Source organism: Peromyscus californicus, unplaced genomic scaffold, assembly GCF_007827085.1.
Source record: "Peromyscus californicus insignis strain IS unplaced genomic scaffold, ASM782708v3 Scaffold_8__1_contigs__length_139910024, whole genome shotgun sequence".
NCBI classification, from domain to species: Eukaryota; Metazoa; Chordata; class Mammalia; order Rodentia; family Cricetidae; genus Peromyscus; species Peromyscus californicus.
The window spans coordinates 125,531,816-125,603,904 of NW_026294606.1; the positions used below are offsets into that span (position 1 = coordinate 125,531,816).

Here is a 72,089-nt window from a genome sequence, read left to right on the forward strand (position 1 = left end):
CATAACATCTGCCCCTAAGACGTTCATCTCATCAAGTCACAGTGTGCGATGCAATAAAACCACAGCTACATGCTTATGCACTGCTTCTACTCCCCATCATCAAAACTGTGAAGCAATCGAAAGTTCTTCAACAGATAAAGGTATAACTGAAAAATTATTATCCCACATGCTAACTCATCAACAAAAAGAATGGAAGGCCGATGAGACAGCCTATCACGTGGCAGTGCCTGCCAATGAATCTGAAGAGCTGAGCTATTCCCAGGTCTCACATGGAGGGCGGAGGGAACTAACTCCCACACGTTATTCTCTGACCACCACACACGTGTCATAGGGCATTGGTACAATACACACACACACACACACACACACACACACACACACACACACACAATGTAATTATTTTTTAAAAAAGGAGTAACAACTAATTCCCACAACAATGTGGCCTAGTTTCGAAATTATTATGCTAACGGAATACAAAATGTTCACAGCATATATAATTCCATGCACATTGCACCGTTTATGTGACACATAGACCCGCAGTTGCCGGAAGTGGCATTGTAGTAATTATGACTCTAGGTTTTTGTCCAAACACAGAGTTGAGTACTGGAAAGGGTACATTTTGCTGTATATAAAGTAATGTTAGGAAACCCTTCACTTCTCTTGTTGTGTCCTGTTCTTTCCTCCCCCCCCATTCTTTCTCAAACACAAATATACACCTACATATAGAACATGAAGACAGATAGTTACACTTTTTGTTTCACTTTTACCATTTTCTGATACTTCTAACAGATGTATGGCGACACTGCCTTGTGGTTTTGATGCACATTTCTCTAAGTACCCGAGGTCCTGACCACTTTCCACCTGTTTATACATATGTTTCTCAATCACTGTTAGGTTAATCATAACAAACACATTGTGGGTTGAAAATGCAGATCAGAAATGCACGTTATACCCCTAACCTACCAAGCATCATAGCTTAGGAATGCCTCATGCTCTATGGCTCACCAGCAGCTGCAGTTGCTCTGCACCTTATCACAAGAAAGTATTATGCTGCTTAACTTACCTGGGAAATAATAATAGATCAAATTTCAAATTTTAAAGTATGCTTCAGACTATATATGTATCCTTTCCCCTTTTTTAAAAAGACAGGGTTTCACTACATAACCCCAGCTGCCCTGAAACTCTATGTAGACAAGGCTGGCCTCGAACTCACAGAGATCCAACTATTTGTGCCTCCCAAGTGCTGGGATTAAAGGCATGCACACTTGGCCATATGAATCACTTTTTCAATAGCTTAACTTTGGGATGAATGCCGTAGACTGAGATGTGTCAGGGCACATCTACCCGTGTACTTACGGACCTCAGAAAACTCATGTGTAGAACCCAGTACGTGGTAACACTCAGTAAGTTATCCTGGAGTCTGAGGGACTAGTCATGGAGCCTACATCACAGGGGTAGTGGGGTTGCAGTGGGTGGGCTGGACCTTCAGGTCCCCTGGGGCCCTGCTCCCTGCTCTGGTCTCTGCTGGCTGCTTTCTTTAGTTCTGAACTCGTTTCTCTAAGGAGAAGAACCAGTCCTCTAAAATTTTTATTAGGAAGACAAGTTATGTTAGGAAAGAGAAAATGCCCCTCTTCCCAGTGTTCTCTGTAGGAAATGGACTTTATTGGTAGCAGAGCTGACCACGTGCTAGTAGAAAGTGAGCCAGATTCTGGGAACTTGTATGTGAAGATCCAGAAGAGAACCTGAAGCTAGCTCCTTTGCCCTTAAAAATTCTATGAAATAACAAGGTGATTATTTTTGCCTTGATCTTCATAATTCTGAGGCCCCAAGCTCCAAGTGACCAAATTAATGAAATGGTCGGATAGCCCCTTGGTGTACTTACACTTCTGCCTGAGTGCCATCCTTTTGCATTGAACATGGAGACAGTGACATCGGAGCTCAGCCAAGAACTTCCTGTTAAAACACCAAACGTGGAAGTGGCATGAACCTGGTCCAAATGCTCAGAATGCCCAAATCTCCATTTTAAAGGAGTCAGATTTGATCTTTATTTAGCTGATGAACAAATAAGGCAGCTCATCTGGGCTTGCTGATGAGGGTCATGATGCTTGGGAACTGCAGCACGCCATGAACTCCCAACCCACAAGGTGCAGAGAGTGAGAGATGTGGAACACACAGTCTTCAGTGGGATATCTCCATCAAATCCCTCCCTTCAAGGCTCAGGGAACTCTGTGGAAGAGGAGGCAGAAAGATTATAAGAGCCAGAGGTGATGGATGACTCCAAAGAAACATGTCCTCCAGACACAAGACTGTTGCACCAATGAACTTGCGGAGACTGTGGCAGGCCTCACAGGTTCAAGCCAGACAGGGTCCCAGCACTGAGAGAGGAAAAGGCTCTCACTCCTTGCCAAGAAGCTCTTTTGTCTTTTCTTTTGTTTTTTGTTTGTTGGTTGGTTGATTGGTTGTTTTTTTGTTTTTGTTTTTTTTTTCTAATGGAGTCTCACTGAGTATATTCACCACACATCAAGACAGGCTTCATGCCCAAGAGTAGATGATTAACATAAAACAAACTCGGTGGTGTTTTGTCTCATGCAGCTTTGTTTAGCAGTCTTATTTGTCATTTGTTTGTTTATTTTAACTTCTGATTTTGTGATTTTATGTGTATGTGTGTGTGCTTCTTGTTTTTGTTGTTTGTTTGCTTGTTTGTTTGTTTGTTTGAAAGAGAGAAAGAACATAAAGTTGGATGGGAAGGATCTGGGAGGTATTGGCGGTGGTGGCACATGCCTTTAATCCCAGCACTTGGGAGGCAGAGCCAGGTGGATCTCTATGAGTTCGAGGCCAGCCTGGTCTATAGAGCGAGATCCAGGACAGGCACCAAAACTACACAGAGAAACCCTGTCTTGAAAACAAAACAAAACAAAAGTTCCAACCCTGAGAATAAACTGATTACTCTCAGAGGATAAAGTAACTCTTGAAGGATTGATTTCAAGATCAATTTAATTTCATTTATAAGAATATAGTTATTAAAGGAACTAAGGTTTTTTTTGTTTTGTTTTGTTTGTATCTAAACTTAGAGCATGGCAGTTCAGAAATGTTTCACAGACAGGAGACATTTGAATGAAGACCATAAGGATAGCAGATGCTGGGTTGGGCGAGAATTTGGGACTATGTCCTTAGAGTGGACAGGCTGTGGAATTCCATATCCAGATCTCAACTAGTGTGAGGCACACTTCGGAAACATGAGGAGCAGTTGAAGAATGCCACGTGGTCTGTTAGAGGAGAGCTGTAGCCTGCATGAAGGCAAAGTGGTAAACTTACCCCTTCCTCCCAGCCCCCTCCCCATTTAATCCTCCCACTCTAGTCCCCCCTGTGTCTCTCTATAATAGTATGTTATATTCCCCCTTCCTTGGGAGATCATCTTCTCCAACCTAGTCCCTTACTAGGTACCTAACCTCTGTGGTTATATGGACTATAACATGCATCGTAAAGACTTAAAAGCTAACGGTCACATATAAGAGAAAACATAATATTTGTCTTTTGGGGTCTGAGTTACCTCACTCAGGATGATTTTTTTTCTAGTTTCATCCATTTATCTGCAAATTTCATGATTTCATGTTTTAACAGCTGAGTAATATTCCATTGTGTAAATGTACCACATTTTCATTATCCATTATTGATGGTTGATGGACATCTAGGCTGTTTCCAATTTCTGGCTATTATGACTAAAGCAGCAGTGAATGTGGATAAGCAATCATCTCTGCGGTAGGATGTAGAGTCCTCTGGGTGTATGTCCAAGAGTGTGACATCTGCAGATAGATCTATAGCTGAAGTAGATCGATTCCCAGCTTCCCAATGAACCACCACATTGAATTACATAGTGGCTGTATAAACTTGTACTTCCATCATCAATGAATAACTCTCCAGTGCCAAGGTTGCATTTAGTTTAGTCATGGGCCAAAGGCGTCCCATTAAAACCTCCAAACATCTCAGGCTATCCCTAAGGCTATTGGTTGTTCAATAATGGAAGGCCCTATTGCTGAGGACAACACATATCTCATTGAACATGGAGAAGTCGAGCAGGTGCTTAATTAGAGGCTTCATCCCTTCCACTAGTATTCATGGTACTGGAAGGTACTTTGCATGCTACCAGATGAGAAAGATAATCATCAATCCAGTTACAAACCCTGATACTTACAATGGTGACCTGCCTACATCATAGGCTTGTATAATAGTGGCACAAATATGGAAGCAATCAACCACTCTCTGGTTAGATTTAAGTTCCACTCCAAGAGATGGACCCATGCCTGACACTGTTAGGGTGGCCAAGATCCTGAGACTGGATAGGCTAGGGACTTAGGGGAAAACCAAATACTACTGTGCTCAAGGAACATAGCAATAAAATGACTCTGAATGGCATTCTGCTATACCCATAGATCAGTGCCTTGTTCAGCCATCATCAGAGAAGCTTCCCTTGCAGTAGATGGGAACAAATACAGAGACCCACATCTAGACAATGTGCAGAGAGTGAGAGATATTGGAGCACCCAGTCCTAAATGGGATGTCTTCATCAAACCCTCCCTTCAAAGGTCAGGGACCTATGTGAAAGAAGAGGCAGAAAGATTGTAAGAGGCAGAGATGATGGATGACTAAGTAAACAGTGTCCTCCAGATGCAATAGGACTGATGTGCATTTGAACTCACAGGGACTGTGGCAGCATCCACAGGGCCTGCAGAGGTTCAAGCCAGATGGGGCTTCAGTGTTGAAGGGGGAAGTGGACAAGGGCTCCTACTCCTAATCAAGAAGTCATCTGCAAGATACCTATTGGCCAAGGAAAATCAGTGTTCTCTAATGGCATCTCAGTGAGTATATTAGTCACACTCCAGGGTAGCCCCATGCTCAGCAGGAGATGGCCAACACAAAAAGAACTCAGCAGTAGTTTTGTAGACTTTGTCTGATACAGTTGTGCTTCATTGCCACACTAGTTTTTTGCTTGTATATTTCAGCTTCTGTTTTGGTTTTGTGTGGGTGGGTGTGTTCTTGTTTTTTGTTTGTTTGTCTGTTTTTTAAAAAGAAAGAAAGAGTATGGAGTTGAAAGGTGAGGGGCATCTAGGAGGAGTTGGAAAAAAGGAAAAGCATGATCAGAATATATTGTATGAAACCAAATTTATTTCAATAAGAAAGAAAGAAGGAAGGAAGGAGGGAGGGGAGGAGGGAAGGAAGGAAGGAAGGAAAAAAATAAAGTGAAGAGGACCATTCCAAAGGATTTTTAACAGAGGTTATTTATTCTGAGAGCTTTTGAACAATAGAAAGATGTTCAGACTTGACACAGCAAGGACAGACAGAAGATCACCTGAGACATTTCACCAAGGCAGTAGCATGTGGAGGGCCTGTGCAGTGCCCAAGAAAGGTGGGAGCACTTGGTAAGGCACTAAGCACTTGGTAAGCATTTCAGAGCCCGCTGGGGATGAAAAGGACTCATACACAAGAGATGTCTCAGCTCAATGTATCAGAACTCAGAAGGGATAGAGAAGCTACTTGTGGTTTGCAGGTGGCAGTTCAGCGTGGAGTATTTGCCCAGGCAGGGTACAAAGTGTAACCTCACAGGCGACAGCAGAAAGAGAATGATGCCTAGAATACAGCAGGGCAGCAACCCAGGATGGGTGACACAGAGACTAAGATAGCTGTGTTAGGATGCAGGAGGGTGCCAGTAAGGGGTGATAGGACACACACACACACACACACACACACACACACACACACACACACACACACACACACACACAAGGATTGAGAAATAAATACAATAAGGACAACTGCAGACAAGTCTCTCTCTCTCTCTCTCTCTCTCTCTCTCTCTCTCTCTCTCTCTCTCTGTGTGTGTGTGTGTGTGTGTGTGTGTGTGTGTGTGTGTGTGTGGGACATAAAATCTAAGGCCTTGCACATCCTGAGTGATTGCTCTATCACTGAGCTACATCCTCCAACCTGGGAGACCAGTCTCTAAATGGTCAGAGATTTACTAATATGCAAAGGGAGACAATTATAATGAACCGGCGGTGCTGCTGTTAACTTGGAGTTTTCAGTATATGTGGATACTGAGACACCAGAGCTAGGAACGTGTGAGATCATCTTTTGCTTGTCCCCTGAGAGTGCCTGTGAGTTGTGACAATCTAATCCTAACGAGCACATCTACAGTATAGGTCTGGATTTCTAAATGTAGTTCTTCAATAAAAGGCACCTCACAGAAATCATTTCTTTTAGAGCTGAGACGGGCACATACAAGGCAAGCCTAGATGTTATACCAGAAAGTGAGAATATGCTGGAAAAATCAATAAGTCATATCAGAAGTATAGAATCCAACATGAAAGGTCCACTGCTAATCAAATTTAGAGTAGTGTGAGCATCAAAACAGATCATAGCAGCAGAGTCTAACTGGTTAAAACCAGAATCTACAGCTCCATACTGATAGAAATTGTAAATTGAAAGATGAAATAGAGTACTTATGTAGTTTCAATGTATCATTCCTTCCCTTCGAGAGAGGAAAAAGAGTCAGTCTGGAAGAGGAGGAATTGGGGCCTGGGTGTAATGCTCAGGTGGATGTCACTGAGCTACATCAGGCGGCCAGAGAACGGTCTCAAAATGCCAGCGCGTCCAGGACAAGCTCATTTCACATCCTTTAACGGTGTTGAGTCTTCTCTCTCCTCCTCAGAAGTTTCCGGTCCTGCTTCAGCTCCAGAATGGACACATTTCTAGCATTGCTTTCGACCTTGCGGACATGAGCAGTGAAGGAAATGCGGACAAGGCCGTGGCTGAATCTGTTCAAATGGATCTTGAACTAAATAAATCATGTCAAAGAAGAAGAAAGATTGAGACTTGTTATTAGAGAAGGAAATTTTGGCTTTACAGCGTAAGAATTTTGAGGCTGACTTTAAAGACAATGAACACATTGTGCAGTTTAAGCAATAGCTGAAAGAACTAAAGAAGTATGGTGTGCATGCAGACAGAGGGGCCAACGGGACAGAAGGAGTTGATGAAGATATGACTGTGACCAAGAGCCAGACTTGTTAGCGTTCTGAACCACCCCTTGGGGACCCGCCCAGCATCCTGATGTCGTCTCACACAAAGTCCCCTTTAAGAGAAAAAGCCCTCCTCCCTTTCCTTTCTCTTCCTCCTTCCCCCCTCTCTCACCATGAGGTACTGCACATCTCTGCTTTCCCTCTCTCCCTCTCTTTCTCTCTCTCTCCCTTCCCCACCTCCTTCTCTCTATCCCCTCTCCTCTCCCCCTTTAATAATAAAACTTTCCATGTGGATGTTGTGTCTGCATGGTGTGAGTAACTTTCCACCTCACCGTGCTGCCGCCCACCTCGTCTACATGGCATGCCTCCTTGACTGCTGCCCACCCTTGGCTCAAACCCGCCAAGGCCTTCTGCACACCATTTTACAAAAAGACCAACTTCATCTGCCCCATAACCACAGCTGGAAAAGAAGTTGGTGAGAAATGGTGTGTGGCCACACCTATGAAGGGGAAGCCATTACTAGTGTGTGGCCACACCTATGAAGAGCAAGCTACTGTGAGCAAATTCTAGAACAAGTGAAACAGGCCTGTTCTCCTGGAATTGGCTGTAGCCACACACGCATGAGAATGCTGGGTCTCATCCTGGATGAAGGCCTGAGGAGAGCACTGGAGAGTGACAATAGCAAGAAGAAAATTGTCATTCTGAGTAGAAACAGGCCACCTACCCACAGGGATGTCTGTATCCTGCCTCCGCCCCAGGCTCCTGATGGTGAGGTTAGAAGGCAATTGTGAGCTGCACAGCATACTTCATTTGAGGTAAAGCTTGATGGCAGTTGTGGCTGAAAACATCTTTTTTTTAAAAGTTACCAAATAAAAACACAAATGCATTGTATTCTTTATGTTAAGGGTTTTGTAATTTGAAATAAAACTTTGATTATCCTCAAAAAAGAAAAAAGAAGAAAAATTATCACCTGTAAAGGAAGAAGGAATTTCTGTGCAGCTGGATAAAACCTCCTTACTAAGTAATCAACGGCAACAGCTTGAAATCCATGAGAGGCGCATCCTGTCACTTCTATCATGTCATGCCGGAGATAGGAAAAGTCGTCGACTCGTGAGGCTATCGCAGCATACCAGATCATCCACCGAGCACCTACGGCCTTCAAGACGGTTAAGGTCAGAAACGTCAAGAGAAGGTGGCGCTGTCACAGACTGAATAAACTCGCAACGAAGTGTAGCACGTAGCTGAGCTGTGTCTGCCTACCACACGAGCACGGGGACACCTGGAAGAGCTGCGTGGGATCTGGATAGCAGGTTGTAGTCATGTGTCCATTTTCTTCTCTTTGTGTGTGTGTGTGTGTGTGTGTGTGTGAGAGATCTGTAAGGTGCTATTTGCATGTGAGTGAAAGTGTTAGCAGAAATCAGAAGAGGAAATCAGTTCATCTGGAGCTGGAGTTACAGGTGGTTGTCAGATGTAGATGTAGGTGCTGTGAATCGAACCCAGGTCCCCTGGAAGAGGAACTAGTGTTCTTAACCTCTGAACCAACTCTCTAGCCCGGTCATGTAATGGGTCTTTCTTTGGATCGTCAGCTGCCAAATAACAACCAAAAACTATTTATTAATTATGAAACTTGGCCTTAGCTTAGGCTTATTTCCAACTAGCTCTTAAGACTTAATTAACCTGTTTATATTAAGCTGTGTTTTGCCACGTGACTCATTACCTCTCCTCAGTACGGTATGGCTTTCTCCAGGTCTGGCTGGCAAATCTCCCACCTCAGATTCTTTCCTAGAGTTCCTGTGTCTGCCCAGAAGTCCTGCCCATCTTCTCCTGCCTAGCTATTGACCATTCAAGTACAGAGCTATTGACCGAGGAAGTACAGAGACACATCTTTACACAGTGTACAAAAAGATTATCCCAACCCTGTCACGTATCCATTCTAACTTCCTGGAGGTGACGTTGTATTGCGGATTTCACAGTAGCTGCATTATTCGAAGGTAACAGAGCTGCATCTTGGTAACTTACTCTCAGCTGGATTGAGTGCAAAAGGGATTTTTGTGCTGCTTTCATAACTTTCCGTAAGTTTGCAGTTGTTTCAAAACCAAAACGTACCGTAGAGAAGGCAACAGTTGTTCAGGCAGCCTCCATGAAAATGTGAGCGTAGAGTCACCAGGCAAGATGATGAGGACGGAACCGGAAGACTCTAGACCGGATAAGGAGCAGTGACAGGAGGCGAAGTCAGGATGCTTAGTGTGGGGCACGCGATATTGTAAAGATATTGGTAACTTACTTGGGAAAAGGAAACAGAAACAAATAATTCATAGGAAAAATTAGGCTTGAGGGAAAATTAAGATGAATTTGGTTTTAGTGTATGATGAATCAGAATAGTGGCTAAGCACAATGTGTGTGTGTGTGTGTGTGTGTGTGTATACCCATTCCTATGTATGTGTTCCTATGTGTGTATGTGTATGCATTTCTATGTTTGTATGTGTGTGTTCCTATGTGTGTTTTTCCATATGTATGTGTTTCCTTATACATGCTGTATGTATGTTTCTATATTTATGTGTCTGTGTGATTCTCTCTCTCTCTCTCTCTCTCTCTCTCTCTCTCTCGTGTGTGTGTGTGTGTGTGTGTGTGTGTGTGTGTGTGTGTTTCTGTACATATGTGTGTCCTTTGTGGGGTTGTTAAGCAGTGGTGGGTTTTGATTGCTCTGGACCCATATACCCCAATATCTGTCTGATTTTGCTTTTTTCCTTTCAGCTCCCTGATTGTTCACACCTGTAGAGAATGAACCTAAAGAGGAAATTGATTGTTCTTGGAAGGGTGCCAAAAGCAAAAGCCAGAACCTTCCCAAGCTGTCTTTAGAGAAAAATATGTTTTCAGTTCACACAAATTCTCCATGTCAAATGGTCTGTCACCAGCCTAGATCATCAGGGAGACTGAGAGCGTTGTGGTTGCATAGGTGTGTCCTTTGGGTGCCTTATTGTTTAATCCTCTCTAGAAAGGTGGTGCATGGACCTTATCTGGGCATTTAAGGTACTCTCAACATGTAATTTTACAGCTCCATTTCCTCTCATCTCCCACCTGCAGCCTGTTAGTTGGAGCTCGGTGTGTTTTGCCCTGTCTTTGAGTTGTTCCTCATTTTCTCCACTCACTGTGAACAGAGAGAGCGCCAAGCTAGGCACCATGGAGAAGCTGAGTTGATTTGATGCTCCAGGAATTCACAGTCACAATACAAATGTAAGATGCCTACCTAAGACTCTGCCTTATGGGGGCAGATGCAGGAAAGGAGTAGGCATGTGCACACCAGGACTGGATAGCTGTCTGCTTCTGTAATTATGATTTGCATGCGTTGAGACAATCTATCCCCAGATTTCTTGCTTACTCCTGGATGTTTCTACCATCTGGAAGGAAAACACCTTGTTTTGCCAGACTCACGGTTCCCCATTCTTCAGGCCTCAACTGAAAACTGTACTTTCCTAAGAATGGCCCAGTTCTACCACCATCTACCAAAAGAGAAGGTTTTCGCTCAATTATCTCTTTTGCCTTTCTTGTCAGATGAAGCAGACTGGTTGGTTTCCCACAGAAATCTCCAAGCCAAACTCTGGAATGTAACTCAGCAGCCCAGATGCTCATAGGACAGGCAAGGGAACCAAAGGTCTGAGGGAACTTAACTCACCAGTCATCATACAGCTCAGATGAATGAGCTGCAAGAAAGTTAAGTCTCCTTCCAAACAGGCTTGTGGAACAAAATGAATTTATTATTGGCTCATATAATTGTATGGTTTAGGGACACATCTACTCATGCAGACTAGATTTGAAACCTAATGATGATATTAGCCCCTTTCCCCCTCCCTCTCCATTTCTCCCTCTCCCTCATGGTGGAACCAACATGGACCCTAAGGCACCTCAGAACTATATGCTTCCTCCTTGGAACACTGTTTTCATCAGTAGTTCAAGCAAGGCTCCAGATGTTAATCTTATTGGCTCTAAGTCTCGCCTTGATGCAGGGTACATCTCTGAACTGGAACCACTGGAAGAAGATACGTGGACCAGCTGAAGCCAAACAGAGCTTCACCCTAGAACTGGAGTTAGGATGAGTTCACCAGGATCTCTTGACTTAGAAATGTTAGATGTTGTAGTAAAGAGAAAAACAAAATGGGTGATGGGCATAATACAATCCACGGAAGTCCTCCACAAAAAGTTATTGCAGACTCAGGGCTAGAATCCAGGTTTCTCCGCTCTGATTCCATAGTTTCTTCACATTCCAGAAATGCAACTAAAGTTCTGTCGACACAGCTTTGCAGTTAGACAATTCTGCCCTGAATCTAGAGTAGCAAATTCAGTGTTCTTTGGGCCAAGAGATAGAATTCTCAGATCTGGGGCTGGGTGGACATAGGTGTAAGAAGAGAGAAGATCTCTGAACAAGCTGTGGGTCCAAATCAGGGACAAGCGGAAGAAGAGATCTGTCATAATTGTCCCACCTGTGCTTCCAGTGGAGCAGGGTCAGCACACTCGACTTAATCAGCAGCACAATGAGACAGGGCTCTGGAAAACTGCCCGTGAACATATTAACAAGACCCATAATTGGCGTAAAGGTGGAGTTCTTCCAACCTGCAGTGTCCAAGGCAGAGTCAAAAGAGAATAGCTCTGGTTGAGCAGAGCAGGAAGAAGGGTGCATACAGGTATTTATAGCAAAAGAGCCATGGCCTGGAGCCGGCTTCTTTAGGGATCTTTATCTGTGGATTATGTAAGCATGAGGCACACACAGAATGCAGTGTGCTTCTCGTAATGTGCCCTCTTGTTTCTTATTTATCCATAAACACAAAATACTCATCTGGTAATCTTTTCCCAGACCCAAAACCATAAACCCCTCTTAGCGTATAATATTGTCACCTGGTAGATCACAACTTCATCCCCATCCTTCTTAAATGTTCCCCTGGAGAGGGGCTAGTTACAGGAAGCTTCTGAGGGTCTCTTATGGAACATATTTAGTAAGATGAGAAATTTATGTTCATTGGCAAAGCGCTACATCACCTGGTCTTGGCCCATATTCTAAATCCCATTTCTCATGTATTGTGGTCAGTCCCTTCTGTAACAGGCCAGGGCAGATAGATTTTGCCACAATGTCTATGTGTCTTGCTTGCAGCTCCGCCGTAAGTCTATAATTCTTTGCTATGTCTATGGGTTAGACTCGGAGAGGAGCCTCTAGCTTGTGATTTCTAGCTTAATACCCCACCTTCTTGGTGTAGCAGGCTTTGATTACCATCAAGAGGAGATGCCTACTTTTTCTTTTATATACTACATCGATTTACTCCTCTCTCCCTCAGGCCACACACTGCCATGTCTTGCCTTGCATCGTGTGATTTGTGGATCCATCTTATCTTTCACATAAATCTCTGGATTTTCAAGGCAGTGATCACAGGTGATTTATCTTTGAATTCCCATGATGCCTAGCCTAGATAGATTTGTTGAAGAAAACTCATAGTGTAAGAACTGCATATTTTACTAAATGTGGCACCTGGAACAAGTGAAGTCATATATTTCATGAAGGCTTCAAGGGCAATGAAATGGGTGAAACTGAGGCTTGTTCTCTGATGAGACTCCCCAATTTTTCCTTTCGCTGCTCCATCCCTGAGTCCTTTACCATGGAAGATATTTGTCAGCCTCTACCCAGGAGAACCTTCACTTGCCGAATAACTGTGACCTGGGGCAGTAACTAATCTCTGAGGCAATTGCAGGTCAGCATTCTTGGTGGCACTAATCATCTGTAAAAGCATTTGTGAGATGACCTCCAGACAGTGGCATACCCTGGGGTGGGACCAGAATGTTCTCTCGATTGGAAAAATAGATGCTGAAGCCATCAGGCATACAACTGGATGCTGGTACCATTTCTATCTCCCCCCACCCACCATAGGGTTACTAGCATCTCTCCCTAGGACCCACCTACCCAACCACCCTGATACTGTCCTATGTGAAGACTGTGGTAGTTTGAATGTATTTGGCCCCCATAAGATCATAGGGAGTGGCACTATCAGGAGGTGTGGCCTTGTTGGAGGCAGTGTGGTCTTCCTGGAGGAGGCTGCATGACACAATCTTTAGTCCAGACCTTGAGGCTGGAGGGCACGCTTTTAATCTGGGCCACATCTTCTGATGGAAGTGTGTCATGGGTAGGGGGAGGTTTGAGGTCTTTTTCTCAAGCTTCCTTCAGTGTGACAGTCAGTTGACTTCCTGGTGCCTCCGAGTCAAGATATAGCACTCAGCTCCAGCACCACATCTGTCTGCATGCCATGTTCCCTCCCCATCCTGATGATAATGGACTGAACCTCTAAAACTGTTAGCAAGCACCCTCAATTAAATGTTTTCATTTATAAGAGTTGCCATGGTCATGGTGTCTCTTCACAGCAATAAAAACCCAAACTAAGACAAGAATTTTCCAGGAACCAATGGCAGATAGGAAGATCTGGAGACAAAAGGCACTCAAGGTAAACCATAGAGCAATTCACTAGTGTCATTAAGGACAAACTAGAATGCAGTAGCATGGCTAACAATTAGGAATATGGATTTTGAAGTTAAGATCCCATGTTGGAAACAGACCTCTTTAGTTAAAGCATTTTAAACAAGTTATCTACCCTCTCTGATCCCCAGTGAACTAAATCATTTATACATCAAAGAAAGCAATACTGCTATGACAAAGTGTGTGTGTGTGGGGGGAGTATCTCCTGAGGTCAGACAAGAGCAGACATAACTTGAAGTCTTGAAAAGGAAGCAGGATCATACAAAGGCAGCCCTAGCTTAACCCCTGGCACTTAATTGCACCAAAAATGTTAACTATCATTTTATCAACTTTGTCATTACTAATAATCTGGCATAATAAAATTTCTAAACTAACAGCTTCAAGGACAGACTCTGACCACCACTGAGGCAGGATAGAAAGGGGAAATCACGGCTGCATGGGAAGGAAGGGCCCTTCACCCCAGAGTCTGACTGGAGCCTCCTGCCAGCAAGCACAATTAAGATTTGTATAAAGTTTGCCAGCATAGAAATAATATTCCTTTCATATATAGCTAAAACAGCAATGAAAACTCTCCAAGCCTGTGAGTGTATGACTTCGGGCAGGGATTTGTTTCCTTTCCAGGATGCTTTCTAGGAATCTCAAATAAGAATCAACTTTGAAGTAAAGATTTCCTACCCTCCTGTGTCCCTGTAATCTCAGCAACTCTAATCCTTCCAGGTGACTCCTAAGAGGCCGAAGAAGACCTTTGAAGGCAGTAATTCCAGAGGCTTCTAAAATGACATGCAGGGTGTATTCCCCACTTTTCTGTTGCTGTGATACAATACCATGACTACAAGAAGGTTGGTTTGGGCTTGTGGTACCAAAGAGCTCGATGTTCATGGGGGCCGGGAGATCACATCTCGTCTGCAAACAGGAAGCTGAGTAAGTCAACTGGAAGTGGGGCAAGGCTATAAACTCTCAAAGCCCACCCCCAGTGACGTACTTCCTCCAGCAAGGCTCCCCATCCTAAAAGTTCCATAACTTCCCCAAACAGCACCATCAACTGGGGAGTGTTCAAATACATGAGCCTCTGGAGACGTTTCTCATTCCATCCACAATATATGACTACTGTAAAGACAGGGAAAGAAGATTTGAGAATCCCATACCCATGATCAGGGGTGCCTCTATCTCTTGATCCTTATGCTTAAAGTGTATATGAAAATGTCTTTATTAAACCCAACTCCACTTCATTCTGTCTAGTTTTCTGGGTTGAAATCAGGAATCCTCCTTTGGCCTTTGTTCAGGTACCTAACAGTCTAGGGGAACTAACTCCTCAAACATCTATCTACAGGAACCACAGTGGGTACCCTCGAAGTGCTATATTCAGACCTTTGTAAAAGACTCCGGTGCGGCAAGTTGGGTGAGGGATGGGGAGGGGATGACTGGGCAGTCCAGTGTGCCCACAGGTGGGCCGGCACTTCCTCCGACCTCAGTCATGTAGAGCCTCCAGGCAGAGGTGCTCTTTTAGGACAGAACAAAGAAACAGGAAGCAGAGCTCTCTGGTGACAGGGTGGTCTCCCTCAAGCACATCCTCAGAGCAGCTGCTTTGGGGTTCTGCCCTCACTTCACCAGTCCTGTCGTCACTGTCACCATGGTGGGGGCACAGTGAAGCCACCAAACTAAGTCACCCCATGGGTAGAAAGAAAGGTGTATTTGGGGGAAATTGAAAGCTGCCATGACTCTCTCTCTGGAGACAAAGAGAAAGCAAAAGGCAGGGAAAGCTTTGATATTGTTACAGGTATGTGTTCATAGGGAACTAGATGCCCCATTTTCCAGATGGGCAGTTGGCTGTTGGGAGAGATAAGGGAAGTAGTGGCTGTTAGATTATTAGAGAGCAGCTGTCGGGGATGGAAAGGGAAAAGAAAGAGAGATTTGCTCTGACTGTGGGTGGGACCATGTTTATTCACTGTGAGGGGGCATCTTTTTCATCCAAGTATGTGGATGGCCAAAATGCTTTCGGAAGAAGACGGGATGAGGCCCCTTAAAGAGGCAGGAATGACTTCCGAACTCTGCAAGGGAAACTGGGAAGTGTAGTCTTTTAGCAGGAAACTACCATTCCTAACTCTGAGGGGATATAAAAATGCAGGGCAGGGGCATCATAGCTGTTTTGTGCTGAGGAGGGTCTATGTCAGAGAGAGTAGTTCTGTGCATCGAAGAGGTGGTCCTCTGGTCCTGTAGTAGGGGGAGAGTCTAAACTTGACTGACTGCAATGGATCATACAATTGCTGTTCTGTATTCCTGAAGAGACCTGAAAAATAATTATAGAGGACTCTAAACAGAGGGTTTGGTTATAATGCAAAACTGAGAGATTTTTCTGGGAAGGTTGAGGGAGGAAGAAGCTCAGAGGCAGAAAAGACAGAGTGGGTCAGTGACAGAAAGTGGGTATAGATTTGATTCAAGGCGACAGTGACTGGTCCCATTGCCAGGACTGTTGCACCAGATGAGCCAGCAGACGTACGTGGCAGGGAGGACAGGGCATCAAAGGAAGGGAACAGGAGAAAAGAGTGGACTGACAGGAAGGACTGTATCTGGCCTGGGGTGAAAGGGAGGAAGGCCCCTTTAGCCGGTTTCTCCATGGCAGCTAAAAGATGCAATGTACCCAGAGAGAGAGAGAGTCATGGCAGCTTTCAATTTCCCCCAAATACACCTTTCTTTCTACCCATGAAGTGACTTAGTTCGGTGGCTTCACTGTGCCCCCACCATGGTGACAGGAGCAAATGGAACTGTTGAGGGTAAGCGCTATTGGGAGAGCTGACGTGGAACATTTGTCTGGGTACAGGGTGAAGTTCAGAAAGTGAAACATTTAAAAGACAGAGTAACAACATAGGTGTGAAGATAGTAAGGAGGAAAGTGATCCAGGGGAGGAGCCAGAGCAGGAGGGAACCAGAAGGAAGTTTTGTCTAGTGCCTGTGTCTTTAGACCCCATTTCAAACCAGTTAGGATTTGTTGGTGTGGAAGCAGGATTGTTCTGGGAGGGCACAAATCCCATCCTTAGCAGGAGTCAGATCCTGTCCTTTTTAACTTTGGAGTACTGCAGCAGTCATGGAGTCCAGCTGGTCCTGAAGGACGTTAAGCTGATCTGAGCCAGTGAGACAGAGAGTAATTGAGGCAAAGGAGGCTTCAGTCCAGCTGTTTCAGTTCGGAGTCCCCAAACAATGTCCAGAGAGGCAAGAAGAGAGATGAATTGGGTAGTTCAGAGCCCAGTAGTCCTCTTTAAGAAGTCATCTAAACTGCTCTTAGGGACTCGGAGGGGGGGCATCAATTTCTTGGCAACTGCTTCAAGGCTGACAGAAGGGAGGGGAGCAGCAGGTAGAGAGCCCCAGAAGAGGGTCCATCCAAGGGGCCATGAGAGAACTTAGCAGTTGGCAAAGATCCAGAACATAAGTCAGGAGGTAATAACTGTACAACTTTGTGGGGAACATTAAGAGACAAAGTGACACGGGGAAAACATTGACATCGAGATTAACGTATGTCCATATAAAATAAGGTTAAATATAGAGTTGACGTAAGGTTAAATGCAACTGTACAACTGGCTGGACCATGTGCCAGAGTTCTGTGGAAGGATAAGGCGACTAATGAGCTGTTTGTTACATCAGTCTCCTGCATGAGGAACAAGCTCCTGGAAGGTTAGTAACAGAAATCAAAGTCATCACCCAATGGATGACTCTGAACAGAAAGCGGCTAAGTGGTGGTTGCTTTATTGTTGGTTGTTTTTCACTCTTCTGGGGGCCTGCCACCCAGCTCCCAAATAAATCACATACGGAGGCTTATTCTTATTTATGAATGCCCAGCCTTAGCTTGCCTTCGTTTCTAGCCAGCTTTTTTTAACTTTAAATTACCTCTCAACCTTTTGCCTCTGGGCTTTTACTTTTTTCTATTTCTGTATATCTTCCTTTCTTACGCCGTTGCTGGTTGTGTAGCTGGATGGCTGGCCCCTTGGGTCCTCTTCCTTCTCTTGCTCCTTCTTCCTTTCCTCCCAGATTCTGCTTCTAATTATCCTCTCTGCCTGCCAGCCCCGCCTATCTTTTCTCCTGCCTCGCTATTGGCCATTCAGTTCTTTATTAAAACCATCAGGTGTTTTAGACAGGCACAGTAACATAGCTTCACAAAGTTAAACAAATGCAACATAAACAAAAGTAACACACCTTAAAATAATATTCTACCAAATTGCTTCCAAATATGATGAGCTTTGTATATTTGTTTCAAATATTAACAATACCAGCTACTATCTCAAGTGTGGTGGTTTGAATAAAAATGGTCCCCATAGGTCCATAGGAAGTGACACTATTAGGTGTGGACCTATTGGAGTAGGAGCGGCTTTGTTGGAGGAAGTGTGTCACCGTCACTAGAGGGTGAGCTTTGAGGCCTCAGGAGCTCAAGCCAGGCCCAGTGGCTCACCATCTCTTCCTGTTGCCTTCAGATCCAGACGTAGAACTCTCAGCTAACTCTCCAGCACTATGTCTGCCTGCATGCCACCATGCTTCCCACCATGACGATAATAAACTGAACTCTGAACTGTAAGCCAGCCCCAATTCAATGTTTCCTTTATAAGGGCTGCCGTGCTCACGGTGTCTCTTCACAGCAATAGAACCCTAACTCAGACATCAAGAAAAGGAAAATGGGAGCCCGGTGGCCCTAGTGCACACCTTTAATCCCAGCACTCAGGAGGCAGAGCCAGGCGGATCTCTGTGAGTGTGAGGCCAGCCTGGTCTACAGAGTGAGATCCAGGACAGGCACCAAAACTGCACAGAGAAACCCTGTCTTGAAAAAACAAAAATAAAGAAAAAAAATTTGGGTTTAGAAACAATTTGATAAGATAAATTTTAAAAATTGAGACTATTACCTTAAGTGACCGTATCCAGTATTTAAAAACATAACAGTACATATTTTGTTAACATCAAATTGTTATACCTACATTCCAAGATTATATAGTGAATATATTTTATATTGTCAAGCTGTGTAAAGAGACAATTTAATTCTAAGTTGTATTCCCCAAAAAGAAATGATTTCCAATTTCTAATTTAAAATAGTATAATCCTAGAGACAGTGTCTGTCTGCCTTGTCAAGAGTAAATGATTCACTTTACAGAGTTTTCTAAAATTAACCCTATTAACAAAACCTTTTAAAACTTCTCTACAACATTTTTATTCCGTACACTCAACCAACAGATGAAAGCAGTCAGTCATGCCAGCTCGGTAACAAATAATTTACACGTAACGTGGACTGCATTAACAAAGACGGCGAAAGCCAACGCTTTACTCCTGCAGAAGGACAGATCTCTAGGTCACCACACACTGACAGCAGTAAGCATATTTCTTAACATTTAAAAGTCTGTTTAAAAATATTTTTAAAATCTATTTAAAAATAGATTGGTTGTTTAGAGGTATGATTTATAAAGCAAGATAACCAAATTAAATGAGCTGCTGGCTTTTGGAACTGTTTAAGAAAATATCCCCAAGCCTCACAGAAGGCCTGGAGAACACTAAGGTCTCTTTTCACTCAGGCACTTGACTTCACTGCCGAAGCCCTTGTGCTCCTTGCAGGCTTCAAGGTGAGAGCACAGGCTTGGCCTCGGAGCTCTCTGTTGGGTAGAGACTGGGTTATATTCTCAGAGTACCACAGCTTAGCCCAGCTTGGAGAGAAACTCCTTCATCTGAGTCATCTCCTCCTGAAGAGCCTGAGGGCTTGGGACATCACTTAATAGAATCATTGCTGACAAAACAGACACAAAACCGACCGTCAAAGACACCATTTGGATATTCTGAATAACTTTCCAAAGCTGTGAGATTGATGGCAGTATCTGGCATCCTTCTACATTGAGGAAATATGGGTGACTAGGGTATAGACCCTGAAATTAGTTTTTGCTAGGAGGAGGAATTGAATGCTGGGGTAAAGGTCATGACCTGTTGAACTATCATGCAGGTCCCACGCCAGTCGGTGGTAGGCTTATGTACGAGGTTCCTCTGTTCACAGCATCCTCACATGTCAGTTCAGGAGACACCAAGGGCAGAGTAATTGATATTTGCCCCTCTGCTGTGTGAGACAGTTAGGAAGTGAATGCAGACTCTGAGATCCTCCTCTGGACAAGGAAATCCATCCCCCTCTCCTGTGAGACAGGAGGGGCAATTCATCTTTAAATAAGGAAGAGGTTTTGCTTCATTTTGTGTTTTTCGTTTGACCTACATGTCTGGAGCTGGTCAGGCCTACACAGCCAGAGGCAGAAGCAGCAGACCTCTGGCTTGTCTTATTTCCCATGCATCCTGGTCCTGTAAGGAGGAAAGCATATACACTTTACTCTGATAGGGTGATTTGTGCTCCATCCAAGGGAACTGCTTGACCCTGGGGATTTCCCACATGCAAGTATGTTATAAATTTAACCCATTTTACTCAAGCATTCAATCTTTCATAACCAATTTTTATATACTGTATTTTGAATATTATTTTACATTAAAATAACTAAGTTTACTTTAAACTTATTTTGAATTATTTGTTTCAGGCTTAGCTTTGACAATATATACAGAAGACAATAAACTGGGAGATATAAATTGGTCTCTCTTGCTGAGCTTATATCTATAAATAAATTATATTTGCACTTAGCATGACATATAACATAGTTCTCATCACATTAAATAATTTGGTCATTTATAAGGTGATCATTAACTGTAATATATCTTTAACAGTTTACAACAAGTTGGTACCTTTTATAAGATTAAGATTTTACAGTTTTGTCTCTGTTAAGTTTGAACCTTTAAAAATGGAATTAAAGCCAGGTGGTGGTGGCTCACACCTTTAATCTCAGCACTCTAGAGGCAGAGGCAGGCAGATCTCTGTGAGTTTGAGGCCAGCCTAGTCTACAGAGTGAGTTCTAGGACAGCTAGGGCTATACACAGAGAAACACTGTCTCAAAAGAAAAAAAATGGAATTGGAGATCCTTTAGCATCTAAATAAAACTTTAAACCATAAATACAGTCTGGTACCACTGTTGAATTAATTAAGAGCAACTGTAGAGAAATGAAAGAGGAAAAGAAAGAAAAGCTAGGGGATGTCTTTTTCACCCACATGTGAGGATGGCCAAAATGCCTACAGAAGGTGGGTTCAGCCTCTTATAGGTGTGGAAATGACTTATGTAGACCGCAAGGTAAACTGGGAAGCGTAGTCTTTCAACAGCAAACTATCAGTGGCTCTTCCTGACAGACAGAAGCCCGCTTCACAAGCTCCTGAGGAAGGCTGACTTTAGACTTTTATCACCAGCAGTCCTGTTTGTCTGGTCAGAGTCCAGCCTGGGCTGAGCCCAGACTGTCATTTTGGGGGTTGGGGACCACTTTGGACCTAACAACCAACTGTCATATTCTCTCTGTCTCTCTGTCTCTGTCTCTCTGTCTGTCTCTCTCTATATTACACACACACACACACACGCACACGCACACGCACACGCACACGTACACCCCTTTGTCGTTCTTACAGAAAAAAATCACTCAATAACATTGGAAAAAACCCCAAAGCAGCAAACACAGCTAAGAATATGCTTTAGGGAGCATTGCTTTTGCAAAACAAAGATTCCCAAACTAGGGAGATAAGAGAGTACATGATACACATGTATGGAATTATCAAAGATTAAATTTTTAAATATATATTTAAGTCCTAATTGCTATCATTAGTTAAGGAGAATTCATCACCAGTTAAGTTCATTCTTGAGAAATGAGAAAAACATGTGTGACAAAGGTGTCTGCTAGCTTGGACACACACCTGGAACCCTAGCACTTAGAAGTCTGAGGCAAGAGGATGGCAAGTTTGAGGCTAGCCAGGGCTACATAGAGGGACAGAGATACAGAGTGAGACCCTGTCTCAAATAACCACCATCCCCCAACACTAAAAAAAGAGCATTTGATGAGTTCCTTAACTTCATGTCCCTTGACTTGAATCAGGTCAAGAGCAGAATGAGTCCCCAGATGTCGGTCTTCTAGCTTTTTGTTCATCCCACACCTTCTTTGGGATGCACCTTCAATCTTTTAGGAGAATAGACTTTCTTATTCTAGTCTAAGAGTACTTATTAGATGCTCTGATAGGGGAAGAATTTGAGGCTCATCCTGGGCTCTTGGCATGGAAACTCTAAGAATCTTAGAAATTTCTTGAGTAACAAAGGCACTTTTGTTTCAATGAGAAAGTTACCCTTGGGGACCCTTCAACAGCTTTAAGATGGAGGCTCTCTGCTTCCTGCTTGCAGTTTAAGATGTGATTTCTTAGCTGCTGCAACAGCCGCCATGCCTGGTGCTGGCTGCCATGCTTCCTAACATGGACTCTCATTCCCCTAGAACTGTAACCCAAATAAACTCTGCCATCTACAAGTTGCCTTGGTCATGGTGCTTTGTCGCAGCAATAAAAACCTAACTAAGACAATTCTCTGTCCAAATCATTGCTCAGATCCTGAAAGTTCCAGTGGCTGAGCTCTGATTTCAGTTCCTCACCTACACCGTCACCAAGCTCTTCGATGTGTGGAATGCAATGCTAATTATAGACAGTGGTATAAGAGAACCACAATACATCCAGCTGAGGTGGAAGCATGTGGTTCTTGCCTTTCTCTTAAGGTGTTGGCATGGATGCAAGAATGGATGATTCTTGAAAGACAACAGGATAGATTGGGAAGAAACTAGGTCACTGGAAGATTGTGGGGAGAATGTAAGTTCTTCAGATGACACCCCATGTTTCGGGAAGACAGTGGCAGCAAGAGTAAGCTCTGGTCATGGGAATTCAAGGAATAGGACTAGAAACCCAAATATGGTATTTTCTGGATACTCACTAATGCTCTTACAAACCTGTAGCAGGCTTTCTTTTGGCCACCAACCAGCTCTCAAATCAAGACACGGAGACGTATTCTTTGTTATGAATGCTCAGCCTAGCTTAGGTTCATTTCTAGCTAGCTCTTTTAACTTAATTTATCCTGTTTCTTTTCATCTACATTTTGCCTTGTGGATTTTTACCTTTCTTTCCTTCTGCATATCTTACTTTCCTGCTGTCTCCATGGCTGGCTGGTGGCTGCCTGGCTTCTGGCCCCAAGCATGTCTCTCTCTTTCTCCCTCGTTCTCTCCTCCTTCTTTTCAAACCTAGATTTCTCCTCCTGCTTATTCTCTCTGCCTGCCAGCCCTGCCTCTCCCTCTCCTGCCTAGCTATTGGCCATTCAGCTTTTTATTAGCGCAATCAGGTACCTTAGACAGGCAAAGTGAAACAGCAACACATCTTTACATCTTTCACAAAGGCAGCAGAGACAAATGTAACACATCTTTGCCTAGTTAAGATAACATTCTACAACACAAACCTATCAAATAATCTAGTATTCTTTCTTTCTTTTAGTATATGAGAAAATGAGATCCCAAAAGTATAACAGGATGAACCTTATAAGGACCAGAGACAGGACTCTGAGTCCACCCTGATTTGACTTTAACTTTCCCCTGTGCACTACTCCATAATGCCTGGCTTGGTAAGAGTGATTGGTAGTTGTTCAAGCCCTACTCTCTGTGATAGGAGACCTCTAAGTTAGAGCCCCGGGAGGGGGGGGGGGAATGGTTACTCAGTGGAGAATGAAGACCATGCCTACAAGATATGGGGGTGGCCTGGGAGAGCTTTGTGGAGAAATTGAAGATTGTGGCAAGGCCATAATGACACATAAATTTATGATACTGTAACAGGAAGAGACTGATGCTACAAACAGAAAAGAGGCAGAGCCAACCCCAGATTTTGCTTTGATCAAGCCTTAAATAAAGTTTGTTATAGTTTTACACTGAAAAATCTACAACAGGCTCCCATGGTGAATGCTTGTTTCCCAACATGTTGGCACTGTTGTGGGAGGTGGTAGAAGCTTGGAGATGGGTCCTAGCTGCAGAAAATAGGTCACTGGGCCTGTGCCTTTAGAGGCTGTGGCTGCCCTCCAGTTTCTTCCTCTGCTTCCTGACCACATACTATGAGTTGTTCCATCTGTCACGCCTTCCTGCCTCAATGGACTGAATCTTTGAAACTGTGAACTGAAATAAGTCATTTCTTCCTTGTGTTGTTCATGTCAGGGATTTTTATCACAGTGGTAAGAAAAGAATGAACATAAACTCACTAGTCTAAAGGTAACAGGTAGCATGTTGTGACAAAGCCTAAAGCCAGCTTGGCTTTATAAGGAATTCCCTTTTTAAACTGATGGCAGATCCCCTGCCAAAGTATGCGTCCATGGTTTATAGATATGTCATCCTAGAATATGGGAAGAGGAAGAAGGGAATGAGCTGGTCTCACTTCTGAGATGTTCCAAGGCAAATACAGACCAGTCTTTCCCTGAATTCAAAGAGAAATGTGCTGGCATTAGGACCGTAAGAACTCCTTGGCTGCCAAGGAGGTGAAGGTCAGTGAAACAGCAGAGGAGGAGGCCACGGGCCAGCTGGTCTTCCTCAACTGTTAACCTTCTAATCTCATCAAGTTCAACATCACTTTGTCCAGTTTCACAGCAACCTGCAGCAGAGCAAAGAACTTTAAATTGGTCTTTACTTCATTTAGATTAAAGGTAACTGCCTCCATTGTTTGATACGGTACTGCAAGCTTGAGGTTTCTTAAAACTTGAATCTGGATATGCGTCTTCTTACGGGCCAGTTATAAAGCAGTGTACTGACTGGCTGCCCTCCCAGTTCTCTCAACTTAATTTTTAAAATGTCAACCTTTTTTCCTGACATCTATCATGTACACATAAAAGGACGTTGTAAGATTCCAATTCTTCTGGTGTCCACTTTAGTAAGTTGCGTTTGTCCAAGAATTTGTCTATTACTATTTCATGCCAAGGCTATAGATGAGACTCAGTGGTAGAGCACTTGCCTGGTACAGGTGGCCCTGGGGTCACCCTTTCCTCTCTGTAGCCCTGGAAAGATTGCCTCCTCTGTTCCTACCTGGCATTTTATACACGATTATTTAGACATACTCTATATTTTTCTCAATCAACCTCAATTGACATACCAAATAGTATTATCCTTTAAAATAATTTAATATTGTCTCATTAGTTATTTTATAGCTATTGTGCCTATTCTTCTATTTTTGAAGTTTGTACTGGCTAGGCAAGAAATTTACCACTGAGCTATGTCCCCAGCCACTAGCTTCTTGAAATGCTTATGTAGTCTCCTTCTGCTAATAAGCATTCGAAATTACCATTTTCCCTCCAGATACAGCTTTCCCTATACTCCACAAGCAAATTTTGAATGTAAAATTTAAATTTTCAGTGAGTTCAAATTTTTCTATATTTGTTTAAGACATTATTCTAGTGTGCTATCTGTTGCTGTGATAAATCTCTGATGAAAATTAACCTGAGAAGGAAAAAGTTTATTTCATTTTACACTTCCAGGTCACAGTCCACCATCAGAGGGAACCAAGGCAGGAACCTGAAGTCAGGAACTGTAGCAGGTCTTTCTTTGGACCACTAGCTCCCGAATAATGACACAGAGATTCTTATTAAGTATGAAAGCTTGGCCTTAACTTAGGCTTGATCCTAACTAGCTCTTAAAACTTAAATGAATCCATTTATGTTAATCTGCATTCTGCCACGTGGCTCATTACCTCTCCTCAGTATCCAATTCTGCATATTTGACTTTCTCCTCATCTAACTGATGAATCCCTCCCACCTCAGATTCTTTCTGGAGTTCCTATCTCTGCCTGGAAGTCCTTCCTATCTTCTCCCACCTAGCTATTGGCCATTCAGTGTCGTGGAATGTTAGTTGAAGATGTGTTACATTTGTTTATGCTGTGGTACGTTTGTTTAATGATGCAAAGATGTATTGCATTCTTTTATGTTGCATTTGTTTAACTCTGTGAAGCTGTGTTACTTTGCCTGCCTAAAAAACCTGATTGGTCTAATAAAGAACTGAATGGCCGATAGCTAGGCAGGAGAGGGATTGGATGGGGCTGCCAGGCACAGAGAATAAACAGAAGAGAAAAAGAGAAGAGGGAGGAGCAAGAACATCAGAAAAGAAGGATAGAGGACACCAGGGGCCACCCAGCTACACAGCAAGTCACGGAGTAAGAAGTGAAGAAAAGATATACAGAGATAGAGATAAAAAGCCCAGAGGCAAAAGGTAGATGAGATAATCTAAGAAAAGCTGGCTAGAAATAAGCCAAGCTAAGGCTGGGCATTCATAAAAAAGAGTAAGTCTCCTTGTGATTATCTGGGAGCTGGGTGGTAGGCTTCCCAAAGAGTTAAAAAAAAAAAAGACCAACTACAGTTCAGCTCTTAATTAAACCAATCATAAGGTGCCTTAGGCAGGCAAGGAAGGACAGAAACACATCTTCACACAGTGTGATCAAATACCCCCAACAAAGAACGGAAGCAGAGACCATGGAGAAATGTTGCTTACTACTTGGTCCCCGTGGCTTACTCAGCTTTCTTTCTTTGTTTTACTTTTTTAACAAATCCTTTAATTTTATCCTATTTTCCCTAATAACACTTAATAAAATTGGATGAAAGCCTTAAATTAAAACTGCATGTGCCTGTGGTGACTTTCAAAGATTTATTTTATTTTAATGGGTTTAGTTGAAATATAATTGTATTAAATTTTCCCTGTCTTTCTTCCCTCCAGTCCCTCCCAGCTACCCTTACTCAAACCCCTCCCATAGCTACAATATCAAATCCTTCTATTTTCTTTTTCCTTGATTACAATTGTTACACATATGTGTGTTCATATGTGTATTCACAAATACATATAAATACAACCTGCTGGGTCCATTTTTGTTGTTTGTGTGGAAATGGTTTCAAGTATGACCACACTGCATCTGACAACCAATGAATGGACTCATTTTCCTTTTCCCAGCAGTCATCAGTTAACTAGAGTTCTTTGTCAAAGGGCCCCCATGACAGTTTCCCCTTGCACATTAACATGTTCACTGATAGTGCCACTGTTCTGGTCTTAGTTCTGTAGCTATTTCTACCGACATTCATAGCAGACTTCCTGGCATTCTGGCTCTTATCATCTTTTTGCCCCTTTTCATGATCTTCCCTTGGCAGTGTTCTCTGAGCCATAGATGCCGGAGCTGTGATGTCGATGTGTGCACTGGGGCTGGGCTGCCCACGACCTGTTGATCTCTACATTGTGTCCAGTTGTGGTTTTCTGTGATGGTCACCATTTGCTGTAAAGAGAAGCTTCTATGGGGGCGGGGGGAGTTAGCTCGTTCAGGAAAGGTGGCTCTCACAAGAGCTCAACCCACTTTTTTCTACAGTGCAGATCCATCTACACAGATCCAGTACCATCACAGTGGACTGAGCCCTTCTCCATCAATGAGCAACTAAGAAAACGCCCCACTTACCAGTCAGATGGAGGTAGTTCCTCGAGATTCTGTCTTCCCAGGTGTCAAGTTGACAACTGAAGCTAACTGTAACAGACATCTTAGTTTATGTGTAACATTGAAATATATCTCTTAACTTTTAGATATGTAAGGGGATAGGTGTTCTATCTTTATAATACACAGATAATAATTCACTCCACTTCAATAATTACCAAGTCATGGAAGGCAAATATCAGGACAGGAACTTCACCATTTTAAGTCTCCTCTGCAGCCCGTATAGAGCACTCAGGGATTTTTATGATATAACTACGAACCATCAAAAGGTGTTAGAGCTACACATGTGATGTAGTTTAAGAAAACCTTGCAGAAGTATCAAGCTGCTGTTTTCTTTCCTCTCTGGGATGATCTCACCCTGGACCTGGTGCTGAGGAAGGGATAGACATGGGGTATGAAAACAAAGAATGCTTCTGAACAATGGGTGGTGGCTTAGACTGGAGGGAATAACTAAAGCTGACAAGAAATCACTCTGTCCTCAAGTGCCAGAGGATGGCCCAGTGTGAATCACACACTAATCTCTTAAGTTCCCTTCTAAGGCTTTTGCAGTATCATTCAGATATATTCTGGATATCTGCCATCCTAGATCAGCCGAGGACCCAAGTGATGGTCTATCCTTGAACTCAGTTCTCAGAATCATTGCTTGTAAATGGATATTTCCTGTCCTGTCCACCTGTTCCCAAATACCTGACAGCTGCTTCCCACTTCAATAATTACTAACAGTGACATGGAGGACCTGTGTTCCCCAGAGTCTGGGATGCCTCCCTGGCTAGTGTTGTCACTACTGCTATTGATTTCCCACTTGGTATTGGGGAGAATAGAACAGATGTGTGAAGCTCCCCCAACTCTCTCTGACAGGGGCTCCTCTTCCAGCTCCTCAGACCAGAAGGGAGACCTGCCCTTGGAGCTCATTGCTTCTACATTCAGGGGCTCCTCCAGGACCCAGCTCCTCTGAGAACAGGACACAGGGGGAGACAAGGAACTCACCACTGTCCACTCCTGCTTCAAGCCAGACTCTTCCCTCGCCTGATATCATTGGCCTTCTACTCCTCAGACGATCACTCCACATGCTATTCAGTTACATTCAGTAGGAAACATAATGAAGTAGGATTCTCCATCTTAATTGAAATTGCAAGTGGTTTGAATATTTTTCTTTTTTTTTGAGACAGATTCACCCTGAAGTCCAGGCAGGCCTCAAATCCATGTTCCTTCTGCTTCTTCCTTGCAAGTAGCTGGGATTTCAGACATGTACCAGTGTTTTCTACTGTATATTTCTAAGTTTTATAGAAATTGAAGCAGACCCTCATTAATGTATTAATTGTATTAATGCAGATATAATGTATAAACCTATGTTAACTACCACATCCATTTCTCCATGGGTAAATATTTACTTTGTTCCTGAGTTTTACTGTCACAGGCTGTAACCCATGTCCCTCAGCCTGCTTCTGCATGTTTATGAGAGCATCTCCAGGGCATGTACCTAGGATTGTCACCACTGAGTTAAAAAGAGGCATCCTCAGCTTTGCAAAGTCAGTTTCTAAAGTAATTGTCAATTAACACTTATGCTAGAAATACTGCAACAGTCTCCACTCCTTTCTCACATCCCAGCAAACAGTGTTACTGCATGAATTGTTACATAGATTCTACTCTGATGGGCGTAAGATGGTATCTCTATTTCAAGTTTCACTTTTCTTTCAATATGTTTCTGGCTGCACAAAATGCCCATCCATATGCTGTTATAGAAATACAGAAAAGACCATGAAGAATAGTGAATTAGATTGTTTTAAAAGTTCAGTACACCCCAACCAAAGTCAGGTATTACCTCAAAGGATAAGGTAGTGAACCACGTGCGGTGGTCAAAAGGTGACGGCCTTGCTGCAGCTATTTAATGGAGTCACACTTTCTTCAGCTTTTAGGAACTTTATTTTCCTTCCACTTCTCCCCACTTTGCTCAGGCATCTGCAGAGCAGGGCAGGACCACTCAGTGGTGGCTCCAACCCATGTGGTGGCCTGCACCGTGGGAGCTGCTGACCAGTCCTCAGTGGCTGGCTGGAGACTCCAGTCTTTGGTAGAGAACTGAACACAGAGGGCACCGCCACACCTGCAGACAAGTCTGCCCCTCTGGCTGAGCAGCAGTGATGTCAGGAGCTGGCGCAGTCCATTTGCCCTGAAATTCCTCCTTGGTCAGTCACAGCCTTCTCAGCGGCAGCCTGCTGCTCCTTCTCAGTCTCCTCTGGGTCTCTGTAGAAGTAAAGATCAGGCATAACCTCCCACGGGTGCTCATGGGAGACAGTGCCACGCATGTGGAGTACTTCCTGGGCCAGCATCCACCACATCAGATACACCGAGTGAGCTTCCTTGTTGTTGGGATGGCAATGTCCACATAGTACAGAGTAGAGTCTGTGGTACACAGAGCAATGGCAGGCAGTTGACATAAGATGCCTTTGTGAGGGGCTGGTGGTCAGCCCTGGGTCAGTGGTCAGTCACCACTAGAAGCTGCGGCTCCCTGAAGGCTGTTGGATCTGGTTGGTGAGGGTCCCAGGGGTGAAGCGGCCAACAACTGGAGTGGCTCCAGTGGAGGCAGCAAACTTCAGCACAGCTCACCGCCCGGTGTTCCTGGAGGAGGTGACGCTGACATCAGCAGGGTTCTCAATGGGGACAATAGCCTGAGCTGCAAGTAACAGCTTCTCCCAGGTCTGCTTCAGATCTATGATGTAGATACCATCACTTTCCTTTTGTAGATGCACTGCTTCATCCGAAATTCAAGGTTTTGGTGCTACCTAAGTGGGTCCCTGTGACAAGGAATTTGAGGACATCATCCTCCTTCATCTGCAGGACATTGAGAGCTCTGGACGTCATGTTTCTCTTTAAGTTACAATAGAAATAAAGAACAATGACCTATGGACCCATCCCTGGGCAGCTCGCAAAGTATATTCACACATTTCTTTTTTTTTTTTTTGGAGCTGAGGATCAAACCCAGGGCCTTGTGCTTGCTAGGCAAGCGCTCTACCACTGAGCTAAATCCCCAACTCCCACACATTTCTTTTATCTAGACACTAACTTTAAAATAAATTATAATCTTCTTGTTGATGTGGTCCATTTTATTTTATCCCCCCCCCCCCCCCGTGTGTGTGTATGTGCGCACACGCGCGTGTTATGTATGTGTGCATATATGTGCTGGCAACAGCGTAAAGGTCAGAGTTTGATATTGGGAATTACTCCCCATCACCCTTCTACCATGTTTTTTGAAGTAGAGTCTCTCACTGAACCTGGAACTTTCTGCTTCTGGCTAGAGTGGCTGTCCACTGAGCCCCAGAGTTCCACCTGTCTCTACCTAACACTGAGGTCATAAGTTCATGATGGCATGCTTGGCTTTCTAGAAAAGATCTGAATGTCAAACTTAGATCTCCATTCTTGCAGGGCAGACATTTTACCCACTGAGCCACCTCCCTACACCCATTTCTTTCCATTTTTACATTGTATGTTTATGTTATATAGAATAATATATATAAATATATATATATAAATATATATAAATAAATAAGAATAGACTATTTTTTAATCTAAATCTTGAGTTTTTTTAAAAAAAAACTAATTATGACACAAGAATTTCTTTGTCAAAAAATTCTAAGTATCTTCAGGATTGCACACCCCATGTGCATAAATGTGCTGTGAGGCACATCACTGTTCACCCTCCTGTAGATTTTCCTCCTAAGATGGAAAATATAATAGTTCAAGGGAGATCTTTGTCAACATGCTGGATTATTTCATCAGGATAAGTTCCCAGAAGAGGAACCAATGAATGGAAAGACATAAACATCACTAGGGATTTGAAATGTTCTGCTTTATCACTCTTCAGAAAGAGAGTGTATCACCACTAGTTGGAAATGTTATTTTCAACAATCTTCTAATTTCTATGTCATGAGAGGAATCCCATTTAAAAGTTATTTAATCGTCTAAAACAGTGTTTCACTGTGGAGAGAATAAGAGGAAAAGATTGTATATCTATATCTATTAGAATGAATAGATATAGATAGATGATATAGAGATAGAGATATAGGAGATTTATTGGAAAGACTTATAGGCTGTAGTCCAGCTAATCCAAAAATGGTTGGCTGCAAATGGAGAGTCCACAAATCCCGTAGTTGCTCAATTCACAAGGCTGGATGTCTCAGCTGATTTTCAGTATATGTTGGAATCCTGATCTAATGCCAGTGAAGGAGTGGACTTGCTAGCAAGACAAGAGCAAGCAGAAAAAGGAAAAAACTTCCTTTTTCCATGTCCTTATATAGGATTCCAGGAGAAGTTGTGGCCCAGATTAAAGGTGTGTCTTCCAACCTCAAGGTCCAGATAAAAGGCTTGTATCTTCCTAACTCAAAGATCTGATTGATTAGAAGTGAACCATCCTACTTCAAATTAAGCAAAAATCCCTCACAGGTGTGCCCTCCACTTTGAGTTTTAGTTCCAGATGTAGTCAAATTGACAACCAAGAATAGCCACCACAGATAGAGAGAAAGTACCTCCAGCTAAGATGAGGGGTAGGCAACAGAGTGAGTCAGATTCCAGGAAAGGCAAATAAAACAAGCCCATTCTTTCAGGCTGGAACACTTGGTTTTTCTACTGCATGTCACTGCAGTGGCTGTATCCCTTTTCTGATCCTGGACTGTTCTGTAATCTCCAACATATATAGACAGGTAAGACAACAAATGCTATTGGTGTCAGCACCTGGAGTCGGCCCATTGGCTCCATCCTGGTGAGAGGGAGAAAGTAGGGACAGTGCCAGTCTTTCCCAGAATAATTATCCAGAACAACATAGAAGGCTATATTCACTCTACAAAGAGGCATCATTTTATATCACATACACCCTAAACAGTTTTTTGCCTTCAGGAAACCCACTTCCATGTTCTCTTTGAGATCGCCCAGATCATAAAAAATTAAACACACGCAAAATGTAGCAATATAGAACAGTGCATAAGAACAGAAGCTGAAGTCGAGCATGGAATGTAAAATCACTTTGCAAGGACAAAAAAAAAATAATTTGAGATCACAAATTAGGACCCCAGTTACACTGTCATGTCCAGTTTTTCTGTTTGTATGTTTCTAAGCTACTGAGAACATATCAGACAATTTTCTCACTTAGCTTTTCAATAGAAACATTATATCTCTCATTCTCCACTCTCTGTAATGTTGTTTTGATACCTGTACAGCATCTACAATTTCCTAATTATCTTTACTAATCTGCAGATTCTCCAGCGTCAAGCCCTGTGCTCAGTGCTATGCATGCAGAACCTTGTTTCATCCATGTGATGTTCTTGTGAGTCAAGTACAATTGTCACTCCTAGTATTATAGTTAAGGCCACTGTACAACATCTGGCATCCTATCTCAGGGATGAGACAGTCGTGATCTAAACAGTGGTCTGTTTAGATTGCCTTGATTGCTAACTGTGATTTTCATAGAAACTAAAAGAGTCCAAACAATCACTGTTTTAAAACTTAGGTACCTTGTTTTAGCTTAGGAGGTGCCCATTTCCATGGAAACAGCAGTGATAGCAGCAGAGGGGAGCACTGGCTTTGGTAACCCTTGGAGACAATGGCTGTCTGAAACCAGGACTGTTGCTCCCTGAATCACACCTGTCCAGCCTGGGGCAAAGAGCAGGTGGTTGGAGCTTGTTGGTTATTGGCTCTGGAAACAGGACAGATCTGCCAGCCTCATACCCGACTCCCGAGCTAAGCCTCACCAGTCAGCTTAAATAATTCAGGCAAAATTAGATTTTTTAACCTAAATATTCAGAGAGACTACCTATTGTCTCTAACATTATAAGAATAATTGCTAAGTATTCTAGCTCACTCATATAGAAGTTTACGGTTATCGGGTAATTACTGTTGCTGAATGACTGTTGGCTGCACAGAGCATGTATGTCAGGATCTTACAACTGTGATCTCACTCTTTCATCATGTATTATATAATTGCCACATAAAACTTTGCACACAGATATTTTAATGTTTTACCATGCATATTTTAAGACAAAATAAAGAAGAATGGGAAAATGTACGGCAAGCCAAATCTGACCTGTCACTGTTTTGTAAATAAAGTTTTAGTTGCACCCAGGCATGCTTTGCAGCTTTCCTATTATGAAGGAATAGCTGAGCAATGTACTACAAAGCTTAAACTATTTGTTGTCTGGTCCTTTAAAAGATAGTATACTGAGCCCTGATCTAAAGAGCCCCCCGTAGTCATCTCTCCCCTGCAGCAGCTATCAACTCATGAAAGACATTAGCAAGTGAATGTCCATGTCCCTTGCAAATTATTGATCTATGTGACATAGCCAGTATAAAGTGTTATAAACTACAGAGGCAATAATTAAGCCAAGAACTAGTTTCAGAAACCACATTGGATTTCTGGCTTTCTTCCTCTCTGGCTTGAGACCATTCTGGATTTGGTACTAGGCAGACTGAGAGCAGACTGCAGAGTGGGAAAGCTGTGTGGTAACATAGATGTGAGGGGTTAACTGAACCTTGACAAGAAATCTCCCGAACCTGCTCTGTCCTCGTCCCAGAGGCCTGCCCAGCACAAACCACACACTGGTGTCAAGATTTCCTCAGGAGTGGTGGAGCTCAAGAGGCTGAGACAGGAGGATTATGAGTCTGAGGTCAGCCTGGGTCACAGAGTGAGACCCCAACCCAAAGCACTGCTTTGGGAAGATGGCTCAGTCAGTGAAGTGCTTGCTGTGCGGATGAGCTAACCTGAGTTCATGTGTCCGCCATGCACAAAGAAAGCCAGCACAGCGGTGTGTGTCTGGCATCCCAGTGCAGAGGCAGACAGGAGGATATTAGGGGCTTGCTGGCCAGTCTAGCCAAATCGGTGAGTCTCAGGGCCAGTGAGAGACCCTATCCCCCTAAGAAACAATTAAGGAGGCACCCAATGTCAACCTGTGGCCTTCACATGCACCAGCACATACATGTGCACACACACAAGAACACAAACACAACAGGTACACGCATGCAGACACATGCACACACACCCTCCAACACCAACAAAACTCTCTCTGAGTGCAGAATGCTGTCTGATGCTGTGGGATGTCTTTGTGTATGCTGTGAATATGTGTTACTCCCATTGGCTGATAAATAAAGCTGCATTGGCCTATGGCAGGGCAGGATGGGAGCCAGGCAGGAAAATCCAAGAGAGTTAGTGAGAGGAGAAAGGAGAATAAGGGGAGACGCCAAACTGCCGTCCAAGGAGCAACATGTAATGGGATGCAGGTAAAGCCACAGGAGGCAGCTAAAGCCATGGAACACGTGGAGATAAAAGATTAATGGTTATGGGTTGAGTTTAAGTTATAAGAGCTAGCTAGTAAGAAGCCTGAGTCATAGGTCATACAGTTTGTAAATAATATAAGTCTCTGTGTGTTTACTTGGGACCAAGCGACTGTAGGACTCCAGTGGGAGAGATTCATCCTGACCACAGGGCAGGAGGGAGAAACATGGGACCGTGGTGCTGGGTGGGACCGGAGAAACTTTCAGCTACAGTCTGATGTGGTATGGAGCCAGCAGAGGACTCAGCTTGCCTTCCTTCTCACTTCACAGTCTTGAGGTGCTCACTCACCAGTTCTGGGCAAACGAGGCCTCTCCAGACTCACTGTCCACTGAAACAGAGGGAAATCACCCCTGTTGTCTAGATCACAGAATTCTGAAAGCCAAATGGAGAGCTGTGCAGACACATGTTTTTTTCTGGAGCACTGTATGTCTCAGATGTGGTAGAAGTGAGGGTCACCTGGGGAAACACAAATAACGCCCAAGAATGTGGGGGGAAACAGACCAACAGTAACAGACAGAGAAGGGCAGATCACCCATTCTCCTTGTATCCTTTAACTATTGGTGTTGTTGTTGCTGTTTACTCCAGGGTTTCTGTTTTCTTTTGTCTTAGACTATGTAGCTCTGGCTGGCCTGGAACTTGCCATGTCCAGGCTGGTCTTGGACTCACAGAAATCTACCTGCCTTTGTCTCCTGAGGGCCTGGATAAAGGTGTGAGCTATTTTTAGTTATATGTGTGGATGCCTGTCTATGTAAGTATGTCCACTTCTGTGCCGGTGTCTGCAGAGGCCAGAGGCATTGGATCCCATGGAGCTGGAGCTAAAGGCAGGTGTGAGCTGCCCGATGTGCATTCTGGGAACACAGTTTGTCTGCCAGAGCAGTCCATGCTCTTAACCACTGAGCCATCTCTCCAACTTATCCTTTAGCCTTTTAAACACACTTCCAGATTTCTCTATTTACGTTATCCCAGCACATGCCTTTGAGGTACACAGGCAATTTGTCTAAGCCAGTGCATTATAGATGAGGTGTACTAGATGCTAAGCTGTAAACACCATCTCTCAGGGCTTCGTGGAGGCATGATAATGATTGGTTAGATGGTGGCTCTAACCAATGAGGCTTAGATTTCAAATCCCAACATGTGCCACCCCCCTTCTTGCATGGCTGCTAGCCTTTCTCCCCTTGCCTCTGCTATATAAATGTGGGTAACATTTAACAGATCTCAACAGATACTTTTCCCCATAATATATACGGCGGGGGAAGGAGAGTTTAACACGGTGTCTTGCTTGGAGGAATGCAGGGAGCTGTGAGAGGCCTAGCCTAATAAGTGTGCATCATTTGGGAGAATGCAGAGCATCCATCAGCTCCCAGTTCAGGCAAGCTCTCCAAAACCGCAGTTCTAGATGGCAGAGCTACCTGGCTGTACACTTTCATGTTTACTTTCAGAAACCTGATCTTCCCCGAAAATTTGAGGGAATTGAAGAAAGATGGCTTCTGAGTTTGATGTCACCATCTGAAAGATAGTAAAATATTAGGCATATAAGGATACGTGTGGTCACAGAATTGTACCTCCCACTCTGTGTCACACTCCTTTTAGGAAGTAGAGGCTCCGATCCTATTATGAAGACACTCAGTGCAAGCATAGGCTAAGGTAGACACACACTGCTGGCACATAGAGGGCTATACACATGAACACCAGTCTTTCCTACTGTCTTCTTAAAGCCACACATCCGAGTTCTGTTAGCAGGAAGAGCTAGCTTCTCCCCCTCAGACTATGGATGGCATTCATCTGTCCTGTCAGCATGTCATGAGCTGTTTATGCCTGGCACCAAAACAGCAGTGAAGTAATGAAGATAAACAGATTCTGATAGACGTATCTCTACCCACTGAGATCGAGCCATTAATTAGCACATGAATATTTAGGAGTTGTTGACTTGCTTCTCACCAAGTAAGGTGTCTGGAAAATTTTGTCACAAATGCAAATAGGGGTCTGTCTGAGGCTTGAGAAACTGTGAAGAATCAGAGCATAGAGAGTTGAGAGTGGGCAAGTTCTAAGTTCCGTTGTTGACTGGTGTGATGGGTTGCGTTTTGTAACAGGTCTCACACTGTGTGGTTTGCTTATCTGAGAAGGGTTTCAAAGATCTCTCTGAGATTTGAAGTTCTGGCTGTGAAAGAAGAAGGGGGAGGGAGAGAGCTCTCATTATACACTTCGGTCTTCACACCACACCTGCCTCTGGGTTTCAGGGCCCTTTAGTACAGACAGCATGCTCTGTGGGAGGCAACTTCGCTTGACTCAGGTTCAGCCTCACAGTACAACTTAGACTTTCCCCATTCACCCCAGCCTCCTATTCCAGGATGTCCTCATTTGACCTCAGTGTGAAACATTCTCACTGTACAATCTGAAAGACAAGGGATTCATACCCCATAGGTCAAACATTTGGCCAATGGGAAAAGGAGTCTGGCAGGACTCCACCCTTACTCGACAGATGGACCAGTCTACCCATCAGCTTTCTTTTTGACCTTGCAGGATATGGTCCCATGAGAGCACATGGGTTACCACTTACAAAGCGATGGCCAGCTAATGCAGACCCCTTCCTTCCCTGCCCCACTCTTCCTGTTCCTCAGGCTTTTCTCTCTAATGAAGCGGTAGCATGTGAGCTTGGCCGCCAAAGGACTTTGATTTCTGAGAAAATGAGCCAATATACTGTGCTCACGGACCAAAGGAACAAATGTGAAATTTGGTGCTTGGTCCTGTTCTTGACTCGTGACTGTTTCGGGAAATAGAGAACCATGCGGCACATGTTTTCATCCATCTGTCCATCTATAGAAAGAGCTACAGTTCCCTTCAAAAATGAGAGAAGCGACAGACAGACAAGACAAGGATCCCCCTTTCTAAGACTTCTGTCTGTATGTGGGAAATAACCCACGTGCTCTTTTCCGTGGCCAGCAGTTTGGCTGAGTCATCAACTGAACAACAGTCTCTGCTGACTTCCTAAGCCCTTGATTGTCCTCGCTGTCACCATCCTCTGGTGCCACTCATAGCATTTTGATGCTGGCTTTCCTCTGGAAGTCAATTGGAAGGTAATTCTTAGGCAGTTCTACATGACCTCACTAGAGAGTAAAGAGTCCTAGTTAATGAGAGGGAAATGCCAGTTTCACAAACAGAAATCTGAATTCCGAGACTCTACATGAAGTATTCTCACGTGTTTGCTCTGAGTTATTTTCTTGAGCCCCATGTCTTTTAAGTTTATACAAAGTTGAATTTGGAAGCTCTGTCATTACCTCAGTCCATCATGTTTCCCTCAGACCGGGTCCCCATCATCTGGTCAGAAACATTGCTCCCTATGTGCGGTTGGGTATGGGACCCAGGGGGGCCCAATCTTATTATCTTTACCTTTTAAGACTACAGTGGGTGACAAGGGGTGTCTAGATCCAGGCTATAGAATTCATGGGGTTTCTGTATTACCTTTTTTTTCTTGGTTTTTCGAGACAAGGTTTCTCTGTATAACAGCCCTAACTGTCCTAGAGCTTGTTCAGTAGACTATGTTGGCCTCAAGCTCACAGAAATCCACCTGCCTCTGCCTCCTGAGTGCTGGGGTTAAAGGCATGTGTCATCACCACCTGGCCACTTTTTGTTTTTGCTTTTTAACATAAACTGACTTGGAAGTCTCCCTTGTTCCTTTACTAGAAGAAACAGAGGTAGAATCACAAAGTTTCCACTAAGGGAGATCACTACCTGCCATGCTGAGAAGGTACCCAAAAGAATGGAGCCGAGATCAAAAGGGAAACAAAATTAGCAAATGGATGGAGAATACAGCATCTTGGTATCATCAAATTGCCAGCTCCAGTCTCTGAGCATCATGTATTCCAACAGACCATCTTTGTCTCAGGGATAGCCCCGTTTCTTACCAGCAATCCAATTCTTTGCTTCACCTGGCTGAAATTGAGTTTCTGTCACTTGCAGTCAAAGAATTCTGGCAAATATGTAGCCTATAAGAAGCAACACCTTTGCTCTACATTAATACACTTTGCCATTCTTCTTTCTTCCCTGTCCAGAAGAATGACTGCAGCAGAGTTCACGTGAAGCAGGACTCCACAGTGTCCTGTGCCCGCCCTAGTTAAGCTGTGCTTATGGAACGCATCTGGACTCTGATCTGTCCCATCACCTCATTTTTCATGTCATATAGAGATTTTGTTTGGATGTTCTCACAAACCAGAATGCAAAGCTACAACTTAAATCAAGAGAAAGTCTACCCAACCAGTGTGTTCTGCTTGCTTTCAGGGATTATAGCAGATAGAAGAAAAAAACAAAGTGTTTCTATTTTGTTTTGTCAGATTCTGACTCAGTATCAGGTGAGTAGAAAGTTTGGCTTTTCACAATCATTTATTTTCATAGCATCCCGAGACATAAACAGCTGAGTAATTATACAGCATGGAGTACCGAACTGCACTCAATAATTACATGGAAACTTCATTGTGGGGAATAAAGAGTTACCAAAATAACACATTGTTCCTGACAGAATGGGAGGAAAGTAGAGTTCTGATTCCAGCAGGAGCAGCTGCCTTCCTTCAGCCTAACGCCCAGCCTGCTCCTCTGGGTAGTTTTGCTACTGTGCACACAGATATGAAACAGGTGAAGACTGAGAAATGGACTCCTGTGAGTGGGACACACTTTTCTCTGAGGAATATTATGAGTTCCTTTTTCTTATTGTTATTTGTATTTTTGTTTTTGTTGTTACTGTTGTCTGTTTGAGACAATAGTTTATTGTTTTGTTTTGTCTTATTGTTTGTTTGTTTGTTTGTTTGTTTGAGACAAGGTCTCACTATGCAGCCCAAATTGGCCTGAAACTCACTATGTAACCTAGTTTGGCCTCAAATTTCCTACAATCCTCTTGTCTCAGCCTCCCAAGTGCCAAGATTATAGGTATGAGCTCTTTTCTTATTTGAAAAGATTTGTTGGAAATGCAATAGCTCAGTAGTAGAGTCATTGCCTAGCATTCACAAGGCCCCTGAGTTCAATTCCTAGCATAGAAAAAACAGAAATCACAAAAAGCCTTTACTGCAAGAAAAGATTTGTTACAAAAATTGATTTTTATGTACCTGTCATTCTAGCTTCTGACATGTTTTCTTCAAAGATAAACAGGACCTCATAACCACATATCCTGGTGTCTGTGCATTGTGAATAGGTCCAAAATGAGTCAGTATTGGTCCTAATTGATGTAAACCAACCCATTACTTTATGTGTTTGTTCCAGGGTGATGGTAAGTACACACACACACACACACACACACACACACACACACACACACACTCACACATGGCAGCAAATATTTGTTGCCTGATTATTTTCCCCCTGGACCTCTGAGAGCAGCCCCAGTGTGTCCTAACCTTGCCCATGATTAATCTATCCTGGGATAACCAAACTATGGTTCTGTGATTAATCTTTCTCCTTGTAATCACCAGCTGATGGAGAATTGACTGTGGGTCAATTTTTATGTTTTTTACAAGAGGGGAAAATCCACAATACTGTAGCATACCTATCTATACCAAGCATCGGGATTCTTTTTATCAATGTGTTAGTTCCACAGACAGTACCAAAAGCAGACCTACAGAAAACTCTTCAAAAGATGGAACAGAGTGAAGCAGAGGGATGCAGTGAGAGCTCTAGCCACAGAGACGAGTGCCTCTCTTCAGCAGGTGTTAGATCCAGACAAATGTGTAGGGGGTGCTACAAACTAGTGACAGAGAAAACCGCAAAGCCTCCTCCTTCCTAAGGTATTCAACACACTTGAAGTCATTGCAGGGGGAAGCTATCAGGTGAGAAGCACGGCAGCGAGGGCAGGAGGAGGCAAGCATGTAGTGTGAGGGGATGCACCCGGAGACCTCTGATGGTCCATAGTGATTCTGCACAAGGAGAAATGTCACCATACAAAACCCAGCTGAGAAGCCGCATTCAAGTGTGGCCGCCAAGTAGAGAGATTAACACATGACCTCCTTGGGTACCAGTGCAAATCACTCATATACATAAAATAAAATAACATGAAATAAAACAAAACAAAAATAAGTGTAAGGGGAGAAAGAGGGAAAGTTTGACTAAAGGATCAAAGTTTAAACATAGTACCACCCCGCAGCTGAACCTCCTTTGTACAGCTTGAGGGAGGGGGTTTAAAGGAAGGCAAATCCACAGTACTGTAGTGTGCTCATCTACATCAAGCCTTAGGGTTCCTGAATCCTTTTCCTCTTATGTGCATATCTTCATGGTTCTCTACCAGGAAAGGGGCCTACAACAAAATCCAACGCAAAAAGAGGAAGTTCAACAGACCAGCTGCCTGTCATCTGTCCATTCTTATCCTAAAACGTCACCCTGGAAGATGCCTGGACCCTCAGGGACAATTGCAGTCCAGGTTCAGTTTTCAAAAATGGATCCTCAGCAATATAAGAAAACCTGGGGAGTTTCTCTGAGCTTTCAACATCACTGAGCAACTAGTTAGCATGCACTGCCCATCTCTAAATTTGTCTCCTGTCTTGATTTTTCTCTTGCCTCATGGGGACTTTGAAAAGATCCAATTTTCTACCTCCATGACACAATAAGCTCTTGCCTACCTACTAGAGCCCTGAATGGGTAAAATTTTTCCATCATGCCAAGTTGTCATGGTCGGTGTTGACTGTCAACACGACAGGATCTGGAATCACCTAGAAGACGGGCCTCCAGGAATACCTCTAAGGAAGAAGCTACATTAATTGCATTAGCCTTGGGGCATGCTTATGAGGGATTCTCTTGATTAATTGAGATAGAAAAACCTACCCCAAAGGAGGGCAGCTCCATACCTTGGGGTTGAGTACTGGACTGCGTAAAAAAGAGAAAGCTAGCTGAACACGGACATCTACTGTACTCTTCTTCCTGCCTGAGCACACAGCTCCTACTGCCTTGACTTGCACACTGTGACGGGCTATCCTCAAACTGTAGGCCAAAATAGGCCTTTCTCTTTTAAATGCTTCTGTCAGGGCATTTTGTCACAGAAATAGGAAAAGTAACTAAGATGTAAACCTACTCCTCTCTTTTCATTATCCAAAGACCATTGCTGTGAAGGGACCCCATGACCACAGCAACTCTTATAAAGGAAAACACTTAGTTGGGGTGTTTTCCTTTATATTTCCTCTTATATTTTCAGAGATTAACTCCATTATCATCATGGGGAGACATGGTGGGGCATGACGGTGTGTAGGCAGACATAGTGCCAGAGATGGAGCTGAGAGTCCTACATCTTGCAGGGAACAGGAACTTGTCTGGAGCTAAATCCTGTGCTCAAGGAGATAAACAGATTAAAAAATGGAATAAAGGGAGTGATGACCTCAGGGCAGGATCCCACCCAGCTAAATTTCCAACTTGTGAAAAGGAATTAAAGAAAAGCTTAGAGCAGGATGTAGTGGTGCACACCTTTAATCTCAGGACTCCAGAGGCGGAGGCAGAGGGAGGCAGATCTCTGAGTAAGAGGCAAGCCTGGTCTACTGAGCAAGTTCCAGGACAGCCAAGCTTAGGCAGTGAAGGTAACCAAGGAAAACAGAAAGTTGGTGAAGATGTAATTGAATGAGTGGGCCATGTTCCAGCCCCAGTAAGCAGCAGAACGTGGCAGCTTTTCCATAGAGGAAAGGGGCTATGGAATTTGCCTCAGCTACCAAGGAAAGTCATTGAAGCCAGGCATGTGTCAGGGGTGTCCCTGCATGGAGGTCCAGAGAGATCATTGTGTGAAGCTGTGAAGGTGAAGACTGGATTGCCTTGAAGACCTCAAAATGCTGGAGATGCCGGAGTCATGGGATACCTGCTGAGGAAAGCTGCTAACAGGGAATGAAACCAGCCCAAGAGAAAGAAGTGTGTTGCAGTCAACAGAGCTGAAAGCAGTTGGAGATATGAAGAGCATTTTGACATCAGACATGGAGATGAAGAGTTTGGAGTTTGCCCGGCTGGTTTTTGGTCTTGCTTTGGTCTAGTATTTACTTATTCTCCTCCCTTCCCTACATCTTAGAATGGTAATGTATAACCTGTGCCATTACATGTTGGAAGTATGTGATCTGCTTTTTGATTTTGGTGTTACAAGGGAGTACAGTTAAGAGATTGCATAAATGTCAGAAGAGACTTTGAACTTTAGACTTTTAAACATTTGTTGAGACTGTGATAAACTATGGGGACTGAATGAATTTTTGCATTATGATATGGCTACAACCTTTTGGGGGCCAGGAAGTGGAATGTGGTGGTTTGAAAGAAAATGGCCCCCAAAGGGAGTGGCACTATTAGGAGGCATGGACTGATTGGACCACAAGGCACCTGTGTGGTCTCGTTGGAGGAAGTGTGTCACTGTGGAGGCAGGCTTTGAAGTCTCATATATGAGCCACACCCAGTGAGATAGTTCACTTTCTGTTGCCTACAAGATGTAGAACTCTCAGCTTTGTCTCCAGCACCATACCTATCTGCATGCCACAACATTTCCCACCATGATGATAATAGACTAAACCTCTGAAACTGTAAGTCACCCAATTAAATGTTTTCCTTTATAAGAGTTGCTGTGGTCATGGTGTCTCTTCACAGCAATAGAAACCCTAACTAAGATGGTATGTGTGTGTGTCGGGGAGAGTGCCCATGGAGGTCTGAGGAGGGTATCAGATCCCTTGGAGCTGGAGATCCAAGCAATTGTGAGCTGCATGGGTGCTGCAAACCAAATCTGACTCATCCTCAAGAGCAGTGTGTGCTCCTAACTGTGGAGCTGCCTCTTCAGACACTTCCATAGGGATTTGTGGTACACATTGCCTAGAGCTATTTTTATGTTTTTTAAGTTATTTTTAGTCATGACTATTAAAAATGAAATAGAATTATTTCTAGAAACTGGAAGGAAACCATTATCAATATTTGTGTATCCAATGTTAAATTATATAGCTTAATGAAAGTCTTATGATTCTTACAAATGTTGTTTTATATAAACAAATAGCAGTTTTAGAATTTTGTGAAAGAGTTGGGCCAGTGAGATGGTTCCACAGGTGAAAGTACTTGCCAGGAAGACTTGATAATGACATGAGTTTGATCCTCAGATCTTGTGGCGAAGGAGAGAATCAGCTCCTGAAAGCTGTCTTCTCATCTCCACATGTTCACCACGGCACACATATACCATACAGATACACACATGCACACTGCACACATACACACTGCACACACACACACACACACACACACACACACACACACACACTGGACACACACACATACACACTACATACACACACTGCACTGCACACACATACATACACACTGCACACACACACACACACACACACACACACCATAGACACACTATATGCACACAATTCACACACACCATACACACACATACATACACACCAGACTAATGGGATTAATCCACGGAGTCTATTTAATGATCAAAGGAATTTATTTGGGGGTTAACTCACAACCACGGGAGATTTATCACAGGGTCTGGGAAAGTTGAGCTATGTCCGATGCTGACCTGCCTGGTCCAAGATCTCAGCATCCAAAACCATAAGGTAGTGAAGAGAGAGCGTTTAAGTGCATCCCAGGTCTTAAGGGTCCCCCAGCGGCCACATGCCAGGGGTATGTACCTCAAGGTCATAGGCAGGTATAGTAGTTACTGGCTACCTCACTAGGGCAGTGCTTCAAGGCATGACTCAAACAACCACCCACTACACCAGACACACTCATACATATTAAGTAAAATTTAAAATTTATAGAAATATTTAACAAAAAATTTAATAGCTCTAAAGATACCATTTTGATGGGTTTTATTAATATAAGAGTACCTCAGTTTATAAGCATGCGGTTGATATATTGTGCACCCCAATAAACTTATGGTCAGAGAACAGAACAACCACTATATTAAACATAGGTTTAGGCAGTGGTAGGACATGCCTTTAATCCTAGCATTCAGGAGACAGAGATCCATCTGGATCTTTGTGAGTTCAAAGCCACACTGGAAACAGCCAGGCATGGTGACACACACCTTTAATCCCAGGAAACGATGGCAGGAAGCAGAAAGGTATATAAGGCATGAGGACCAGGAACTAGAGTCCTGTTAAGCTTTTAGGCTTTTAGCAGCAGTTCAGCTGAGATCCATTCGGATGAAGACACAGAGGCTTCCAGTTTGAGGAAAAAGGATCAGCTGAGGAATTGGCGAGGTGAGGTTAGCTGTGGCTTGTTCTGCTTCTCTGACCTTTCAGCATTCACCCTAATACCTGGCCCCGGGTTTGTTTTTATTAATAAGACTTTTAAGATTCATGTTACATAAGCACATACTTATTGAGCCTTTTACTATATCCCCACCCACATTTACTCTCACACATGTATTTTTTAAGGCGGCATGCCAAGAAATTAAGAATAGGAAAGTAGGAAAAAATAAAATAATAATTTCAGCATGAAAAAAATTGAAGTGGTTACAGGATTTGTCACTCCATTATTTGTCACTATTTTAGGGGTATTTTGAGATTTTTCCCTATGCCGTCTCAATATAGAATGACATACGTACAATCACATGGAAACAATTATGAACATACATGATGCAATTGCATTGACAAAGTAAAACATTTTTATCTCTTTCTTTGGAGGGAACAAGATTAACTCTTGGGAGATCTGGGAGGCTGCATTGTTTTGTCTGTCAATCTTGTTTTGGTGACTGTGTCTAGTCCTGTAAGGTATTCACATCAGTGGTTGGTCCAGCCCTAAAAGTCTCGGTTGTTGAATATTGAGAAGGCAGTGTCCAGCAGCTGCGTCTGTGGGGGCCTGAGGTTCCAGTATTGTTAAAAGCCCTTGGGCTGTATAGGTAACTGAGTGTGCTGGTTTGAATGAGAATAGGCCCCATAGGTTCATAGATTTGAATGCTTGGTCAACAATTGGGGGAATTGTTTGAGAAGATTAGAGGGGTGTCCTTGTTGGAGAAGGTGTGTCACAAGGGTTGGGCTTTGAGGTTTCAAAAGCCCATTCTATCTCTCTGTCCCTTTTTTTCTCTCTCTTCCTGCCTGTGACATCTGCTACTTGCTGATCGGATGTGAGCTCTCAGCTACTGCTCCAGTGCCATGTCTGCCTGCCTGCTGCCATCTCCCCACTGTAAAGGTCATGGACTGACCCTCTGAAGCTCTAAGAAAGCCCTCAATTCAATGTTTTCCTTTAAAAGTTGCCTTGGTCGTGGTGCCTCTTCACAGCAATAGAACAGTGACTAAGGCACTGAATTCATCAGTTTTAGGAATAATAAATAATAAAGAAAGAATAAATAAATAAATGTAAAACCAATTGTTTTTGAAAGAAAGAAGCCAGTTGGCAAAGAAAGGGTGGAAATCCTTCTTCACTTGGACTAAATGCAACAAAAAGAGCAGGTGGAAGAAAACCCACCATGCGCTGACGGACTATAAAGGGTCCTGAGTCCTGTGGCCCAATACTTTGTGTACCAGCTCTCCCCGCAACTCACCACCTCACTCCATTCCTAAAGTGCTTTTTCCCTTTCTCTATTTCTATTTCCAGCCCTGTGCCTCTAGTCCAATTCTTTGTCATGACACACAAGGGCCTAGAAACTCCAGTGGGTGCCCTGGGACTCAGATCTGTACCTATAACACGGGGACACCCTCCCTCTGGTCCATGGTAAATCTACATAAAAGGCCTGTGGGAAGCCATAACTCAGCTGAAGCACAGGTTCGGGGAGAAGCTATGGGTCTTTCTAGCGCACACTATTCTTCTGTAATTTTAGAGCACACTTCTAAGAGGTGTTTAGCAACTCACTGGCATTGGCAAAAAGGGAATAGTGGCTGCCAGTAATTCTGTGAAGGAAATGGAAAAACAAGTTTCCGAGCAGAGAAGGCAAAAATGAGAAAAGAATAGAAAAAGAAAACAAAACTCAAAAGCGGGCTGTGTCTTATTCCCTCTTATATTGTGCATATTCATATCACCATTGCTGGTGTTTTACCTCAACCCAGACTGAGAAATGCCAGGATCACCCATAGGTGGAGCAGGTGGGCTTCCACGGTGTGATTTCAGGGGCAGGAAGACTCCAGGCCCCCAAACAGTTCTTTTTCCTGGCTTGACAGGGCACATTAAGTAGCAATTGCCTCAGGTTTCTCTATTTAAATGCAAATAACTCCGGAAAAGATAATAAGTTATGAGAGTCATTAAACATCAGTGTGATTAGCTTATTAGATTGTTTTCTTAGAAGACTCCTGAGGGAACCTGGTGCAAAAATGGCCATGGCTCTGGGATCTGTCCACAGGAAGCCCCTCAGTCTCAGTACGCCTCAATCTCCACTACAGTACGGACTCCTGGCTTAGCCCTGTCTGCTTCTCAGCTGTTGTAGGGGCTGAGCAGGAGTCTGCAAAGCATCGTGGGCTTGGGCTCTCCCCAGGAGAACCCACAGCACTGGAGGCCCATGGGGGAAGAGCATGGATGCACATCAGAGGTCTCGATTCTCAGCCAGAAAAACAGGCAAGGACATGACAAGAAAGTTAAGATTCCAAGACCAAAAAATTCTGGAAAAATATCCAACCTAATCATTCATATATGAAAAGTACATTAAACAACAAGATACCAGATTTACCCATAAAATGAAAAAAAAAAAAGCTGTAAAATGATGATACCCAGAGTAGAAGAATATAGATGAAAATGGGCTGCTGGTGGGAATACAAATTGTCTATTTAGCATCATGGATCAAAAGACCTTAAATGTGTGAACCAGCATTCTAACTCCAAGAATTGACTAGAATAAATAAATAAGAATGTGCATACAATTCAGCTGCAGGCCCTCTTACCACAATAGTGCTTGTAATCACAAAGGCACCAGAAATGATCTAAATGACCGACAAAAAATTGGTCATAAATCATGGTACAAAACCACAACTGTATACTATTCCTATTTCGAAATGTCATGGAAATACATTTATTAACAGAGGAAAAATACCTAATAATCTTCCAGACAAAGGCTGTAAACACATGTATTGTGCATCCACGGTACATATTTTCTGTGTAGTTATCTATCCTTATCAAGAGCTATTTGCTGAAACATGAATAGTAGCTACAGACATTGCAAAATCATGAAATCATTTCTTTTTATTTATTGTCTAGCTATCCTTCTGAAAATGTCCACAATAACTTTATTTGCATATGTTAAAACTTGTGTTAAGAGGCATTCAAGGAGAGGAGAAATTCTCATAAGAGGACAACTTTTTCGGTTGAGCCAAGGATTTTTAATCTATAAAGTCAAAGGAGAGAGAACAGCTTCCTGATGTAGTCTGTAAAACTCTGAGGAAAAGGGATAAGAAATGCGTGAAAAGAGTTTTGAAGCCAATAAATCTCCCTGTAGCATGAAAGAAGAGGAAGGCTGCAGAACTGTTATTTCCACTCAATTGCTTGTGAAAAGAAAAAAAAAAATGGTTTCAGCAATGTTAACAGCAGGTTGCTCAGTTGAATTGGAAAACTCATACCAACAAAGGCAAATAGGAGGTAAGAGAGTTAAAAGAAGCTTTGAAGAAGTGCATCAATTAACAAAGGAACACATTCCATTAAAGTGGCTACGGAGTGGGTAGTCAGCCCAGGCAGTCATCCTTCCTTCTACCTGTGGTGGGACAAGGTGGCTGCCTCCACAACTTTGCAACTGCGCAATGCGCATGAGCATGGGGCGCCGTGAGCCGCACCACCAGCGAGAACAGCTGCACACAGGATCAGTAAGTAGTGAGCAGGTCTTCCCTTCCTGATTTTGCTAACTCTGCACCCAGATTAGTCCATTGCTTCACAAGTACATGACCCAAGGAGAGTCCTGCAGTTCAGCACAGCCGCTAGAGTTGGTCACTGAGCTCTCCTCCAAGTACCCTGCTGAGAGTCCCAGCATCTCAACCCTCAGACACAGCTCCAGCAGGGTGAGAAGCAGAAGCAAAGGGGCTAGGTGAGCTGCCTCCAGAGTTGTTCTGTGGTCCAAGTGCCCCCCACCCTGTTTTTACAAAGAATAAAGCCTCCCCCTTGATGATAATCACTTTGCAATTATTAGTGAACACAGTGATACTAGACCTAGAATCCAGCACAGGAGACAAGACACCTCCAGTCGTGGAGTTAACATCCTCATAGAAGTGACAATGAACAATAACGAAATAGTAATAAAAGAATGATGAGATGGATATGGACAGTGGAGAGAGATGGAGCCCTGGACTTTGGTGACTGCCAGCCTAGGAGCTAGTAGGTCCTGGGACACGATGTAAGACCGAAATGCATTCAGAGTGGAATAGGAAGGCAGTTGGGGAGTTTTAGGGTGGAGAGTAACATGATTATATATATTTCAAACTGTTTCTAAATCTATTGACTGACCTACTATAGTTTACATGAAACTCTTCCAGGGATGGTTTTATTTAAAATGTATTATAACCTTTTCCCTCACTCCTTTTCAGTTAGAAAATGAAAGTGCTGGGCATCTGACTAGGAGTTCTGAACCCAGGCAGAAGCATTTTAGACAGCAACAGCATACGTACACTCAAGGGCAAATGAAGTTACCAAGGTCAGGTGATGGAGACTGGTGAGGAAGGATTGCCAACCATGGAGCCGTGCACTGCTAAATTCAGACTCCGAGTCCTTATTCCCTGCCTGCTAATAGTGTGGTCTTGGCCAGCTTCCATTCTTAGAAGTTGGTGCTAAAAGAACATGAAACAAGCATTCCCATAGGTGGAGATTATTGAAATGTATCTGAGCCATCCCCGTGAGTCCTGAATTGGTACCATGCTGTAGGAGCACGTTAGGATTTAACTCAGTATCATAACACTGAGTATACCCAGCTAGGCGCCACAGCTTCGAAGATGAATCCGACAGCAACAGTATCTACAGGCTGCTTCTCGGTGCGTGGTTTTTCTTTTTCCCCGAAAGTGATGAAATTTTGGGAATAGACTTTGGCAAAGAAATGTTCTTATGCTAAATATAACAGGGAGGGAGGATATCCTAACCCACTCCAATTTCTAAGCACTTATAAGTATCTATATGACTTTCTACCAAAACGAAAAAGTGTTGTCTTTTGGTAAAATCTTATGCTGAGTTATTGGCAAGGTGAGTTGGAATCCACATCTAATTCTTAGAGGATTTGGCAAAGTGGCAACTGTTCTGTGGTGTAAGTAGTCTGGAAAGCTCTAATGCTGCTCCCTTGGACATACCGCATGGCATATTATGCAGTCGCTTAGAGGGGAGACAGCACCTTTGACAGTCACTCCTGATTGATTACAATGTCTGCCCGACAAGTGAATTTATAAACTTTAAAAACCAACTTTATGAAATAATAAACTGAGGAACCTGGACAAAGTCCTACAACGTGAAGAGGAGTGTGTGGAAAGACAGAGAAGATGAAGACACCACTAGAGAGGAGGCATCTTGATGGGACTGAGAGGCAGTGTCCCAGGATGGACTGGAGACAAAAGATTAGCAGCAAATTCTAAACATGGAAGGAAGGCAGGAAGTCTCAGCATCTAACTAAGCTTCCAGACCCTTTCCACAGGTCTTGTCTACCTTCCAGTACAGCACCTTAGTCACCCACCTCCTCAAAACGAGGAGGGGAGATGCCAGGGAGGAACCATTCAGGGCAAACTCCACAGTGCTGTATGTCTGACCATCTCAGCCTTCACTGTTTCAAATAAGCAACTGCAGCCTTGGGCCATGAGTTAAAAGTCTCCAGCATGGGGGCTGGACAGATGGGTCAGCAATTAAGAGCCTTTGTGCCTGCAGAGGACCTGGATTGGGTTCCCAGCACCCACATGGTGGCTCACAATCCTTAACTCTGATTCCAGGGGATCCAACACCCTCATCTAAACTTCCTGAGCACCAGGAACACACATAGTGTATATACATACATGAAGACAAAACACCCAGACATACAAAATAAAATTAATTCATTAAAAATAAATCTCCAGCATACTTTACCTTCCTCTCCAAAACTACAGCTTCCCGCTGATCTGAAGTAAACAGACTTTTATCTCCCCCACTCAACTACGGATAAAAAAACTTCTTGTCAGTCATTTTCCTCTAAAAGTTGTGATATTTCTTAGAAGCTGTTTTGCTTTTACACAAGGTCTCACTATGTAGCTCAGGCTGGCCTTGAGTTCGAGACATTCCTACCCCAGCCTGCTGAGAGCTGGAGTAACACATGAGCCTTGTCACAGAAGTACTGAGAGATTGAATGTTCTTCTTAAATCACATTATAAAGAAGCGATTGTATGTGTACTGGAGGTGAGGGTACAGGGGCAGGCAAGCATGTACCGTGGCACATGTGTGGAAGTCAGGGGACCACTTTGGGGAGTTGATTCTTTCTTTCTAGGGCCCAGGGGTAGAACTCAGGTGTCTTCACTTGAGGGAAAGTGTTTATACCTGCTGAGTCACCTTATTGACTTAAATGTTCTTTTAAGTCAGCTAAGGTCTGGCAAGCTGGATGGTTCAGGATAAGAGGCCTGGTAACCTGAGTTTGATCCACGGAATCGACATAAAGATGGGAGGACAGAACTGAGACCACAGAGTTGTCCTCTTATCTGTATATATGCATCCTTGCATGCCTGTGTGCACCGCGTGCGCACACGCACACGTGCACACACACACACACACACACACACACACACACACACACACACACACACACACCATAACAATACTTTTTAGAATGCCCTGTCTGATCTGTATAATGTGATACTTTATCAAAAACACGTGTTTTAAAATGTAGGCTAACAGAGAGGGAACTATCATGTGGGTTTTTTCTCAGCTCCCAGTTCACAGTAGGGTATGTTTTTAAAGCCCTAAATAATGTGACACTCAGATACATACATAAGTGGCACCTTAGAAGTTGCTCTCACCTCCTAAAACATGACTCAAGTCGTAAATGAAGAGCGGGAGGCAATTGGTGATTAACTTTGAGGCCACTGACAGAAGTTCAGAACAGCTGTGGCGTTAGTTCATGTGGTGGCTGTATGTAAGATGTATTTTCCTGTCTAGAAAAAACTATTGGGTTAGAAACATAAGCACCTGAAATGTCACTCATCTTGTCTCACTTCTCTGGATACAGACCTTGGAATGGAGACACGCATTCCAGGAACTGAGAGAGTGATGTAGGAACCCATACCTGTTTGAGAGAGGAGTTGTGAATGGGCAGGGGGCAAAACTAAACTTTATTGCTGATAAAAGAAAAGAAAGAAAGGGACCCCAGTTGAGCCATGCAGTGTCTGAAGTTTGGACAGGGCACCAATTGTCCAACCTAAAGACAGTGGTCCAGACTTATTTTCCCCTCACTGGAAAATCAGTGGATAGGGATTGTCCTTGGGAAGAGATGTGAACTTAGATGAGGTGGTTTCCTTGGGCAGAGAGAAATTCCTCAGTGGGAGCCATGGGTGGCCACATCCCCTACAGCTGGAAGACTGTTCATGGCAGTCCCACAGCAGATCTGGGCTACAAACAGCAACACACATCACTGAGGACCAGTGGTGCAGGAGGTTGGTCCAACCTTGGAGCTGAGCTTCTCAGAAAACCCTGGAGCACCTGAAGTTCCTTCTGCCTTAAGAGAGAAGGGTTCCCTTCTCTCTTACCAATCATCTCTGGTCACTGACACAGCCTGTTGTCCAACTTGACTCTCCTACACTTCTGTCCACACGGGCCCAAATTTCCCTGGAGGAGGGAAGGGCCTCCTGCTCTGGAACACATTTGATTTCCACCTCACCCTTTTTCCTCCATGTCATGGTGCTCAGGGGCTCCTCACCTGCATTCGGTCTGGAATGTGCAAAGACAACAAGACACCAGGTCTTCTGAGGAACTTCCAGTCTCTGAGATGAAATTATGAAAACACATCTCTAAACAACATGGCAAGATCAATGACAAATGAATACAGCACACACACACACATTTTTCTTTTAGTTTTGAGATTATAATTGCATCATTTTTCCCTTCCCTGGAGAAGACTGTTTCTCCTACTTATTCTCAGCATTCCTTAGTTGCCTGTAGTTCTTTGTCTAGAGTCAAGGTCTCATAGATATGCCTGTCCACATTAGCGTGTCTGTTGTTGTCCTTGTTCAGCTCACGTTTGGGCAGTTATGTTAGTGAGACTTTTGGGGTGTAGCTTCTGACATTGCTAGGAGACACAATCTCATAGTAAACTCCCTGGTCCTCTGGCTCTTACAGTCTTCCAGCCTCCTCTTCTGCCATTTTGCTGAGCCTGAGGTTCAGAGCTGTTTTGCAGATGAATCTATTAGGACTGGGCTCCAAAACTCAGTGTTTTGGTTGGTTGTGGTTCTCTATAATGGTCTCTGTTGCAAAGAGAAGTTTCCTTGACGAAGGATGAGGACTACACTGTAGTTCTTGCCTGTAGGTATAAGGACAAATATTTAGAATGAAGTTAGGGATTGTGCTGGTTTAGAAAAATGCCAGTTGTAGGTTTTCCTCCAAGATCCATGACTTCACTAGCCCTGGGCAGTTGGCAATGCTTTCAATACTAGGTATGTTTTCCCTCTTGTTGAGAGGATCTTAAATCCAATTAAAGAGCTGTTGGTTACCGCCAAGGTATGTGCCACTACTACACCCTTGTGCCATGCTGTTTGTTGGTGTGGTTCATAGGCATCTAGCTGGGTAGGACTGTTGGTTGTTTTGCCTGCATGGTACTTTCTGATACCACGAAAGCTAGTCCTCAGAGAAGAGACATTCAGGTCAGTTCCAACTCAGGTCCTCTGTGTCCTGTGTCTGAACTGCATGGTGGCTTTGGTAACAGGAACTTACCCTCCACCTCTGGGACAACCTAGGACAATAGCAATAAGCTGTGGGTTTGGGGAGTCTCTTGGTCAGCCCTAACCAACAACTCAAAAGAGGGCCTTTCATGCCTGGTGTCGGGGTTTTGATTAGGTGGCCCTTGATCTTGGAGGAAGTGTTGTCAGTCCAGATGAGAAAATTTTATTTAAACTATATATGTGTATATTTATACACAGAATTATGTTACTGTAGTTTGTAAAGATAATTAGTTAATGGTATGATTCCTTATGACTTTATCAGACATCGTGTTTTTTGGTTTGTTTGTTTTGTTGTTTGTTTGTTTTTTGGGTTTGGGGGGGTTTGTTAGTTTGTTTTTCATTTTGTTTTGTTTTTTGAGACAGGGTTTCTATGTGGAGCTTTGGAGCCTGTCCTGGAACTCGCTCTGTAGACCAGGCTGGCCTCGAACTTACAGAGATCCACCTGCCTCTGCCTCCCAAGTGCTGGGATTAAAGGCGTGCGCCACCACTGCCCAGCTCAGACACCATTTTATTTTGACTGTCCTGAGGACATCCTTCAGTCTAGTCCTGCCAGAATCAGCTGTTATTCTGACAAACAGTTGCTAGCCTGAGAGGCAAAGGGTGGTCTCTCTCTGTCATTTAAACATGGACGTCTCACATTGCGCTGACAGTCAGACATCTCTCCAAGTTTGTTTGCCTCGTTCCATTTCTATGTCTTTCTTTGTGAGTCATCTGTTTGTGTCCCTTGTCTATTTGTCTAGCCCAGTTCAAAGATCTCAATAATCCTTTTTAAGAGTTCTTTTTACAAGGAATTTATTAACTCAATGTCATGTGGCTGCAAACATTCTTTTCTCAGCATGCTTGTCTTTTCATTTGGATTATGGTTTTCAGATTTGTTTTGCACACAAGATTTTATTTTTTTGTCCTTAAATTTTTTCTGCCTTCAGGTCCTGAGAGTATGCATGATGGGCTTTTGGAGTCTGGCTCCTTTACCACTCCTCTATTAATTTGGCTTACTAAAAGCTGTAGCTTTAGGAGCCCTTAACTACACTCCCTGTGTGAACACAAAAAGCTCTTTTTCACACAACTACAGCTTAAACCTGCCTTAAATCCATTTTCTACTGTCATCAAGTAAGATAACATCCTCTCTTCCAAGATCTAGCCAAACCCCCCCTCAAAATGGCCAGCTTGGGATGGTTCAGCAGGTAATGGCTGGCCAAGCCAGTCCACCTCAGCTCAGTCTCTGGCGCTCACATGGTACAAGGGGAGAATTAACTCCTGCAGTTTGATCTCTGACCTCCACACACATGCGATAGTACACTTGTGCTCAAACACATGCACATACACATGTAATACATAAATAAATATTTTTGAAGGATGACTAGGCTCAGTGTTACGAGCTTGGGTCCCAGCTCTGATATTTGCTAGCTTTATTTCTTCATCTGTTAAATGAGACTAAAAATAGTGGTTCTTTAAATGTGGAAGAAAGTTATCATATGACCCAGAATCCCACTCTTGGGCCTGCCCTCAAAAGAACTGCCCTCAAAATAACACAATGCCTTGTGATGGAATTAGGAAGAGGGGCCTCTGGGAGGTGACTAAGTGAAATTCAGGTCAATGCCTTTGCTCCTTTTGAGACAGTGTCCCATCCAGCCCGTGCTGGACTCACAATGCTGCTCAGGATGGCCTTGAACTCCTGCTTTTCCTGCATCCACCTCCCAAGTGCTGGGATTTTAGGTGTGCACACCACACCCATTCGTGATCAGTATGGGGCACTTTTAAAGAAGATGCCAAAAGGCCAGAAGCGCTTTTCCTTCCTTGAGGATACGGTGAAGAGCCGCCATCTCTCAGCTGGGAAGCAGGTACTCTACAGATACTGAACCTTCCAGCACTTGGACCAACTTTGCAGCCTCCAGAGCTGGAAAAAAACATGTTTTCATTGTTTAAGCTAACACTGCTATGTTAGCTGGCAGGGCAAAACCATCATAGAAGACTGTTCAGTCGGATGCTTGCTCAGGTGCTCCATCCAAAAGAGAGGCACAGCCCTAGTGACCGCTGGGGAAAGTGGACGCAAAGGGTACAGTGTCTCCCCGCCTTCTGTCTGTCCCTTTCCTTCCACTTCCTGTCTCCGCACCTCTGGTAGGTCTAGCTGTAGGAGGGTTTCTCTAACACTGTCTGAACAAAAGGAGAGCTGGACCTACAGCCTGTCCAGCCGAAAGCCAAAGCCCCAACAACCTTCTCCCTCCTACAGCCTGAGCGACCTTGTCCTATAAATTAATCTCAGGGATTTTTCAAGATGCAGGCACTGAATTAAATGGAACATTTTCCATTGCAAATTTCCTTACAGTCTTGGTTACTCCATATGCCTGAAATTACTTTATTTTTAGTTAACACATTAAAAAAAACAGAATTAAATGCAAATCCTTGCAGAAATTGTCGGACTCCTGTGATGCTTAACGACATGAAAATTTCACTGTATTATTTATATCCAGATATGCTGCAGCTGAATTTCATATGTAAATGTTCAGAATTCTAAGTTCCTTCACTGAAAAAAAAATTTAAAATCTCTCTTCAATGAAAGTCTTCTCCAGTCTTTTATTGAAAAGCCTTAATGTTAACACCTTAAACAAAACATGGCCCTCTTACACACCAAAGACCCTAATCCAAGCTAACAGCTCATATGATTCCCAAAAGAATGGAACTCCAACACACTTGAAAATGCTTAACCTGTATGGAGACCTCGTAAGGGGAACAAAAATCCCAACAAATGTCTGAGGGCAAGCACTCTCCTGCATTCATGAGATGAGAAAGATTTGTCTTCTTCTGGTAGCATCTCCCATCTCTGAATTTGTGCCCCTAAAGTCGATTATTAAGCTTTTGAATCTACAGTGAGACCTGAAAAGAAGTCAGACAGCTTTGAGCCTCAAAGTCTCCAGGCCAATGCGAGGCTGACTGATTCAGGAGAAGTACCAGGGTACCAGGAAGAAAGCATGATGCTATGGGAAGCAGACTGCCCAGCAAATACCAGGAGGGACAGAAGAGAGAGGTGGCCAGAGAATCTCTTCTTGTGCAAATCACTTTCTCCATTGTTCTCTGTTAGACATGTTAACAACCCAATTGCATACTGGACAACGTGATCTGCTCTCTAACAGTCTGAGGAGGGGAAGTGGAGGGAGAAATGTGATACACCTGTGAAGAAAGGCCTTGCTCTGAGTGAGGACTCCTCTAGCAATGCTTGTGAGCAGAAGGAACAATTCTACAATTCTCCTGTTGTAGAATATTATTTTAACTCTGTGAAGCTGTGTTACTGTGCCTGTCTAAAACATCTGATGGTCTAATAAAGACCTGAATGGCCAATGGCAAGGCAGGAAAAAGGATAGGGGAGCCTGGCAGGCAGAGAGAATCTATAGCAGGAGAAAGCTGGGAGAAAAAAGAAGTAGCCAGAGAAAGAGAACTCCAGGGAGGAGTCAGCCACCCAGCTACACAGCCAGCCATGGAGTGAGAGTAAGAGTAAGATTTACAGAAGTAAGAGAAGGGGGAAAGCCCAGAGGCAAAAGACAGACAGGTTAACTTAAAGTTAGGAAAAACTGGCAAGAAACAAGCCAAGCTAAGGCCGGGCATTCATAATTAATAAGCCTCCTTGTGTGATTTATTTGGGAGCTGGGTGGCGGGCCTCTTGCTGTCATTTTTTTTTTTTTTTTTTTTTGCTCTACTCACGTGGCCTATAATGGCCATGTAATTCCAGCACTGTGAACATTTCGGTGCAGGCTGCTGGTTGTTACTTGGAACTCTTGAGTTCTAAGATCCTAGAAATTTGCTTTGGAGTTGTAGAATAGTCCTTAGTAAGGGACCTGGGGGGCCCCTCTTTCCCCAATCCAGTGACGGTGTCCTACAGGCCCCAGGAGGCCCATCTCTGGAGAAGGCTTATTCCCAGCAAGACAGAGTGAGAAGAGGAGCTGGATCTCTGGACTGAGTGGACTGGGTCTCTGGAGGCACATCATTGCGCTGTCAGAGAACACTTCCTAGAGGAGGTGAATTACAGGATCAAGAAGTTGTGTGAATGGCTGAGGAGTCTGGAGCTTCCAGGAACTAAGGAGGGAGGATATGCCTACAGAAAGTAGAGAATCGAGAGAGAGAGAGAGAGAGAGAGAGAGAGAGAGAGAGAGAGAGACAGACACAGACACAGACACAGACACAGACACAGAGAGAGACTAGAAAAGGAAGTGTGCCCATGTGCTGTAGACCTCTCTGTGCAGCTGGATGGACCTGGGAGCATGAGAGAACTAAATAGTTTGACCAGGCTGACAGTCCCACAGAGGACTGTCCCTCAGAAATCACAGAAACCCTGAAAAGAACTAAGCAGTGTTGGCCCAGGTGTGGTCTGGTTGATCACTAGCTCAGTTCTGCTTGTCAAAGATGACTTGAGAAGTCCTTGTTGCTTGGGATAATCTGTTCTGCTTGGAGGGGGGCTCGCATCTATCTGTAAGGCTTTGCCTGCCCTACAATCCAGGAAGACTACAGGTTTAGGACAATGACTAGACACTTTCAGATGCTCTTGCAGCTTGGAGCAGGATGCTGCAGAGCTGACAAAAAGATGTCTCAGTTCCTCTTTTCTTTGTGCCTTCAGCATTGCAAGGGGATGAAGTGGGTCGGGTATCCCCAGCTTTTAGACAGACACTCCTCAGTGGTTAAAAGCCCTGGGCAGAGTCAAGCAGAATGTCTGCCCTAAACCCAGTGTCCTGACTAGTTTGTTGTCAGCTTGACACAATCTCCAGTCACCTGGGAAGAGGGAACCTCAATTGAGAAAATGCCCCCACCAGATTGCCTTGAGGGCAAGCCTTGGGGAATGTCTTGATTGACGGTTCATGTGGGAGGGTAAGGCTCCCTGTGGATTGTGCTGCCCCTGGACAAGTGGTCCTGGGTGCTGTATGAAAGTAGGCTGTGCTACTCCTAGGTTGTTACGCACCATGAGGAAGGAGAGAGACAGCACTTACGTGTTCCAAAGATTTTAATAATTCACCACAGAAGCGGGTCACTGATGGATCAGGACTGCAGGACAAGGACTCAGGAGCCTTGTTTCTCCTGACAGCCCGAGCAAGGGCAGAAGTGAGGTTTATAAGCATAAAATTCACAAACATTTGTTGCCAAGTTACAGCTATAATTTTCATCAGTTGGGATGTAGAGATTAGGGACTTCCTTGAACGTTCCATCATTGTCAGTGAATGTATAATGCAAGCCTTTCAGTCCAACCAATCAGATTCTTCTGTTCCTTCGGTTGTTGGGAACAGCCATAGTGTTTCTAAAGAACCAAAGATGCATAACGACTATTTCTGTGGGTTTTTTGGGGGGAGGTTGATCAGCTATTGGAAAGTTCTCAGCTCCTCTAGGGTTTGGAAACCTGAACTTTATTTCATCTTTCAGGTAAAATGGAGTCTGAAGTCAAAATGGCAGTACTCAGGCCAAGGTGTTTTGCCTGCTCCCTTCAGCTGAGCAAGCAACAAGGAGCAGGCCAGTGAGCAGCATTCCTTTATGGTCTCTACATCAGCTCCTGCCTTGGGTTCCTGCCCTGACTGATGGACGACTGCAAGTTGTAAGATGAAATACACCCTTTCCTTTCCAAGTTGTTTTTGTTTGTTTGGTTGGTTGGTTGGTTGTCATTGTGTTTTATCCCAGCAATAGAAATTCCAACCAAGATTGCCAGGGAAACAAACCCAAAGTGCAGTTGTCTGGTTTCCATCTTGTTTTTAGCTGCCTTGTTGTCCTAAATAGAGAGCCAATGTTTCTTAGCAAAAGCAACTTCTAAGAAGCCTGGCACCCACTGGAATAGGGTTCCGGGTGTCTTCCATTTGTGTGGTCTCCACTCTGACACTCTCCCTCATTCATGATCTACTGTCCTCAGCAACCAGGTGGTGACCAGGAGAAGGCAGTGCCCCCTTTAGTTTTTTTCTCCCCCAGAGTACCCACTTCTCCCAGATGGCAGATGCTGGCAGAGAGAAAACTCCCTCAAGAGTGTGGTGCAACAGCACAGAGGTGGGTTCTGGGGTGCAGAAATGAGCGAGGCACACCTTGGGGTCAGTGCTGCCCTGGTGACACAGAGCTTCTGAGAGTAGGAGTCCCACCTCCCTCATCTTCTGGCACTGAAGATGGTTCCTGTGAGCCCAGAGCTTCCTGCTGGTGTTCGGAGCTGCCAAGACTACAGGAAAGCCACCCTTTCCCCCATCCCTTTCACCCCCACCCCACTGCTATCTGTGCAGGTGTCGGAAATGAGAGGGTAAGGGAGGGAAGGCATGTGGAGACTGAAGGAAGTTGTAGGCACGTCAGAAACTTTCCCACAGCAGAGCCAAAAAATAAAAAAATAAAAAAAAAAAGCCCAGAAGGAAGACTGCACAGCAACCCAAGAAGAAATCACCAAATGATGTATTAGAGAGAGACCCTTGGGCTACAGCTGGCAGGTGTCAGGCACCGGGGGTGGCCACCGGCCCCCACAGGAGCAAACAATGACTTCACAGAACGCTTCCTCTATTTGCACCCCTGGCTGTCCACTGGGGACGGTTTTTCCTTCCAGCTGACTCCCTTTCGTCTTAGTTTTTCATTCTCTCCCCAGCACTGTTGGATTTAGAAGGGAGGGGCTGCAGGCAAGCGGAGCCCCAGTACAGGTAACCACAGGTGGAGAGGCGGAAGGCAGGGAAGTGAGTATGCTGGATGACTCCCAAGAGTTTGGAGACAAGGCCTCTGTGCCCAACGACGCTACTGACCTTTCTCTCAGCCCTGGGAAGTGGCTGTTCCTAACCCTAAAGACTCCTTATGCAAAGCGGGAAAGGGTATCCCTTCCTCCAAGCAGATGGCGCTGGTGGAAGGTAGGTATGGCTAACCCAAGCTGTGTTATTTCCACTCATCCCTCTGCTGGGTTCCTTGCACACTGAAAACGCTGCACAACTCCATGTAGCATCTCTGTTCAGTCGCCACAGCCTCTGTGGCCCTCTCCCCATCTGTAATGTAAAAAAAGGAATAAAGCTGCCACCCTACTCAAGTCGTATATGTTTTATTTCACCTTTTTATTGTGAAATATAATGGAAAACAGAAAAGTGAAGAAACGAATGTGAAATGCCCCATGGCTATTTCAGAGAGAAATGAAACCATGCCTGAGAAGAGACTTTGGGGAATAAAGTATTACATCAGTACTAACCAGTAATTGAGTTGGAGCTACTGATGACCACATTTCCCGTGGGATAGCCTTGGTGGAGGGTCTCTTTCTTGTTCTGAATTTGAGTCCCTTCTCAGATCTCTCAGGAGGCCCCTGTGACTCCTGAGCTGCGCTGCTGTGCTGGGCCAAGCAGAAACCCAGGGGTAGATGGGAAAGACAGGACAAGCTGTCATGGAGGGAAGTAGAGAGCCATGAGGGGACTGGCCTCCTCCTGCTACTCTGTGAGAGTAAGGGGGAAGCCTTAGAAGCTAGCTAACGGTTTGTTTCCCTCTAAGTCCCTCCACAGCCGAGAACCCAGCCTGAGAAGCAGGAGCCGGAGTCCTCACACATTCAGCAACTCTAAGCACTACAGAAAAGGACCTACTGGAGTCTAACTGACCTAACTTTCGGGGACAGGAGCCGTCACAAGCGCTACGTCAGTTTTGCTAAAGGTCGGTTGACTCCAACCGTCGCTGACGGTGTAGGAGTGGAGCTGAATCTTCAGGCACACTGCTTCCCCTGTGTCTTAGTTTCATCTGTCACTGTAATGAAACACTGACCAAAGCAGCTTGGGAGAGGACAGGGTTGGCTTCGGCTTATGGATTACAGCCCGCAGCTCAGGGAAGTCAGCGCCGGAACTTGAAGCAGAAAACGCGGAGGAATGCTGCTCACTGACTCACTCTTTGGTTCATTCATAACTAGCTTTCTCATACAGCCAGGACCACCAGCCCAGGGAATGGTGCCACCACACTGGGCTGGGCCCTCCTACATCAATTAAAAATGAAACCCTGTCTCGAAAAAACCAAAAAAAAAAAAAAAAAAAAAAAAAAAAAATCAAGACAGTTCCTCATAGACATGCCCCTGGGCCAGTCTGATCCAGACAGTCTCTCAATGGAGATTCCCTTCACATGTGATTCTAGGCCATGTCACGCTGACAATTAAAACACTGACACCGTGACTCTGGGACGCACATATCCACCCTCCCTGGGAGGTGATTCTAGTGAACGCTAACCACCACCACCTTCCCTGAAAGGAAGGTCCCACACAGCTTCTCCCAGGTCACAATGGCCAGTTTTGAGAAAGGCTTGTCTTTGAAATCTTTCTTATTTCTTTTTGTTTTGAAGCAGATAAAAGAATAGTTTTAATTTTTTTCTTTATTCTTGAGGATTTTATGCATGTATACAATGAAATGTGATCATATCTGCTTGCCATTCCTCTCCAACTCCCCGTATGTCACCTCCAATACATATATACAACAAAATATGATCATATCTGCCTGTCATTTCTCCCCACCTCCAATACGTACCCCTCCCGACTTCATGGCATCTATATGTACACACACATCTCCCATTAAGTAGAGTTGGTGCTAACAGTATACACATGGGTTTGGAGTCATCCACTGGAGAATGGGAATTCTGCTAGTGGCCACATCCTGCATAAAGAATGATTGTCCCTGACTAGAACAATGGCTCAGCAGTTAAGAGTACAACTGCTCTTGACGAGGACCCAGGTTCAGTTCTCAGTACCCACATCAGGCCACTTGTTTCAGGGACCTGATATCCCTGATCTCCACAGGCAACTGCACAAACATGGTACACATAAACTCTTGAAGGCACATACACATAAATAAAGATAATAAATAAATCTTTTTTAAAAACAGAATGAATTTCCCCTCCCTCAGCAAATAGCAACTGCCAGTAGCTCGACATAAGGGGTGGGGCCTGGAGATTACACAGTGGTTCTCAACCTATGAGTTGAGACTCCTTTGGGAGCTGAAGGATCCTTTCACAAAGGTCGCCTAAGGTCATTAGAAAACACAGATATTTACTTTATAATTCATAACAGTAGTAAAATGATAGTTATGAAGTAGCAATGAAATAATTTTATGTTTGGAAGCTACAACATGAGGAACTATATTAAAGGGTCACAAATTAGGAAAGTTTGAGAACCACTGATCTGCCACATCTATGCAGGAACTTTGACTGGCATGATCTTGTGCATTTCCCAACACTCTTCCTTATCCTCCAGCTCTTACATTCTTTCCCTGAGCTCAGGGTGGTAGAGGGGAGTTATGCAGATGCTGCATTTAGGGCTTAAGCATTCAGTCTCTGCAGAAAGAAGCATTTCTGACCAAAGTTGAGAGATGTCCAGGTCTATGATTGTCAACATAGTCCACTCAGCAAAATAACAATAGCCAGATTGTTTTGACTTCCCAATCATGGGCTTTTGACCATGATCACACAGGCTGAAGATTCCTTCCGGTGGAACAGGCCTCAAATAAATTAGAAAGTGATTATTTACCCCCATAACAGTCATGCCACTGTTATACAAGTAGGTATGTCCTGCCTGGTAGGTTAGTAGTACAACATGCTGTAGTTGAAATTTTTCCTGTGCCCACCTGGCTCCCACAGCCTTGCAGTCCCATAGCTGCTCAGCCATTAGCTCAGGCCTACCACTGACTAGCTCTTACACTTAAATTCAGGCCATTTCTGTTCATCTATATGTTGCCACATGTTCCGTGGCTTTATCTGGGTGCCATTACATGCTGCTCCTTGGACGGTGGGCTAGTGTCTCCTGACTCAGCCTTCCTCTTCCAGAATTCTTCTTGTCTGCTTATCTCACCTACACTTCCTAACTGGCTACTGGCCAATCAGTGTTTTGTTAAACCAGTGTACAAAAGCATTATCCCACAGCAACATGCAGGGTCCAGAGATGGGAAAGACTACTGATGCTCCTCCTCCTCTCCCCGGCAGCTTGTGTAGCACCTTCTGGTACTATGAAAGATATACTGAAGGGAGAGAGCTTCTTGGTTGGTTTAAGAGTGTCCTGTAAGCCAGTGTGTGGTACAGGGTCTTATGGAGTTATGGTGGGCAACCAAGGGCAACAGCAATAGTCTGTGCTGTTTGGGAGATCTCTAGGGTCTCCTGAAGGATGTGTGTGTGTGTGTGTGTGTGTGTGTGTGTGTGTAACGACTTGTGGGAATTGGTTCTCTCCTGCTATGTTAGTTCAGGGTTCAAACAGAGGGAAGATTAAATTTGGTTGCTTTAAAGGTATCTGTCCATCATCATAGAGAAGACACACAAGAGCAGAGTAGTTCACAGCAGGCTAGACAGGAAGTAGAGAAAGAGATAAGAAGTAGTCCAGGACAAAACAGAGTCTGTAACAACACCCCTCCCCACTGACCTACTTCATTCAGTGAGATCTTATCTCCTACCTTTCACCACTTCCCAAATCCACCAATAGATTGATCCACTCACTAGGCCGGAGTCTTTATGATCTGCCTGCCTCTGAAGGTCCCATCCCAGGCACCCCAAGAGGTATGCTTCACTAACCTCCTAGGCATTTATCAATCCAGTCAAGTTGACAATGAAAATTAACCACCACAGGCTGGGGAGATAACTCAGCCACCAAAGTGCTTGCTGCACAACCATGAGGAACCTGAATTTGGCCCCCCAAAATGCACATAACATATAGGGCCCTCAAGATGACTCAGTGGTAAAGGTGTTTGACGCCTGAGCATGACAACCTGAGTTTGATCACTGAAACCCACAAGGGGAAGGAGAGAACCAACTCTTGCCAGTTGACCTCTGACCTGCACAAATGCACCTTGCCATGTTCCCCACCACACACCACAAATGTAATGGTACACGCTTGTAATCCGAATGCTGAGGAGACGGAGACAAGCTGATCCCTGGGACAGACCAGCAACCAGCCTGCCATAATCTAGCATAATCAGCAAGTCCATAAATGTAATGAGAGACCCTGTCCTAAGAAACAAGGTGGGCAGGACCTGAGGAACAGTGACAGTTGAGGTTGTTCTCTGGTCTTACACACACACACACACACACACACACACACACACACACATACCCGCATACGCAGGTACACACACACACACACACACACACACACACACACATACCCGCATACGCAGGTACACACACATGAACACACACACACACACACACACACACACACACACACACACACACACACGCACACAGAGAGTTTACCCATCATACTTTTCTCTTTTTACATCTTTTATTAGCACATATTAATTTCACAAAACTTGAATTTCATTGTGACATTTTCATATGTGTGTATGATGTACTTGGACTGTATCTACTCTCCACTTTTTTTTACCTCCTCCTTCTGCTTCCCTAAAGGTCTCCATTTTGCTTTCATGTCTTTTTCTCAACCTAGACTCTAGTTATGAGAAGAGAGCATGTGGTACTTGTCTTTCCTGAGTTTGGCTCATTTTAAAGACTAATCTATCACCATCCATTTTCCTACAATGGCATGATCCCATTCTTCTTTATGGCAGAATAAAGCTCTGCATTTCCTGCATCCCTCTGATAATGGACACCTAGGATGAGAACATAACCAGGTGGCCATAAAAAGCCACGTGAGCGCTGCTGTGTAGGGGTCTCTGTACTACCCAGGAATGTGGCTGGACCATATGGTAGCTCTAATTTCAGGTTCTTGGTGAACCTCCATATCAATTTTTATGCTGTCTGCATTAATTTGCATTCACATCAACAATGTATAAGGGTTCCTTCCTCCATATATCCTCACCAAGTTTTTTGTTTTGTGTCTTCTTGATTTTAAGCCATTTTGAGATGGGATCTCAGTCTAGTTTTGAACTGTATTTCCCCAGTGGAAAGGATGCTGAACAATATTTTATGTGTTTATTGACAATTTGTACTTTTTCTTTTACAAATTATCCTGTCAGTTCATTTGCTCATTTATTGATTAGATTTTTTTTCTGTAAGTGCTTAAATTTGAGTCCTTTATGGATTCTGGGTATCAATCCTCTGTCAGATAAGTATGCTGCCTCTTTGCCTGATAATTGTTTCTCTTGCTGTACAGAAGCTTTTTAATTTCACACAATGCCACTTGTCAATTCTTGCTATTACCTCCTGAAAACCAGAATCCTACTCAGACAGTTCTCAGTGGTGATTTAATGGAAATCATCAACAGATTGTGGGATCTGGAAGCAAGTCACTTAATCTCTTGATCTTGGAAAATGTCTTATTTATTTATTTATTTTCATACATGTATATATTGTATTTGGATCATATCCAGCCCTCATGTTCCTCTCCTCTCCCCCATATAACTTCCCAGCTTCATGTCATCTCATTATTTTTTATTGTAACACATTGAGTCTAATTAGCACAACCTAGCAGGAGCCAAACACCCAAAGAAAACTTACTTTTCCTTCCCAAGTTGACACCAATTGCCAATTGCTCTCAGCTGGAGTGGGCTTTGTGAAGACTTCCCAATCTAGGCTGAAATATCAGTTGTCTTTATCTTGCACAGACAACCACAGCTTCTGTGGGTTCATGGATGCAACGGCTCTGTGAAATATCTTTTTATAAGTACAGGAAATAGCTCAGTAGTAGTGATCATGTCTTGAACTGGACCAGCAGGTCATTCTTCAGTGAAAGAGTTCTAAGAGGAATGATCAGGGGATGAAAAAATAAAAAGATTAAAAAGTTTAGAATCAGGAGGCCTCGCACAGCCAGTGGCTCATGTAAACAAGTTTATTTAAAAATACAACATCTTATATACAGTTTTTCTGAAAGGAAAATGGTACAGTGTCAACAACAACAACAAAAAACTGTCACACAATGAAACAAAGTCAACAAGAAGCTAATCAAGCAAAGTCATCGCACAAAGGGGACACGAGCTACGCCAAGGGCCAAGCACACAGCAGCCATAGACCTGGTAACTCCAGGCTTTCAGGGAGAAAAGCCAAGTTCCCAGAAAACCTTAACTCTATGAGGCCCTGGCCCAGCCCCAGACCACCCTGGCCCAGCCCCAGACCACCCTGGCCCAGCCCCAGACCACCCTGGCCCCAACCCCAGACCACCCTGGCCCAGCCCCAGACCACTCTAGCCCCAGCCTCAGACCAGACCTTGCTGAGTCTGCCCCGGGCAAGATCACAGACCCAGTTTCTTTCTGTCCTTTCATCAGGACCTCTGAAAAGCCTTGAATCAGCCTGGCTCTCAACAATGTTCAGTGTTTATCCAGGATCCAGCAGAAGTCAATCCTTTTCCAAGTTTTTGAGAAAAAGTTGCTAAAAATCTCAAGGCTGCTAGTCAAGGTCATCACCTCAGATCCGTAGCTCACCGTGTTGGCCCTGTTCAAGGATATGACACAGGAATTTTTGCACAATGGCTGCAGGGTGCAATTATTCAGATATCCATGGCTGAGTGTGTACCATCCCGGACAAGTAGAAGATTACAAAGAGTCACCAGTCGCCAGGGTCATTTGATGAAGGTACCTTAGTTAGTCTGGAAGAGTAAAGAGCTTTCATTTATGCTTGTCCTCAAAACATATTAATAGCAAATGAGTAAGAATAGGGAGTTGGGGTCACCTGTCTACACAGACACAAGCACATGAAGCAAGCCAAACAGAGCATGAAATGTGCATTAGTTTCACATCCCTTCAATGAAATACTTAAGACACCTAATAAAGAGAAACGGTTTGTGTTGCTTGTGCCTCTGCAGATTCCAATTCAAGATCAGCAGGAGTGCAGGGCCTCTCTGGAGGGAGCATCACATTATAGCCAGAATATGTAGTAGAACAAAGTGCAGACACCAAATCCAGGAAGCAGAGAGACTGAGACTGTAGGCATGGCTCCCCATAACTGAGGGACCTCTCCTGGGTCCCACCCTTCAAGGATCCCACCACCTCCAACTGCAACACTCTGGGGAGCAAGTCTTTTAGATGTGCACCTGTTGGGGAACACTCATCCAAAACATATCAAAAGGTCTGCTGGGGATTTGCAAATTCTCAAAGATGTCAATGCTTGACCCACATCTGTGGGTCAGACAGATGTTCCTTCTGTGTGTTTATTCCTGTCGTCAGAGCCAGGAAAGGAAGTGTGAGTTTACTTTCACTCACTGATAAGGGCAGAGAATATTGAGAGACCAGCAAACCCTGCCACTATGAAGTTGGGTCTTCCCATATGCCCTCCAGGGAACTAAATGAACTTGAGACAGAGGGGTGGCCTTGAGAGCAGATGGCTCACAGCTAAAGGACAGTCAGCACTGGGCAGGGACAGGGAGAGAAGTGTATCTGCAAGTCCTTGGTCGTGGGTCTCTTTCCTGTACTGGTGGTAAAGTAATGATGCTGACACATCGACTCCATGTATGCTCCTGCTGAAAGGATGATAAACGGCGCTGGTGGCGGTGCTGGTTACTGTGTGGAAAGGTCACGGTCACAACAGAACCCAGAGTTAGTTTTCAGAGCTTTATTAGAAGGGAAAAGGTGGGGGAAGGGGACCAGGCCTTGTGAGAGAGAAAGATAGCGGGGTGGGGGAAGAGGGGAGCGGAGCAGAGAGCAGAGAGAGAGGGTGGGGTCTGCATCTGGCTTTTAAGGCGCAGATTATGTGACCACGCCATGTGTACATAGTCGCCCCCTGATGACATAAGACATACAGTGCCCCCTGATGACATAAGATGCAAGACCCCGAGATGGGCATGTACAGGAGTGATGGCAGGATCCTAACACCTGCAACATACAGGAGCGACTGACCAGGAGAACAAATTCATTTGTTATTCTTCGCAATCACCCACGAGTTGTCACTTACCTCCTAATGTCTCTCTGGTGGATAGCTTTCTCTCATCTCTCTAGGTCTCTTCTTACCCTGTTCTCTGTGCTAAGAGGCTAACCTCTATAGGCCACATCAACAGCCATCCATGTCATCTCAGCCAGTGAAGATGTACCAGGGAACCTAGAAAATGGGAGGAATTGAGATCAAATCAGCTCTCCCACCTGAAGGTTACCCTGACTCATGGCCACCATCTAGAAGAGTAGCATGTATACTAGTCTGCACAAGCATCTGCAGATGAATGGGAAATGACTTGGAAGGATTAAAATTGGATGATGGTCGACTATGAGGAAATTGATAAGATTTGAGTAGGGCAGAAGGTACAAATATTGGTTTGGATATTTTTGATAGTATATATTTATAACCTTTCTGTAACTATAAGTAGTTGTATTGGACATCTGTGGTGTCTGAGGACCCCAAGGCTTGGCATCTCTTAAAATTTTCATTCTATTTGCCTTTGTGTTCACACCATCTTGCTGAAACCACCCAGCAATCCCCGACTGGCTAATCACATTCTGATACACTTTCCAGTGTTGCCGAGACTATGGCTGTGGTGGTAACTTCCATCCTATGACACAGGAAGCACTTCCTTGATTGCCTAGTGCTACAGTTTAATTTTCAGGTAATGGAAGATCTGCCTAGACTCCTATTAGGATTCTTCAGATGAAGAACGCCACTTGGGAAGAAGGGACAGATAAAGGCTTTTTTATAAGGAAATGGCTCATGTGATTGTGGCAGCTTGGCAAGTCCCAAGAGCTGCAGAGAGTAATTAGAAAAGAGATAAAGGTCAGTTCAAGTCCAAACAGGGAGAGCTGCTGACCCAATTAGAGGACAGTCAGGCAGTGTGAATTCTTCCTGGGCAAAGAAATCTTTATTGCTTTAGCTGATGGGACTTTAACTCACATTACAGAGGCCAATCTTCTTTATTTAGTCTACTTATTTAAACATTAATCTTAGAAACGACCTTCACAGAAACATCCAGAATAATGTTTGACCAAATATCTTGGAATCCTATTGTCCAGTCAAGTTGAAGCTCTGATTGATTCTGCCATCTATCCTCAGCTCTTAATAAACGTTTTTTCCCTCTTAAATTAACTTCGTTTGGCTAAGAATTTCACTCAATAAAGAAAGCCAGGATAGATTGTATGTAGTTGCTTCATGACTAAAGTCTTCAGGAGAGTGAGAATAGACTTGGCTGTGGTGGTAAGAAGACAAAAAGGACTAACGGCATCTAGCTGCCATTACATTGCATCTGACCAGTGGTCCTGGGACCCAATGGTAAATTTTATATGGTCACCTGGAATTGAAGACCTGTTGAGATCGAGGCTCAGGAGGACAGAATGGTTGATAGGATAGGGTATTCTGGGCTTGTGAAGAATGTGAGGTATTTCTCAGTATGTTAATAACTTGAAAAGAATTGGGTATCTTCAGCTCAAGACTCAGTAGGAGACCCAGGGAACTTTCAAAATTGTTATAGAAGATGATTTGCATAATTGCATAAAATATAATTTGTACAATTGTATAAAATATGATTTGTATGTCCATAGGGTAGACACAAGCAAAATCCGGATAAAAGACAGATCTTGTAGCGTTTGGACTCACACAATCTTCCAATGTTTTCTGTCAACATCGAGTACGAATGAGGAGAAATGTGACCTTGTGGATTCAGTTGGTGATTTTTGAGGAGTTGGCTGCCTCTGAGTATCTTGAGCCTCTGAGCCTCGCTGATAATTGTCATGCATTAGAGACAGCGTCCCTGCTCTGTCTGGAGATTATAACTGCTTCTCTCGAGGAGTTCATAGCAACCTCACCTTAGGCCTTTACATTGCAAAGGACATTAATTCTCCTCATGCTCCACATCCAAAACCTTCCTTTGCCTTCAGGTTGGACTCTCAACTTCAGATTCAGACTAAACTCAAAGCCAAGCCCCAGAGAAGAAGCCAACACACACACACACACACACACACACACACACACACACACACACACACACACACACACGCCAACTTCAGAGTTTACAGATTTCTTACTAACAACCTGGGGAAATGTCTGAAATGGACTCTGAAAGTGCTAGGCACAAGAGGCAGGAGCAGTTTTAGTTCCATGTACATCTACATATGTGACTGTATTTTCAGACATTAATCCAGTGGTCCAGCTCAGCTCACTGAGGTTTTATTTGCTTATTTCACTGAGGGGAACCAGACTAGATGGTGATCTGTACAGAATGTAATGTAAATGCAAGAAATCCCTTCATGCAATGGAAAAAAAATCTCACAGAAAAGACAGGGCAGGAGTGTTGGAATGGGTTTGTCACATGTAACCTGCTCACATTACTCTGAAGTTTTTCCCTAAGGGCTGACTACCTGTGCACTGCCAAGTGACCCAGACAAATTTCTCCCCTGCCACAACCCTGTTGTTTTTTGAGGGCAGGATGCTTTTATGGCAGAGGTCGCTCATTAGTTAGGCTAGTTAAAAACCTGTTGGAGGCCGGGCGGTGGTGGCGTACGCCTTTAATCCCAGCACTCAGGAGGCAGAGCCAGGCGGATCTCTGTGAGTTCGAGGCCAGCCTGGGCTACCAAGTGAGTTCCAGGACAGGCGCAAAGCTACACAGAGAAACCCTGTCTCGAAAAACCAAAAAAAAAAAAAAAAAAAACCTGTTGGAGCAAAAACCACTGACAGAGTAACCTCCAGACTACCTCTAACTTCAGTATAAGCCCACTGTCTACTATAGAAAAGGCACTTCAGTATAACCCACTGCCTACTGTAGGGACTGCCCTTCAATATAACTCACTGCCTACTGTAGGACACGCCCTTCAATATAACCCACTGCCTACTGTAGGATACACCCTTCAATATAACCCACTGCCTACTGTAAGATACACCCTTCAATATAACTCACTGTCTACTTTAGGACACGCCCTTCAATATAACCCACTGCCTACTGTAGGACACGCCCTTCAATATAACCCACTGCCTACTGTAGGACACACCCTTCAATATAACCCACTGCCTACTGTAGGACACACTCTTCAATATAACACACCCTTCAATATAATCCCACTGCCTACTGTAAGATACACCCTTCAATATAACCCCACTGTCTACTGTAGGACACGCCCTTCAATATAACCCACTGCCTACTGTAGGATACACCCTTCAATATAACCCACTGCCTACTGTAGGACACACCCTTCAATATAACCCCACTGCCTACTGTAAGATACACCCTTCAATATAACCCACTGCCTACTGTAAGATACACCCTTCAATATAACCCCACTGTCTACTGTAGGACACGCCCTTCAATATAACCCACTGCCTACTGTAGGACACACTCTTCAATATAACCCCACTGCCTACTGTAGGACACACCCTTCAATATAACCCCACTGCCTACTGTAGGACACACTCTTCAATATAACACACCCTTCAATATAACCCCACTACCTACTGTAGGACACACTCTTCAATATAACACACCCTTCAATATAATCCCACTGCCTACTGTAGGACATGCCTTTCAGAGTCTTGAGAGTCAATGGTTGCCATAACTACTGGAAGAACCATGAAAGAAGTGAAAAGAGATGATTCACAAACTGCTGAAAAAAACCCATCTAGTCCCCAAAGTCGTGAAATGTCCCTCCCCTAAAGAGTCTGTCTCCTCTCATTTCTCTTATCCTGTAACTTCCCCAACCTCCAAAAGCTGAGAAGCTGAGTTATGAGCCTGTCACCTCAACCCCTCTATTCTTTGCCTAGTAATAAACTTTCCTCCTGTTCAATCAGCATTTGGTCCTTTTATCAATTCCAAGAGGGAAAAGAAGCCAGTTTGGGTCACAGAAAGAAAGTGGCCCAGATGACATTTCTTTCTTTAAATAATGAAAAAATACATTGTTGATCCACATTTCCAAACCCTTAAATGAATCTTGACTCTTCTCTCTCCAGGGCCACATTGAGTCCATAAGCATATCACATGGCCTTGCCTTCATAGTCTGTCCATGATCCAAACAATCTTCATCTTGTCCACTGATCCCTCTCCCCTGGGTGGCTACTCAGGGCTTGAGACTCATCCCCCTGAATCATCTGCAGTTCACCTTTAACATTCCACCTTCCAGACAATGGCTACAGTGACCCTGTGCTGTGTCTTTTGCTCAATAACCAATCCCCAGTTATCTGTTATCAAATGGATTTCCTATAATTCAATTCAATTATGACACTAACTCTCAAAATTATCACAAATCCCCACATGCTGAAGGTTTGGTCCCCTAAGACTGCCTCCACTTCAGAACCTAGCCATGGTCATCTGGGGTCCCTAAAATAT

The 72,089-nt window shown here is 43.9% G+C and overlaps 2 pseudogenes; one reads left to right on the forward strand and one right to left on the reverse strand.

The window, feature by feature from the left end:
• Positions 1–6,633: 6,633 nt before the first annotated feature.
• On the forward strand, positions 6,634–9,795 carry LOC128104597 (E3 SUMO-protein ligase NSE2-like; annotated as a pseudogene).
• Positions 9,796–28,812: 19,017 nt separating this feature from the next.
• Positions 28,813–29,766, reverse strand: LOC128104598 (40S ribosomal protein SA-like; annotated as a pseudogene).
• Positions 29,767–72,089: the final 42,323 nt, after the last annotated feature.